Source organism: Netta rufina (assembly GCF_964035555.1).
Source record: "Netta rufina genome assembly, chromosome: 9".
Classification (NCBI taxonomy): Eukaryota; Metazoa; Chordata; class Aves; order Anseriformes; family Anatidae; genus Netta; species Netta rufina.
Genome location: NC_140132.1, coordinates 14,512,168 through 14,573,567, shown reverse-complemented (window position 1 = coordinate 14,573,567; position 61,400 = coordinate 14,512,168). Strand labels below are relative to the sequence as shown.

The 61,400-nt window shown below is 35.9% G+C and overlaps 1 protein-coding gene across 4 annotated transcripts; it reads left to right on the top strand.

Moving 5' to 3' along the window:
- Positions 1-824: 824 nt before the first annotated feature.
- On the top strand, positions 825-53,520 carry OPA1 (OPA1 mitochondrial dynamin like GTPase). Of its 4 annotated transcripts, XM_084292247.1 has the most exons (31): positions 825-1,001; positions 4,042-4,360; positions 4,688-4,784; positions 5,929-6,036; positions 7,262-7,315; positions 7,967-8,034; positions 13,565-13,675; positions 18,527-18,580; positions 19,011-19,115; positions 20,052-20,138; positions 21,065-21,178; positions 21,540-21,620; positions 22,047-22,121; positions 22,424-22,495; positions 22,641-22,740; positions 23,293-23,423; positions 23,975-24,047; positions 24,139-24,211; positions 24,526-24,641; positions 25,244-25,308; positions 25,934-26,010; positions 27,460-27,625; positions 28,189-28,341; positions 28,888-28,996; positions 29,586-29,665; positions 30,999-31,139; positions 32,217-32,333; positions 33,643-33,736; positions 34,195-34,305; positions 50,917-51,008; positions 51,528-53,520. In XM_084292247.1, the coding sequence occupies exons 1-30, from the start codon at positions 973-975 to the stop codon at positions 50,979-50,981; spliced, it is 3,045 nt and encodes a 1,014-aa protein (XP_084148373.1). In that variant the 5' UTR covers positions 825-972; the 3' UTR covers positions 50,982-51,008; positions 51,528-53,520. The 4 variants fall into 4 exon arrangements, with proteins under 4 accessions (XP_084148373.1, XP_084148374.1, XP_084148375.1 ...); XM_084292248.1 differs by lacking the exon at positions 7,262-7,315; XM_084292249.1 differs by lacking the exon at positions 13,565-13,675.
- Positions 53,521-61,400: the final 7,880 nt, after the last annotated feature.

Sequence of the window (61,400 nt, the reverse complement as noted above, 5' to 3'; positions counted from 1 at the left end):
CTTAGTCCTGAAAATGCATCCATGTTTCATGTCATCCTTTGCCAATCTTGTGCAATTTAATTTGCTCTGAAAAAATCCCACTGTATAAACAGCATCCTGACTTAAAAGATACCCCAAATTTGTCTTTCTGTACAGTCCTGCAGCAATAAGGGTGCAGCACGGTGCTGAGACAGCACAGAGAAGGGAGAGGAGTGAGGAAACGTGGTCTGCGGGGTAGGGGGGGCTGGTTAAGCTGGGGAAAAGAAGGCTTTGAGAAGTCACGAGGAGTTTTCAAACACGTATGTCCTAGCTGCAAATAAAAAGAATCATGGAAACATTGGGGTTGGAAAAGACCTCTGAGATCACCTGGTCCAACCACACAGCACCATCTCCACTGAACCCTGTCCCCAAGCACCACGTCCAGCCTCGCCTTGAACACCCCCAGGGACGGTGACTCCACCACCTCTCTGGGCAACCCGTCCCAGTGCTCTTTCTGAGCAGAAATGTCTCTGAATTTCCAACCTGAACCTCCCCTGGCACAACTTGACAATACTTTTCCTCGTGTCCAAGCTGACTTGCTGCAAGAAAGGCGCAAACCGGGCTCTGGGTGCAAGCCTGGAGGTCCCCATGGGCAGCCTGGGCACGCACCCCTCAGACCCAGCCTGATGGCGGGAGCCCGTGGGCAGACAGACGGGCAGAACCCCAAATTCCTGCTGCTGCTGCTGCTGCTGCTGCTGCTGCTGCTGCTGCTTCTTTTTCCTCCTCCTCCTCCTTTTTCTCCTCCTCTCCCGGAACCTTCGTTCAGGCAGCTCCGTTTCTGGCCGTGCTCTCCGCAGCGGGCCGCGGGGCCGGAAGCGGCGGCGGCCCTGGCAGGCCGGCGGCGGCTCCACCTGCCCTTGGCCGCGGCGGCCCCGGGGGCGCCCGGCCTCAGCCTCCTCCTCTTCGGCCTCCTCCTCCTCCTCGGCCTCCCGCCGGCACCCCCCGGCCCTCAGCATGTGGCGGACGCGGGCGGCGGCGGCTTGGTGAGCGCCACGGGGCAGGGCGGCCGCCGCCTCCTCCACCCAGGGGCTGGGGGAGCTGGGGGGGTTTGGTCAGGGGAAGAGGAGGCTCAGGGGAGGCCTCAGTGCGCTCTGCAGCTGCCTGAGAGGGAAGGTTTGGGGAGCTGGGGTCGGCCTCTTCTTGCAGATGATCAGTGATAGGACCAGAGGGAATGGCCTCAGGTTGCACAAGAAGAAGGTTCAGGTTGGAAATTACGAGACATTTCTGCTCAGAAAGTAGCCAGTCACCGGGACGGGCTGCCCAGCAAAGTGGTGGCATCGCCGTCCCTGGGGGTGTTCAAGGCAAGGTTGGACGTGGTGCTTAGGGACAGGGTTTAGTGGGTGATGCTGGTGGTAGGGGGGTGGTTGGAGCAGGTGATCTTGGAGGTCTCTTCCAACCTTTATGATTCTTTGGAAGATTGTTTCATGGTTAACATAGTTAACAGAAGTATTTATAGCATGTCTTTATGAAAAGTTTGTCCCAGCTAAGGGGGGATTTTTTTGAACTGTTAAACTGTAACAATATGCATAAGATGTTAGGTATGCTTCAGCATCCTAGTATATATCGTAGTATATATCCTAGTAACAGGCCACTTTTTTCTTGTTGTTGTTCTTTTTTCTTTTTTAACAAGGTATCTATAATCTGTGCGATGTGAGGGTAGTCAGGGTGCAGGCCTGGAATCAGACAGGTTCTGATGGCAGAGCTGCTTGTGTCTGGAAGGCTAATTTTTGGGTTGTTTCTTGTTAAATGCAGTTTTCCAGAGGCTTTACATCTGGCAATCATGAAACACTTAATTTAGTGCTGTAGATTTGGCTTTCATTTCAGTATCATTGCACTTTTGGTGAAGATCTTCAGTTGATTTTTTTTGTCAGCTTTCATCGATAGCTTTTAGAGCAGGAAGAGGAAAGAGTAAATAACTTCTGGAATAACAGTGGAGCTGTTTCTTTGTTTCTAATGTAAAATTTTATATGTAGAAGGAAAGCAGATAGGTCTTTACTTGAGATAGCACTCAAAAGGCAGTTGTTGTTGATCAAGTTCTTTCCATAATAATTTCTGATGGAACACAATTTTTCATTCAGTTCAATCACTACAGAATGGATGCAATACACGACAGTGTATTTTAAAAGAACAGTAGCAGAGAAGAAAGTTATGTACCATTAGAGTATCGCTAATCAGGATGAGGGCTGATAACCAGAAGTGGTTGCAATAGTATGAACTGAAAAATTTAAATATCTGCGCAATGGTAGTGACAACACAACAAAAGGAAGAACCACACAGTTAGCTTGCTTCATCGAGGCTTACCACACCCTGATTAAAACTGTCTTCCAAAGCAGGAATTAGAATATTTCTAGTGTTGAAGCATTTTCACTTTTTTATTTCTGTGTGTCCACTTTTTGTATTGGCACTATCTGTGGCTTATTTCTGATGCTTTTGTAATTCCTTATCAACGAGGAGATACCTGATGTTGCTTGAGGGGTTATTCTGTTCCTGCTTATTATGCTTTTGCTAGGTAATGAGTTTGTTGCTGCAAGAGCATGGTCTTCAGAACTATAGCAACAAGAGGGTAAATTTCAGAATTGTATTGACTTTTAAGAAAGAGGACTTCTGCAACAGTTGGTGGAGTTCCTTTTTTTTTAAGGTTGCCACTACACTAAAGAAAAATTTTAAACATATGCTGTCTGTTTTTTTTTAAAAAAAAAAAAAAAAAAAAAAAAAAGCAGAAGTAGACATCACTGATTTTTAATTTTTCTTCCAAATCCTCAATCTCTATGTAAAAGTGCTTTTATAATGAAGTCTTCCATTTGTTTGGAGGTAAAGAATATGCCTGTGAAAGAATGACATCTGTGGTACACAGAAAGACTCAGGGAAAGGACTATTTATTGTGGAGCTTTTTTTCCAATTTCCTAGGATTCACTTATGTATTCTCTTTAAAATCCCTTAATATTAAATGATCAAGGATTAAGGGATAAATAATTTGCCTTCTTAATGGTTTGAAGCTCTTTCTACTTTTTCATTTGTCCTCTTCATAAGTAAATACACCAGAGAATACAACAAACCCTGAAAAAAACTTCAAGGAGCAAGCATTAATTTCAAGAACTGTAATTTCACTCATATTTTGCATCCAGTAAATGGTTTAATGTTAACTGTTCTATTTTCCATTAGCTAGCAAAGCTACCTCAAAATGGTAAAGCATGCAGATAGCATAAATGAAGGTGTACAAGGAGCTTTATTCCAACCTGAATGTGCAGTTTAATCTGGCAGGGTTGATAAGGTTCTGTGTTTTATTGTATTAATTGCTGAGTTCTGTTTTCAGAATCAAATTGTTCACACTGAAATTTCCCAATGTTTAAATCTGAATTATTTTACTGAAGTCTTCAACAGACAGGGTGCAAGCATGTCTGGAAGTAATCTTGTCTGTGCATGACCCAAGACAAAACAATAATGCTATAAACCTAGAACCACAGAAAATTAAAGAAACTGAAAGATTTCTTCGAGTACATTCTTCAACTCCACAGGAGAATCAGCTTTGCCAGAAAAGTAACGTGTATTTTGCAAAGGGTGTTTTTGTCTGCTTGTTGATTTTTGAAGTCTGAAAAAAGTTAATTTCTTTAAAAGTTAGTTTTCAGTAACAAAATAAGCCAAACTGTCAAGTTTTCCTTTATGATTGAAGTTGATCATAGTCATCTGTGGACTCTTAAGTACTTGTTGCCAAATTGTGTTTTACCATTGACATGATTTGTCTTAATCCAGTGTTGAAATTAAACTCACCTAACAGCAGAGTTCATAACTGGGATTAAAGGTGTTCTTTCTGCAATCGCTGGAAACACAATACCCTTTAATACCGTTTACAGCTTTTTTTTTTTTTTCCTGGTAGCATAGCAATGATTGCTGGACATTCAGAATGATGCTCTAATTTATCTGTAACCAGCTACAATGTAATGTGAATTGCTTCTAAAGAGGTTATTGAGTTAATTGTATGTTGAATATATCTGTTACTGAGAGTTTTTCTTTCTTACCTTTTAGTGTCATCTGCCGGAGTCTAGCCAAGAGCAACTATGGAATAAAAAGAAAATCACCACTACAAAATTTGCATCTTGTTTCCCGCAGTATACATCATCCCTACTATCCAAGTTCAAAATTTCAAAGACCTCCCTTAAGGATATCCATTCAGCAGTTCTCTTCTCTTAATCGTCTTCCCTTTCGCAAAACAAAACTTTTAAATGTAAAGTATGGATACCAGTCCTACAGGAACTTTTGGCTAGCTAGACTAGCATCAAGGCTTCTCAGAATTCGCTACATTATATTAGGATCTGCTGTAGGTGGTGGTTACACAGCTAAAAAGGTATTTATCTTTGGAGGATATTCAATGCATGTTTATTTTTGTTGTTACAGGTTTCAGAACACTAATTGTTGTTAATCCACATAAATACAGAATCTCATTGTTCTGTTAACTAATGAAATGAAAGATGAGTGAAATTGGAAAACAGATTGTTGAGAGAACTAGTATAGATTTTAAAAGACCTGAATAATACTATACATATCTAAAAGATGTTGGGTTAGTATGCTTTATATGTAGGTACTACTGTTCAATAGATGGCTCATATGCTTCAAATATGCTCAAATGTGCATTTCTTCTATTTCTATTGTATTTTTTTCCTTTTTGTATTAGACATATGATCAGTGGAAGGACATGATGCCTGATCTTGATGATTATAAGTGGATTGTACCTGACTTCATCTGGGAGCTTGACGAACATATTGACTTCGGTATCACAAAAGCTAAAATGTTATACTAGCACATACACAACTTAAACACAAGGATGTGGTTCTTAGTGCCTGGCTCCAATATAATAGTAGTGTTATAGCTGTAATTCGGGTGAGCTTGTATCGTTAAAGGGTTTGGGGTATGTCATACCAAGCTAGTTGTATCATTCTGTTTGTCTGAAGAAATTAAGCATTATTTAGCATTGAAGTTCCATAATTCAGCTTTTCATTTGAGAACATTCTCGGTCCTTTCTTTTGTCATGTACTGCTGTTATTCAAAGCACGCTTCCAGCATGAGCAAGGGGACACGTTTTGGCACTATTATGCACAAGGTTCTCTCTATATGAATGAGTAACAAATAATATAATTAGACAAGTAGAAAGTAGGTATAATTAAATAATTAATTGAAAACACAGGAATTTATAGAAATATCTGCAAAATTATCTTGAAGATGCAGAGTAAAGAAAAATATAGATTTTATTTTCCTGAACCTTCTAGTTACATTAGATTTCTTACATATTCTCAGAAGTCTAAAAAACAATCAGTTACCTCTTATATATGAGAATAGTTATGTAGTGGTATTTTAAAAAACATTTGTGAACGTTTCCACTATGTGTTTGAGCATTGCGTTGAAGAAGTGAGACAAGTGTTTTTTTTCTGTGATTGCTAGTGAACACTATGTTTTTATAATACTCTCAAATTAATAATGTTGGTGGTTTTTTGAAACAACTGCAGAATTGGGTTATTTATAAAATTGAAAAATAAGTTTTTCTTAAAACATATAGCATAGATATGCCGTCCTATAATTTAAAAAACATTGTTTCTGAAGTATGTGAGGCAATGCATGAAATGTGGTGAACTGCAAGAATTAAGTTGTACAGAATTTAAAGTACATAAGGCAGCCAAGTTATCAGAAAGTTCAAAGTCTAAAAAAGCAGTTGGGTTTTCAGATCTGATATTCTTTCCCAACACTGATGGGGGGAGGTGCATGTGGAAAGCAGTGTTTAATTAAATAAATAAATTTATAAAAGTTTAAAAGAGAAAGGTATGCCTCAGAACAGTTACAAGGTTTTATAGCCTAAGCTGTTCCTATTCACAACAATAGTAGGAGAGAAACTGCTCACTAGCTTTTGTACTGTTTTCCTAGAAAAAATTATCAAAGCCCTTCCTGATGCTGATGACCTTGCCAAACTTCTGCCTGACTTTGACAAGATTGGAGAGAGCTTCGCTTCACTGAAAGGATTTTTTTCTCCTGGTGAGAATAATTTTTCAGCTTAGTTTTAATTTTGAGAACATAAGATATTACAAGATGAGGTTACAGCTATGTCCTTTGATGCTAAAAGAAAGTGGATCCTCAAAATGCATGCCTTTCATTGAATACCTCATCTCAAAGTGGTATGGACACAGGTAAGTTTAATGGATTTTTAAAGGCAAGAATTCTGTTAGCAAGTGCTGGGAACCAAAATGTGACTGTGAATAGAAAAACAGAATTCTTGTGCACCTCTAAACAAACAGATCAAAAGTTAAATGTTTCAGTAAGTCATAGAAGGTGGAAGTGTCCTGCTGGAACTTGCAGAAGCTGTGAGTAGCAGTGGACAGTAGTAACAGTACTATGCTATAGCTGTTACAGGAGGACAGATTGGATAATTAAGAGAATGATGGTGCTTAACGTTGCAAGCATGTGAGATAAGAGACTTGTAACCCAGGTCATCTTCAGGTTGTGTGATATCTTCTAGAGCTGTGTCCAGGCAGAAAGACTGGCTAGGAGATTCAGATTATAGGTAGAGGTTACATTTCAATGGGGTATGTGGGAGTTCTAAGTCCTTCACAAAATAGGGGCATGGTTTGTCAATCCACTGTGTTCAGGTACTAGTACACTTAGAGGTTTTCAAATTTTAGATTTAAATAGGACATTTTTAACCAATGGACTTTAATTATAAAAATAATTTCATCATTGTTATCCGACGTGTTCTTTAGCACAGCTTAAAACTTCACCCAGTCTTTCTTGTAACAGAATGAAAGATTCTTTCTGATGTATATCTTAATAATTACCAAAAAACATAAATGCATAGTTATGAAAGATTTTATCTCTGGGGTATCGTAGTCACCGCTTTATGTGTTTTTGAGAATATTTGCGTATCAGTGTACCTAAGAAGTGTGTTTTCATTTTCTTAAAATACTGTTAATGATGGAAATAGTTAATTCATCTCATTACAAACTCAGCGGGGATCAAGATCAACAGACTGACAAGTAGATGACAATCTCCTATATATCTTGCCTGTTTAAAACTGTGGCGTGTTATTGACCGGTACTGTGAGGTATCACCTACTATAATGGAATTTGTTAGCATATTCACCTGGGCATAGCTGCCATTTATGGTTTTGTGGTCCTCCAAATGAGACAAAGATCCCTCATCTTTATTTTGCATTTTGTTTTGTATTTATAATTTTTATTTCCCCTCTTCTGCTGATTTTTCACAGGTTACAATTTGGTTAGTGAAGTCATAGGAGCTTCTGATCTACTTCTGTTGTTAGGTGTGTAAAAGCCCTTTTTACTGCCCCTAACCTGCCTCTTTAAAGCAAACTCTTAAAACACTATTGTACTAAGAGGAGTGAATATCAGTGTAAACACAACTATTCAATTAATTTTGAGTTACAAATACCTTTCAACTATTTAAAAAAATTCTTAGATCTGCCCCTGTGAGAATGAGTAGTTGATGCTTCTCTATCATAGTCCTTAGCAGATGCTTTTTCTAGGAAGCTTATTTTGAAAACATGTCATTAGAGTAGAAAAGAATATGTGTGTATGTGTATTTATATATATATATAATCATTACAAAGATACAGTTGAATTTGTATCATCCTCTTGTGTATCAGAAATAAGTAAATTAAATAAGAAAAGCTTTTAGAGATTAAATAGCCTAGCTGATGCTGCCTGTTCCCTCTTGATAATAACTGCTTTGAGTCACAATTTAAATTTGAAATAAAGTTTTCAAATGAGTTTTAAACTGAGTTTTGTTTTCAGTTACTTGTGGTGAATATTTTTGGGTTGATAGCAAGGTTATTGATTTAATAATACATAGGGTAATAGTAATATGTAGGTTTATTTTACATTGATTAGATGTAGTTTTAAATTTTTTAAGAGTGTTTTGCATGTTGTAATGAATTTCTCTAATTGTGTCCTAGGTTCTCCTGGAGAAACAGCATTCAGAGCTACAGACCAGGGATATGACAATGACAAACAGTACAAGAAGGTAATTACTCTCAAGCAAATACAAATTTCTTAACAGGTAGTGTTTTTTTTTTTAAGTGCTTTAGCAGCTAGTTGTAGATATTTGTTTGAAGCAGCTTAGTAGAATTTATCTTTGAAGAGAATGCATTGGTGCTTTTAATATATAAACAGTACAGTGCTAAACACATTTTGGTGTAAGGAAAAGTGTAGGCAGTCATAAAAATCTTTAAGTATTACATTCTTCAGAAACTTGTTTTCAAAGAAGGTCATTTGAGGTATTTTGTGTGCATTTGGAATTTCTCAGGACACACTCTCAGTAGTATTTAAACTGTTAGCTTATTACTGAAGTTGCTGTAGGCTTCTACAGTTATTTTCATTTTTTTTCTGCTTGCAACTTCATTTCTGTTGCCACGTTCACAGTTGTGATTCTTACTGAAGGATCTCTGCTGTAATAAAGAATTTCTATTTGTAAAAGAAGTCTTTTTTTTTTAATTTAATTAAAAAGTGTATAATCACATTTTTTGTTAAGATTTCCTGGAAGAAAAATATTACAGTATTTTCATGGAAAGAAAATGCTACTGTATTTAAATAACTAAAAGTGTTAGCATTTTTTCATTGAAGTAAAGAAGTTAAAATTTAATCTTTTGCTTTAATGAATACTAGATGTTATTTCTGTTTAAATCCTTGATGGTAATGTTGCTCATTCTGTAAAGGCTTTTCATTTTTCCTTTGTATATTTTTTTAATTAAAAAAAAAAAAAAAGGAATGAAAATGGTACGTATCGGGGAATTTGTAAATTGTTAAATATTTATTTTTGCAACTGAAAAATTGTTTACTGAACTGGAAATAGAGTTTTACAAGAAAGACATTTCTGTATATGCAGGCATGTATACGTTCTACATTCATTCTGCATGGCAATATGAAATGCAATGAAACCTGTACAAAGCTCACATCCTTTTCCCCTTTGCAACATTGACAGATTTCTGCATAAGAAATAAATTTAGGTTTTGTTTCCTCCTTGTCAATAAACTGTCCATACGTAGAAAATTATTTTCTCTTCAATGATTGCTTAGCACAGGTTTCACTGTTTAAAACAAAACAAAAAACATCCCTTAACTATGGATTTGTGAAGAAATGGTCATCTTAATTTATTGTCATCAGTAAGTAAATTAATTGAGATTTTTACTGAGTGCTAGTATTATCACTAATACTTATTATTCTGTTTTTTCATATGCAGTGACCACTGCATTTTAATGTTGCCAGGAAAAATGTAGTTGCAGTAGAGAAAATATCAGCCCATATTAAACCAGTCTGAGTTTTAAAATTTAGTCTGCCATAATATTTTTTGTAATTCCAATTATATATGACAAATTCCACTTAGAAGATATTGTTTGTTAATTAGTGTGATCATTTTTGGTCATAATATTTCAAAAAAGATAGATATGAATGGCTAACATACCACAGTAGCTTGGTTTATTGGCAAGCAATAGCATTTTCTAGACAATGAGTAAGATGGCCTTTTTTCATACAATGCTTTTTCACTGCCAACCAATACTAGTTTAAAAATTGTTATTGTACAGATGCATACAACGCTATGTTATTAAGTATGTCTTACAATCAGCTGATGAGCTGTTTTCAGCCTTTCATTAGGGAAAGATCAGTGGTAGAAAGATCAGGCAAATATCCAGGGATTTGTCATTTGAAGGAATTCTGTTCTGTAGAATTGGGGATTGTCCTCAGAGCTATAAAAACTTTCTGTAGAATGAGAGAGAACATAAGAGCATTGAAAATTGTCTAGAACAAACTACTTTTCCAGCTAATGTGTGGTTTAGTTGGTAACTTTTCATTTGATACAAGAAGTACAACTCTTTGGAAAGAAAACAAAATTAAAATTACTGGAGTGCTTAGGTCAGTAATTTAAATAAATGGAATTTAAATCTGTTTCCATGTGGATTCAATAAGAAAATTTGCTTTCAGAGAAAGAAGATAGCTATACAAAGCTCCAGTATAGTAAAACATTTTACTGTGTTGTGTGTTTTGTACTGTGGGAATAGTTCAGACTTGCACTGAAATGGCAGTATTGCCTTCTTAAAAAATTCTTTTGCAGTACTTACCTATCTCCCCCCCCAAAACACAGACCAAAACAGAAAGGAAAAAAAAAAAAAAAAACTCTTAAACAGTTTCAGCTTCCTATTAAGGCAAGCAAGCTCCAAAGTTAAAAAATTCTTTGTAATCTGGGCTATAAACAAAATGTGACTCAACTTTGGATTTGGAGCTTAGAACCTAGGTAAATGAATAATTCAATGTGTATTATTCAAAACCAACCACACAGTCCTTTCTCTGCCTGTGACACTTTGATACGATCTCATGCCTTAAGAACCTTGGTTCGCTGTGGAGGATTTGGCAATGACTGAAGTGCCTTGCCTAGCCAGCAGAGGGTCACCTTCAGTAAGTGGAAGCAGCAGCGCAGGAATTCTACATGAGAAAGAGGTTTTAGTAAGGAGTGTCACTTGACTTGGGTATCAGTTCCACCCATCATGTGGCAGTTCAGATGAAAATAATGTTGTACTGTGAATTCATTCCAGTTCTATGATGTAGTATGATTATGACCTCTTTGTGACCTAACTTCTGGAATGCTTCTTCTGTACATTTTCTTTTTATGTTGTTGTTGATGATTAGTATATCCATAAGGACAAATTGTCCACTGATTATCTCTCTGGAACTTGGCTAGCTGATGTCCAAGTGAGCATAAAAATAAAGGAAATTACAGAATCTTTATGATTCATATAAACCTCCTTCCTATCCAAAAAAAAAAAAAAAAAGTACATAAAATCAAAACTACATGCTGATGCAGCTTGTAGGGGAGGAAAAACAACAACAACAAAACTAAGTTAGTAGCTGTAGCTCTTGAAAAGTAGTAAGACGTAACTTTGTACTTTACAAGTATGGGCAGTAATATTACTACGGACAAAGTTGCAGACATCAGGCAGTACTTTCTTTCCCTTGTATAGAAAGCTTTCCAGAATACATATATGGTGGACAGGAAAAGTGATGCCTATATGCTTGCAAATTCCTGCTTATGTAGTTCCAGGGCCATTTTCTGGTACTCTTTGTATAGCAGACAGGTTGTCTCCTGGAGTAGGATTGTTTTAATCTTTTTTTTAGCTTTCTCTCTTTTTTTTCTTTTTGTTGTTGTTGTTGTTTTCTTTCTAAATTATGTGACAAAGTTTACGTAACTTTCTCTTCTGTATTCATTGCCCAGTTGTATTCCCAATTTAACAAGGCATGGGTTCTGGTCGCTCTTGAAAATGAGGCACACATACTTCAGTTGTGAGGAACTTTTAAATTAAAAGATAGTCGTATCCAACTGACGTACAGCAAATTTAACAAATGTAAACTAGTGTGTTTTGTTTTTTTTTAAAGTATCTGCTGACACTGTAACTGCACTTGTTTTGGGTTTTTATTTATTGTGCACCCAGATTCTCATGATGACTCTCCAGAGTTTGTGCCACCAAGTTTGTCAACTAGTGTTGTTCTACTTTCTTTGATAAGATGATTGATAATGCTTGTAAACAGTTTGTTAGTTTAAATCCCATTAATTGATCAGCATTGATTTTCTAGATGAAATTCTTATTTTAGAAAATAATTAGTTTTACATAAGAATGACTGATTTAGAGAGTTGAAGGCTAGGGGAGAACAGTGGCAGGGAGTTGTAAAAAGTTTTATTTATATCCCAAGTCATACTAGGCTAGGTGTTGTGTGTGTTGCTGTGTGCTGTTCAAGCTGCTTCTTGTTTTCTTGTTGTCATTGTTTGGTTGATTTTGGTTTGGTTTGGTTTGTAACTTATGTAGTAAGAACTAGAAAACAAAGGTAACAATGTTATTGACTGATATACATGTATACAAAGAAGAAAGTGTTACTTAGAAGCAATCTCGCCCTTTTTACTGGAATACTCTGTTAGTGGGGTGACTTCACTTGAAAAAGATTTTTCATATTTTGCTACAGAGTAAGAGTCAGATGTACCTGACCTCCTGGAAAGTAATTTTATATCAAATAGTTACACTTGGTGACTTCAAACAACTTCTGTTACAGTGCTCATTTAAATATTAAAAAGCCTTCGTGGCAGGTTGTTTTTTTTTGGCATTTTCTTGACCAATAGCATAATTTTGAAAGGAGCCATGCCAGGTTACATTAAGAATTACCTTGCTTGTGAAATGGTAAAATATTGTTGTTGTTCTTCTAATACTAAGTATACCTGTGTGGGTATCTCTGATGCTCTATGGAAGTGAAATTGAACAATTGTTTCATTCAATTTCTTGGCACAGTTCAAATGTGTTTGCCCATCTTCCAGTAAAGAGATTTATTAAATCTCAAAGTGGTTCAATAAAATACAAATGTGGAGACTTTTCTATTCTAGAAATGTTACACAAATTGCTATTTAACAAATGTTTACATTTGGTCATTTGATTGTCTTGTCTTTTATCCATTCTCTCCTGTGTTGTTTATCCTTATGTGTACATGCCTGTGTGTGTATTTCGTGCACCTAATGTATAAATTGATGGCAGATGTCTTGAACTTTTTACATCAAAGTTTTATTCCAGGATTTGTTTTGACTTCTTTAGTACATTTTTGAAACACCATTTTACTGAATGTTTCCTTAGAAGATGTAACATTTTTTAAAGTCCTTAATTTGAATATTTATTTTTTCTTTTATCTACATTATCTGAAATAAATTGTACATAAGATTCCAGAAGGTAGCATAGTATCTTTGAACCAATGTAGACTTTCTGAAAGACAACTTACTGTTGCAGGAATATTTGGCATGGAGGGAGAAGAGAAGAAATCTAAGCTTCACAGAAATGCCGAATAGTTAAGAAATCAGCATTGCATTGCAGAGATTTTGAAGTGATCAGGGAGGATTATGATGGCATTATTCTAAACTGCAGATTGTTACAGAATTGAATTCTTTATGCCTTAGAAACTGTTTTGCTTCTCTTACTTTGAAGGCTACATTGCAGAAGTCATCTTTCTGTAAAGTGTCTGCATTGCTGAGAGCAAGAACAAAACGAGCTCTTACGTTACTGACAAAGTTGAGCTGATTAACTGTTCTGTACCACTTTGTGTAGAGTATCCAAAACACCCTATTTAAATACCTGCATGGTTAAGTTGTGAAAAATTGCTGATACTTAAGAAATTCTGATATTATTTAGTTGAGATCAAATCCTGAAACCTTTGTCAATATTTTATAGCAATGTTGGTTGGATTTTAATTAATTTATTTATTTCGATGTAAGTGTTTATTTAAAATTGAATATTTTTAAAATCTAGCTACATGTTTTTATTTTGTTCTTCATGGATTTGCAAGGTGCATGGTTGTGCTAGTTGTATCCAGTCCCAGCTAGCTAGCAGGAGATCTTGATAATATTTCCGTTTTGTTTGAACTGACCCATTCATACCTGTTTCTCATCTGTCTTTGTCATGCCCTTTGGTTTAAATTTGTTCTCCTTACACCCCCAATTTTTTCCTTTCCTTTTTATTATAAACTCATGGCAGAGCCTGCTTGGTGAACTCATTCTGTTACAACAACAAATCCAGCAGCACGAAGAGGAAGCACGCAGAGCCGCTGGCCAATATAACACGGGCTCGTACCAGCAGAAGCGAAAGGTGATGGCTTAAGGGACAATATGTACTGTGTTCTCACTAATTGAATACTTCAGCCTCCTGCATATGAAATTAAAAAAAAAAAATCTAACTTCTAATTAGATCACGGGCCCAAATAAGTATTATAGACAACTTCGGTACATGTGTATAGTCCTCTTTCAGTTTAACCAAATTGCTACTCAAGCAGAGTGTTAAAAGCAGAACAAATATTTTGTATCATTTCGAATGCTCTCTACCCTTATAAAACTGTTCCTTAAAGTTGATATATTAAAAAGTGCATTTAAGGAAAGTATGTGAATAAACATCCAGTTTACTTAACTCTGATGTTACTTGCTGACTATAGCTATATCTTTTCAGAGTATAGCTATATGTAGGCAATACGTCTCTGGGAAAATTTTTTTCCTGCTTATAACATTACAAATCTGAAAGTGACAGCAGCTCTTTAATTGCCTGTGCAGAATTGTTTCTAAATACTCCTGTTAAAAACTCCATGTGTTCATCAAACATATTGCTTGTCTATTGTCTCTCTTAAAACCTAGTTTATATTGATATACTGTGGTTGTTGAACATCCACAAGTGACTTGACTTTACTTCATTTATGAACTATTCACTGTTGTAGAGCTGAGGCGAATTGGAAATACTTCCTAATTTGGGATATTTTAGTAGTCTATTCTGTTATAGCCTACAATTCTTAACCACATTTCTTTACTGTCTGCTTCAGTGCCCCCCAAAATATTTAATTCCTCATATCTTTGAACATACAGCTTTGGAATTGAGCACTGGATACAGTACTTACTCTTCTGTATATTTGAAGATACTTCCCACAGAAAGAATAACACAGTAAATGGGAATTAAACTTTTAAGCAGTTGCATAGCTGCAGTTTTCATGACTTGCAGCCTTTTAACAGAGGAGATCAGTTAAATCAATTAGTTCTCTGAAATTATACTAGCATTTTAAATTTAAGTATTTTACTTTTTTACCAGTATTATTATTTTTCTATTTTAGATTTGCAACCACTGGCCACCCTAAACTTAATCTTCCTTTAGTTAAAAAAACAAAACAAAACAAAACAAAACACAACTTTCCTCAAATTTCATTTTTGAAATTTATTTAGCTAATATTATCTCTGGATTTAATATAACTGATGTGTTCCATTGTCAGTTGTTTATCTAGACACTGTATAACAATACAATGGAAATGCAATTATATGAAATTAGGTTTTATCTCAAAGGGTGTCCTACAAAAGTTGGAGGGATTTTTTTTCATCCTCACATTTATTCCCTTCCAAATGAGTATTTAGTAGAAGAGGAGAGATGTCTTCAGTGGTCTAAATGCTCTCTATTTGTTCACTTCCTCTTTTTTTTAGTAAGGGTAACTCCTTCAGCCTCTGACAGATTGTGTACTGTTTATTCGGACCACTGGAGTATAGAATAGTAGCTTGAAGTTTATGATGAAGTATATGAAGATGTAAAAGCAATATAGTGTTTGATATATAAAAATGTATTGGCACAGTAAAGGGAATTGGGGAAAAAATGAGCTTGATATTACATTTGTTTCTGATGGAAATTCTACCTTGTTAGCACTTTCTTGCAACTAATTCTACAATTCCCAAGCTGTGAAATAGCTGTAAGGGCTATCCCTGTAAGTGTTATCCTGTCCTCCAAGGCAGGTACTTCTTTGTGGGTTTTGAGTGTTGGAAATCTAACTGCCCTTGCATATAAAAAAAACAAATCTTAATTTAGCATTCAGGTGTGGTGTTTGGTATACATGCCTAATGACAAGGAATGTGTCTTTTTGTCACACTAATCTTTTTGCTTGAAGGAAGTTGAAAGATGTGGTAAAACGTTTTCTTTAATGTATTGACAAGAGGTTGTAAATTAGATTCATCTATCCAAATTCATCTTAGGAAGAAGAAATTGTTACTCTCATTGAAATATGTCATTGCATGTTATTTTGATGGGGCATAAACTAACCTTGTTTATTTTTTTTAACTTAATTGGCTCTGCTTGCTTGCCTGCTAGAGAAAATTACTGTTTCATTTCCATTCTTTGAAGTTCTGTTGCTTGATTTACTTGCACATTTTCCATTTTAATTTAACTACTCGATGTTAAATCTACTTCAGTTATGAGATAATTCTTAGTATTATTCAACTTATAATCAGGAGAGGGCATTAAGAACAGAAATGTAATTGCTTCCTATTGTTTTTTGTCAGTCTTTTGATAAATATTTAGCAGTGTAATTGATTATTCTTGTATAGCTGTGATGTGCATGCTTTCTGTGTTTTGTATAGGTATTGGTATTTTCATTTATAACACTGCAAATCATTGCAGTTCTTCTGTTGATGATCAATTTAGAATTATTTATAGTCTAGTTAGAGAATACATAGAGTTTCGAAGGTACTGAATTTTCAGAGGCACATATTTATTTTATACAACATGTGACAAAAGTTGCTGGAAAGCAATCACTGTGCAAAGTGAGCAGTAATAAAAGAATAAAATGTCAGCTTCTGCTAATCTTAGTAAATAGGTATCTGCATTTTTGTGTGCAGGAATCTATGATTAAAAATGGCCCTACAGTTTTCTTCTGTTTTAAGTCTTTATGGTGGCACTGCGGAAAGAAGGAGGCATCTTGATATCCAAACGTGGATGAACTGGATTAAACAGAAATTTATGTGTTTAAATATATATATATATATATAGAGAGAGAGAGAGAGAAATAGAGGTATTTTAACACTAAAGTTTTTATCATTGTTTTTAAAGTAAATAGAAATCCCAGATTAGTCACGTCTGACTGTTAATACTTCAGAATGTTATGGTAGTTTTAACTTTCATTGGCAAATTAAAAAATACTTAGCAATATTAGTAAACACTTTACTGTGAGGGTGACGGAGCTCTGGAAGAGGTTGCCCAGAGAGGCTGTGGAGTTTGCTACTCTGGAGATACTAAAAGGATTCCATCCTGGATGCCATCCTGTGCAGTGTGCTCCAGGTGGCCCTGCTTGGCAGGGGGGTTGGACTAGGTGATCTCCAGCGGTCCCTTCCAATCTCAACCACTCTGTAATTCTGTGATTAAGAATTATATGTTGAAAATACTGTACATACTAATTGCAGCTAAACATTCAAAGGACACCTGAACCAAAAGCTGAAACATAACAAACAGTTCTAGAATGATGTATGTTTTTAACATGACTTACTTAATTGTCCTTCACAGAATTATCATCAAGTGCTAGGTAATTCTTTGCTTCACATCTTGCAAAGTGTAGCTGAGTGCAATATTTTTGTTTACTGTGTTTAACATAAGTATATTGCACATAAAAGACATTGTTCATGTGGTTAGAAATAATCCACTTGTAAGTATGCTCTTCAAAGATGCATCAAGGCCCCTGAAATACTTTCAGAAAGAGCTTGTTTAAGAGCAGAGAGTGGGAAGATGCTAGCTGCTTTGAAAATATGCACCAAATGGTGCACCTTGGCTTTCCTATTTTCTTGCTTTTTCCTGATACCCTACGCTATTCCCTTTGCCCTTCTGTTATTATTTTCCCTTTAATGTCTCTTAGGTGTTTGAGGTGTGTGTATATGTAAAGAAACATTTACATACACTGTGCCGTAGCTGTAGGCATCAAATTGTGTGTGCTAAGCTTCCCTTTCTGATGCACTCTTGCTATCACTTAACTAACCAGCAGAAAAGTAAAGGAAGTTAATTTGCAATACTTCCCCTTTGCTGCTTATGAATAAGAAAACAATTGGATGTTGATGGAAATATCAGCTTGATTGCTTCCTGTAAAGTGCATGTGTGATCCGGTGTATTATAGGTTTAATACCTTAATGATGTCAATATGAATAACTGAGATTTATTTTTTAATCTGTAACAACTAGAGTGAAATTATAGTAACTAAATTGATTTGTGTTTTCTAAATGACAGATGTCCTCTGCATGTTAATCACTCTTTCTGATGTAAAGTTGTAAATGTTACAAGCTTTATTTAAATATTAAGGCTTTACCTAATTCATTCTTTCAGTGTGAAAGGATGTTTCAATGATCATTTTTTCTAAATTACATCAGTCAACCACTAAGTTTCATGTTGCTTGTAAAGATTTACACAATATGGATTTGTATTGCACGGTTCATGCTTTTGTCTGTGTTATTAAAAATGGATTTGTTTGAACAACTATTACATCTTCTTGATGAACCGATTTGAAAAGTATCTAACTAAAAATGTCTGTATTGCATTTATGACTTGAACTTCAAAATGTTTTGTATTCTAATAACCTAATTTTTCCAGTTTTTAAAGTAATTTAAATAAATCTAAAACTACCTTTCAAGACTATCAGAACTATATTTTATGAAGTTGAATATGAATGTTTAGGATTATAATTCTGAAAAACAAATCTGAAATAAAAATCCCCTGGAAGTTTCAGAAATGGTGAACACTCACCTTTCTGTAACAAGCAGGTGTTTTAGTGACTGTATCTTATTAAGTACATGCTAATTCAGGACATAAGCATAAGAGATCCTGGGAGTTTGACCACATAATTGTATTTAGGCTAGTGACCAGAAAACCGAACACCGTACAAAGTTTTGTACTTCCCCTAAGCCCACTTTCCTACTACGAAGTCTTGAAGGGTTTTTGAGTTTGCATGCGCTGGAGTTTAGACCTTTTCATGTGATTCTCCTGTTGCAGATGTAACTTTTCCATCAGCGTTAAATTTTTAAATGCAAATTGAAGAATCTTAGTTGCTTTAAAATGCACGTAAAATCAATCTTATGTGAAATGAAGTTTGTGATTTGTGATTTGGTTACTTGCAATGGATTAACTAAACAATGTGTTAGTAGCCATGATTATTTTTCTTTGTAGGTTTCTGACAAAGAGAAGATTGATCAACTTCAGGAAGAACTTCTACGCACTCAGGTAACTTTCTGAGTTACTGATGTCTTAAGTAATTATTTGTGTGCAGCAGTTTCGGATTTACTAGATTAATATATGTCTGAAATTTAAGGTATTAGGTAAAAATTAAGAACTGGAAGATTAAAAACCACACTTCAGTATACAGGGTTAACCATGTTGGCCCAGACTACAGGTTAATATAATCTGTTCTTTCTTTGACAGGGCTGACTGAATGTAAGAAGGGAGTGTAGGAGTAGGGGAAATGCATAATCATAATGTCCTAGAATACCTTCCTTGTTTCAATGCTATAGATTCCTGAAATGTGGAATTTGCCTGAAGTGCTGTTTCATTACAAGTGATAGTTATTTTTAACTTTTGTTTTTCATAGGTAAAATTTTGCTAAACTGTACTATTTCTGTAATTATAACACTGCATTTGTACCACTGTTTTCTAGCTCAAATACCAACGAATGCTGGAGCGACTAGAGAAAGAGAACAAAGAATTAAGAAAATTGGTACTGCAAAGAGATGACAAAGGAATTCATCAGAGGAAATTAAAGGTACTTACATGTTAACCATTAGTATAGAAATACAATGTGTTTTCTGTAATGATATTCTAAGTTTTATCTGTTAATCCATATATGAACTTTTAACATTTGTTATAACATTTCTGTGCTTTTTTTTGACATGTGAAGGCTTTTATATACCAGATTTTTTGAACTATATGACTTTTGGAAAACGGGTTCAGTTGAAGAGCAGAAAAATTATCAGTTCTAAATAACTTATCTGAATGGAAAATACAATTTGTGGGATATTTTTTATTTTTTGTGTAGCTTCACTATATTTGCTAGTAAATATGCTTCCAATTTTTCTTACACATAATCTGGTACCTCCATGCTTTGTAATGAGCATTATTGAATTTGGTAGGAATTCAGTAACAGAGTCAGGAAACATCTTTTAATGGTCCTGTATAAATCCATAGAGATTTAACAAGGTATGGTTTTTGCTTTTGATCGATATGGGTCTTCATCTTTCCTCTGGAAACCTGAAGACAATAAATTTTTATTTTTACAGAACAAAGTTGATAGTTCAATACCTTTCTTAATGCTTACTGTTCAACAAGCTGAAAACTTAAATCTAGTTGTTTAATGGAAGAAATTCAGTTCAGCTTTGTACTCGGAAGCTTTCGTGAAGCCTGATCCTTGTTGCTCTCTTGTACTGTATGTAAGAGCCCTAATTTTCCTTTTTCATCCAAGATACATCTGCAGCTGTAGTATGTTTATCCAAAGAAGGTAAGGGGTGACTTTATGTGGTATTGTATTTCATAAACCAAATCTGTGCTGCAGTATAGATAGTTTAGGGTTCTGTCTGTTATTCTTTGAGGAGAGAATAAACACGCTTTTACAGATTAATTTATATTATGTACAGACGAAATCCAATATTTGTTCTGTTAGTTATCTGAGTGTGTTCTTTTAGCTTTTGTTTTATTTTTGTAGAAATCTTTGATTGATATGTATTCTGAAGTACTTGACATCCTGTCTGATTATGATGCCAGCTATAACACTCAAGATCACCTACCTCGAGTAAGTCAATAAAAAATCAGTTGTCTTTTTTTCTTTAATTTAGAGACCAATCTTACATTTACTGGATAGAACACTAGATTATTCTGGACTATAATGAAAGGTTAGAGTTACACTGTTTTTTTGGAACTCTGGGGTTTTGCATAAATACATATTGTCCATTTTAAGTGTTGAAGTTTGAGAGTAACCAGTGCAATATGTTAAGTCTGCCTTGACTTATGGATAAAACCGTGTCTGATATTGCTGCTGTGCTCAACCTTTTATTTTAAACAGTCTCATTCAGTGTACCCCAACCTGCTCAGCTTTGTGTTTTTTTTTGTTTTGTTTTGTTTGTTTAAAAAAAAAAAAAAAAGTTGTTTTTAGGGTGTGTATCAGCAGAGAGCTGAGAAGGGAAGGGTGCCCCAGCTAATTCCCCACCATAGTGCTTCTGTTGGAGAGGGGGAGGTTACCTCATCTGACTGATGGTGTAGTGGAGAGATGGGAATGCTTCCTGCTTGTGCAGCCTCCTCTGGCATTGTTAGTTTCTATAATGAACTGATAAGATGGGATGTGACAGTAAGTCAAGGCAGTTCAAGGCAGAAACAGCATATACCAAATGACTGATTTCGAGCCTTTCACCTGACTGAAAGGGCTATGCACAAGCAGAGACGCACTGGCTGCCATGAGAACATCATGCACTTTTTCCTGATGGCCTGGTAGATTAGGTCCATAGGCTTCTGTATGTACTGTGCTGTCTGAAGCAAAATTCAAAGTTTTTGCTTGAGTAAAAGTTAGCATTTTTTCAAGAATTCTATATTGAAACAAATGTTTTTGTTGTCAAACATAATACAGCCAGCATTGGTATGGATTAACATAGATTTAGTCAGCTTTTGTCTAAGCTTTCGAAATGTTCTTCTAAAAGACAATGGTTGTTTAAACTTTCTCTTAAGGTGGTAGTTGTTGGAGATCAAAGTGCAGGAAAAACCAGTGTGTTAGAAATGATTGCTCAAGCCCGTATATTCCCTCGAGGGTCTGGGGAGATGATGACACGTTCCCCTGTTAAGGTAAGAAATGTCATAATCTCTTCATCAGTATTTACTGTATTGTACTATCTCCAATTAAGCCATTAGTTGAAGCATATGTGAACATTCATTTATAAAATGGCCTCTATCTAAGCAGGTGAGTTGTTAGTTAATGAGAAAACTTTGTCAGGCCAATATGGGATCTTTACATGTATATACTACCAGAGTAGTAGTAGTTCTTACTGTAAGTACTCCTGTATTTACTGTATAAGTAGTTCTGTGCTGAGTAAGTGTTACATACTTATGTCCGCCTGCAGTGGGAAGTCTATAAATGTTATGTACTTTGGATGTTTCTCCATGTTAGTTTTACCATGCTTTCTCAAGTAAGGCTTTTACCATTCAGGTAACCCTTAGCGAAGGTCCCCACCATGTGGCTTTATTCAAAGACAGCTCTCGGGAGTTTGACCTGACTAAGGAAGAGGATGTAAGTATAAAAAGAGGTGACTGGAAGTTAATGTGATTTTTCATTAATTCTCTGAAAATTTTGTATCTTACGTTAGCCCCTGTTTCTTTAGAGTGAAGTGTGTTGACTGGGGCAAAGCATTATATTAGGTGTTACATTATCTCTTAATAGGATTTTTGACTAGTACTTAGATGGGTAGAACGATTTAGGAGGAGACATTCTGGGGACTATACAAGGGTCGTCAGGTAATCTGCAGTTTAATGTCCTATTTACCAAACTAGTTATTCAACATGCATGTTTTTCAGATGCGTATGAGACATACTTTTTCATGTTTATAAACAGATTTTGAACAATCCCTAAGTAAAGTTTCTTTTTATGTTTGTCATTTTTATTCTGTCATGGTTGGGGGAGATATTATGTCTGATATTTTGCTTTTTATTGAAACAGCTTGCAGCTTTGAGAAATGAAATAGAAATCAGAATGAGAAATAGTGTGAAGGAAGGGTGCACTGTTAGCACTGAGGTAAGGCTTGTACAGGTATTTGCTACTAAATGTTTGACATGTATATCTTCTGTAAGTATTCTTCAAATAACAGACTACAGCAAATCCAATCTGTATATACTTAATGCTTTGTCCTACACAAAGTGTGTTTGAACTGTTAAAATCAGTTTATATCACAAATATGTGCATATAAAATTGGACCTCCTATTTAAAATTGCAGACTTGCTGGCTTAAAGTGTGTGTAAATATGTACTTAACACACAATAAACATACAAAGTAGCTCTGTGTATGTATAAATACTTCATTTCTATTTTACTTCACAGACTATATCCTTAAGTGTGAAAGGTCCTGGTTTGCAGAGAATGGTATTGGTTGATTTACCTGGAGTCATTAGTGTAAGTATGTAGTTTTTAAAAAAAATCTTTAAGATCTGCAAGTAATGTTATTACTGAGAACATTAACTGTTTTAATGTTTGTTTTTTCCTTTTTTATATCTTTCCGTTTTCTTCTTTCCTTTAAATGTATATCTCTGTATAAAAGACTGTGACATCAGGTATGGCTCCGGATACAAAGGAAACTATCTTCAGCATCAGCAAGGCCTACATGCAGAATCCTAATGCCATCATCCTTTGTATTCAAGGTAACAAGAATCTAGATGGATATCGAAGTGTCAATTTTTTGTTTTGTTTGTTTGTTTTTTTAATTCTAATTCTTACGTTCCTTTTGGAAAATTCCTGATTTTATATATTTATTTCCATGCAAGGAATTTATGCAGTGTACAAAGCAGCATGTTATGAAATGGCTCTCTGTAAATTCAGGCATCTTTTCTGTCTGTGACGGCAGAAGCTTTGATAAGATTTTTATCATTAAAAAGAAAACGGTGATAGTAATCAAATCCAAGATTTCTACAAAAGTGCTTTTGGAGGTAGCAGATGGTGAAAGAGATTAATCTTTGAACAAGCTGGCAAATAGTGTAACCTTTAGTTTTGGTGGGAACTTATACTAGTACAATTAAGTGAAATTTTTATGATACTGGGAACAAAGCAAGTTTTCAGTGTGTGTAACCAAAAGTTAAATACATGTGTAATTTTACTGTTTTACAGTTGTAATGTGAAACTTATTTGATGTCTACCATATCTTCAGTACTGTGAGTCACCTTATATAGTCCCTAAAATACAACTGTTTGTTTTAGATGGATCAGTGGATGCAGAACGCAGTATTGTCACAGACCTAGTCAGCCAAATGGATCCCCAAGGAAAAAGGACGATTTTTGTGCTGACTAAAGTTGATCTTGCTGAGAAAAATGTGGCTAGCCCAAGCAGGGTGAGTTGAAACCTTTTTTTTTTTTTTTTTTTTCATATTATGATGGCTAAAGTCACACACAGAAAAATGTTTGAGACTGTCAAAAATATTGGACCTCTGTTATCTTTCTTGGAAGTTTTTGAGTGCTTATTTCTCTATTCGATATGATTTTTTTGGAGTGGTTTCTGTTTTAATCTCTCTTAGGCTTTGCTTTTGGTGGTCAGTGACATGATTTTAGTCAAGTTACAGCTTTGCTACAGCATGCTTTTGTAGTGATTACTTTCATGTAAGTGACCTCAGGAAGTGGAACCTGCTGAGAAGGCTTTAGGGTATTCTCAGATGGTCTTTTTCACTTTATTTCATGATTTGTGATGTTATGCCTTATTTGTTTTATGCCGCCTTATTTTATTTTTTTTTCTTTTAAATATCAGTAGAACTTACAGTCCCTTGACAAACTGCTTCTTAGAGTAATCTATGCTTACATACATATGCAGCTGGCTGTAAAACTGCACTGAAGGAAAGAATATCTCTATGCAAAATTCACCATGTGTTTTTATCCTTTATCTTCATAGATCCAGCAGATAATTGAAGGCAAACTCTTCCCAATGAAAGCTTTGGGTTATTTTGCAGTTGTTACTGGAAAAGGTAAAGAGAGCTCTGGCTCTGCTTATTTTCTCTTTAATAGCAGAGAAAACTGTCTAAATAGAACTGTTGCAGCACTCTTTTCTTTCTCCAGGAAACAGCAGTGAAAGCATTGAATCTATTAAAGAGTATGAAGAGGAATTTTTTCAAAATTCCAAGTTGTTGAAGTATGTTGAAATTTATTCCTTTTACTAAAATGGGCCTGTGCTGGTAGATGCTAGCATTAGTTTTTCTTGTCGAACATGTTACGAAGATTGCAGTGCAGAAGTGCTATTTGAGATGAATTCTGCTTAAATTAAGCACCTTGTTGAGGTGACAAAGCTAGTCTTGTTACCTAATACTCACTGTCAGTGAGCAGAAAGAAAGAGATGAGAGAGAGGATGAGAGAAAAAAGCAAAGCTTTCTTCTTGTGAAGAGAAAATGGGGTCCAGGAAGCATGGGTGTGCATGGAATAGTTTCCTATAGCTGTCTGTCTTTACAGGACATCTATGCTGAAAGCACACCAGGTAACAACAAAGAACTTAAGTCTTGCTGTGTCAGACTGCTTTTGGAAAATGGTGAGAGAGTCTGTGGAGCAGCAAGCAGATGCTTTTAAAGGTAAACATCGACTTCAAAAGACAAAGTGAAATAGCAACTTGTTACAACTGTTCTTCCACAAGCACATAATGGTGTTTTGCCGTTGTGCTTGGACAATTGTTTTGTATGATGACAACTTCTCATGAAATGATAACTGCTTCATTTAATATTTACAAAAGCACAATAAAAATAATTCATGCTGTAAAGGACTTGCTATAAAACCCGGAGGAGTCAATAATTATGAAGAAAACAAATTGAAGGTTTCTGGGGGCAAAGCACAATTCTTTCGCTACCTTCAAATGTTGTTTGAAATAGCATTCTAAGTACAGATACCATCTGATCAGTCACATCTGCACAGGGTCAGTGCAGAGTTGTAAGTTGAATGGGACTCTTGATACCCTTTCCACTTTGTGATGTGTAAATCCTGCAATATGTAGACACAATGTATGAGCACAGATGGTGAAAAAAAATCATTCATTTATAGATGCTCTTGAAGTATTTGGAAGGTTTGTCATAAGCAATATTTGTTGCAATTTTAGTAACTTCTAAACTTTTAAAATAGTCATGAAGTGCCTGTAGACAATTTAAAAAGTTAAGGCCTGTTTTCTGATTTCTCTTTGCAGCCACACGTTTCAATCTTGAGACTGAATGGAAGAACAACTACCCCCGGTTGCGAGAGCTTGACAGGGTAAATTACACTGCTGGTTTAATTTGTTTGCTACAAAGTGCTTTGAAGACTGGGGGATAAAATTCATGCCCTTTAATCTCATTTGTAAAGGTTTCTTAAAATTAGCATAAATTACCAACACTTTAAAATGTAAGGACAGTGTAAAATATTCTAGGGGAAGGAAACAGTGAGTTCTCCCATAGCACACTTCAAAGTTGTAGTAATTTAATGCTTAACAAGTCCTTCACTTATCTAGTATACAGTTAATTGACCTAAACTGCCCACAGGAGTACATCTGTTTCTTTGTGATCATGATTAATAGAACTGACAAAGAGACGTTACATTCCGTGCTCTTTCCAACAGACAGAGTAACAAAACAATTATGATCCCATTCTCTAATTCTTTTATAGAGACCCTGAATATTCAAATGCCATGCCTGGCCAGAGGCATGCAAGAGATGGGTGGGAAGATGCATGGTAAACCAGGGTAGCTTATGACAAGCACATACATTGTCCAGAACATGATCAGAAGGTACCATTTTAGGCTTAAAGGCCCAAAGAAAAAGTTTTTTGTTACTCTTTACATAAAAATGTGGTCAAACTGTACTTAAAATAAAATCGTATTTCCTGTTTTTCCTTTTGCATAGAATGAACTATTTGAAAAGGCGAAGAATGAGATTCTTGATGAAGTCATAAGTTTGACTCAGGTTACACCAAAGCACTGGTATGATAGCTTTTCTGCTTTTTGGTTGACTAACAGAATTTACTGTTAAAATATAAAGGGTTTACTAATAAAATTATCTGATATAGTTAGGAAACTGTTTTTCTTAGGACAATGTATTATTATTTCTTTTCTCGGTGTAGAAGTGTCCAGATTCACAAATACCTGTAGAATCCATTGACAAAAATTATATAATGCCAGTTAATGCTTTGTTTTGTTGTTTCAATATACAGTATAATTAACAATAGATATTTTTATGATTCTCTTGAAAGATCTATTGAGATGAAAGGGAATGGTCATGTTGAAGATGCTCATTTGAAGTCAATAATTCCGTTTAGCTTCCTGTTTTGGGCTTACCAGCGTGCATGTCAAAATAATACATAGCGCCTTGTCGAGGGGAAGAAATGATTTGTGTCCCTGTGAATTGGAGACTTCTAAGTTGAAAGATGATATAATTCTTGTCTGTAAAAACAGCTGTCTCCTTGGTAGACAAAACAAAGTACCACCTTTCTATGCTACCCTACTTCTCTGTAAGGCACACTTAGGTATGAGAAAGAGAGAACTTACCCTAAGTATTTTAAGTGTAGCATCACTTCATAGTAAAGTCACTCTACATGCAGTCTTAGAGGAGCATGGCCAATGAAAAGGATTACTTTGACAGCCTGTTTCATAACAGGCAATTACAAAGTTTCCTTTAATGCCTTTGCCTTCAGTGACCTGAATTGAACTGGCACTTGGTTATTGATTAATAACCAAGGTAATATGTCTGGCACTTAATGTCATTAAATAAGTCCAGGCATGCAATTATGATCAGAGAAGAGTGGTGTAAGTACTGTATTAGTCTGGATTCCTCTTCTAGTCCAAATATAATGCAGTTTTGCCATTTTGGTATTTGCTGCTATTTTCTATGTAATAGGTGCTAAAGTTCATTTTGTGTTGTGGATTGGGTAGGTTGAACTTCTCAACTTGATTCATTATTTATCAAATCTGGGATGTTTGTTGGCATGTCCCCTCCCCACCCCCAAAAAAAAAGTTCAGAATACAACAGAAACAAACCCCACGTGCTTTGTTATGGGAGTGTGGACTTCTAAGTCAAATCATTTCAATACTTTACGGTCTGACCCGTTAACATTCCCCCACCTGCCATGCATATGGACACACACAGTTTGCATGGTTATACTGTTAGAGTTAAAATGTGCAAGAAACCCTTATTGTGCAGTAGGAGCCAAAAGTCTTGTTGAAGTGAACTTCTGAAGCTGTCTTTTCTACCAAAAACATTGTGTAGCTCCGTCCGTAATTCCAGCTGGGTTTGGGTTGAAGTTGTGCACTGGCGTTAAGGAGTATTTCCTGTGGTCTGTAGTCCTTTGTCAATGTTTCTGCAAAATTGAATGCACACCATTTAGACGGTTTTGTTTTGGAAGCCATTATAGATATTATAACTTTCTATTTTAGGGAAGAGATTCTTCAGAAGACATTATGGGAGAGGGTATCTACACACGTGATTGAGAATATCTACCTTCCAGCAGCACAGACCATGAACTCAGGGACATTTAACACAACTGTGGACATCAAACTGAAGCAGTGGACTGACAAGCAACTGCCTAATAAAGCAGTAGAGGTTAGAATTTAAGTGGATTAAGATATTTCAGCTCTGTAAATAAAGCTGTGCTTCATTTTCCTTTTTACAATGCCTTTTATTTAAAATTAAAAAATATATATCTGTGTAAAGTTTGTTAAAATGCAAGCGTAGGTCCAGAGAAGTAAACTGATGGTTTGAAAGTCTATTTGCAGTTCTTACCAGCTTACATGTCAGAGAAGGCTAGCACAGTCGTGATGTCAAGAAGAACGTACAGCATGAACATCATATTTTGTTCTTCTGACAAATTTCTCTGTTAAAACAGAAGAAAAAAAAGCTTAAACAGCTCCTTTGAACTAGGTATGTTCATATTTTATAGGTGTATGCAAGTTTAACAGAATTCAACTTGCAACATAATGAAGTAAACTTCAGTGTTGACGTTGTAGTAATGGATAAGACAGCAAAGGAAAAGTCAGTGACTTATGATTGTACTTTGCTTTCAGAATGTATGCAAATTGTTGTAGGAACTATAGTAAATGTTCCTTCACAGGTTGGTGCATGGTATAGTGGTCTGCTTCAGTAGGTGTTGTCTTCTGACTTTCTAGGTTGCATGGGAGACATTGCAAGAAGAATTTTCCCGTTTCATGACAGAACCCAAAGGAAAAGAGCATGATGATATCTTTGATAAACTGAAACAAGCTGTCAAAGAAGAAAGTATTAAGCGACATAAATGGAATGAGAGAGCAGAGGATAGTCTGGTATAATGTAGTGGGTTTTTCATACTATTGCTAAGTGCTGTTGAAATCATTTGACTTAAGTTGCATGTTCAGTACTTTTGTATTCTTTAAATGTGAGAATTGTTCAGTATTACAGTATTAGCTTATTTGCTCTGTTAAGTATAGCCACATAAAACAACAAAATTTTATTGCCATTTTTATAGATTCCACAATCTAGTGGGACTTCATGTTGTCTGTTGCATTTTTTTAATATTTTTTTTTAACATTACTTATGCTAGGCTATACCAAAGGGTCAAATTAAAGGCACAAGAAAATATTTTTGTTAGTGCTTGGAAAACTGCCTTTTGGATAAATCATGTGTGTCCAGTAAATGCTGTTGTTGTGGACATCAAAAAGTGAAGAGGATATCAGAATTAGTTCTGTGTTGCTATATTGCTTTTTTGTGGTTTTGCATTTTTTTTTTGGCTTTTTGGTTGTTTTTTTGTTTGTTTGTTTGTTTTGTTTTTGTTTTTACTAAATCCTGAATAAATTACTTATTTTATGCTAAAAAGATGTTCTGTATTGCAGCGAGTGATCCAGCACAATGCCTTAGAAGATCGGTCGATATCGGATAAACAGCAGTGGGATGCAGCTATTCACTTCATGGAAGAGACGCTCCAAAGTCGCCTCAAAGACAGTGAGTTGTGCGATGTATTCTAGTCATGTTCTTTTTAATCTGGGCCAATTTTCTCATCACTGCAGTTGTGCTCATACAAAATCTTGCGCTGAGATAGTAGAGACAGTTTAAAGTGGCGCTGATAGTGATGCAAATACTGGTCAAAATGCAGCCTGAATAAGCTAGTAGTGTTCTTCCTTTTGTAACAAATAAGGCAACCAGTAGATAAATGATAGAGAGATAGAGAATCAAAAAATGGCACAGAAATATATAAGAGGATTGCATAAATTTAGGAAAATGGTTGGTCCAATTATGGTTATCAAGTATAATTAATTTTGATGCAAGTTGCAACAAGTAAGATTTGAAACTCATGACTTGGAACGTGGAAGCTGTAAAGAAGGCTGTCTTAGTGGAGAGATGGCACGTTTCTTGTATATTTCCTTGAAATATCTACCAGTGCCCATTGGCAGTCATTTTAAAATATTAATTAAAAAAAATACCTGACTCATGGCACAAAATATCCATTCTTCATCTCGAGTCTATCTTTAGAACTGTAAATTTGGCTGTTTGCATATATTTCATGTGATAATATCATGTTTCTTTTCTTTAGCTGAATCTGTTATTGAAGATATGGTGGGTCCAGACTGGAAAAAAAGGTGGATGTATTGGATAGGCCGCACCAAAGAACAGGTAAAAAGAAGAGGGACAGGGGAAGAATATAAAGAAAAAAAAAAAGTAAAGGTAAAAAATAGAAAGAAAAAAAAAAAGTTCCTTACATTTAGAAAACTTTGATTGTTACTAGGTCAGTTTTCAAAAATACCAACCCTCTTCACAGAATTTAAGATTTCAAAAACACTCTTAGGTTTAAATACTTTGTGATTGTTCTTGCTTTTAATTAAGTTTTAATTATTACACCATCTAGATTTCTATATATTTGTTTCATCTTAAGATAGATACTGGTTTGTAAACTGTCTTCTTCAGTTGAATTACATCTGTACTATTATACTATTGACCTGGATTTTATTCTTTCAGTAAAGAGAAACTGATGAAAACAGGGTGGAAGTCACTTTTAAGCAGAAGTCTTGTGCAGTTTTCTATTGTGCTCCATTTGGATTTCATTGATATGTGATAGCATTATCACTGGTGTTGTCACAGTTGTATGTTCTAATTGACTGTTTTCATCATAACCACTCTTCTCATTTACTCTTTTGGAATTTGCTTCTTTTGAATAGCACCTTCCTTTCAGTGCCCAGTGATGATGGGCTTTTTATGTTACTTTTTCTAGATATTTCTCAAACTGAATCATACTTTAAAGAAGTAAGTAAAATTTAACAGAATACACTAGAAAGTAATTTGTTTCAGAGGAAGGAGTTTTACAGTCAACTGTGCAGCCAGGTATGGGAGAAAGACAGTCATTTCAGCCTAACTTACTTGAATTTAATGAACAACAACTTAAAGATATAGTCTGGTGAGCTAAAGACCATAAAGACTTCTTGCTAGCTGATAAGCAAAGCTGACAGTTCTCACTGGTGTCAGAAAGCCTATGGTCTGGTTTTTGTTCTGATTATTTTTTTCTCCTCCAGTTAGTATCAAAATAAAATGGCACAAAATTTCTTGTAAATTTTTGGCTGTATGTCTACTGCAGGGGGCAGATACAGTTCAAAACTAAACAGGAGTTTGCAGAGCAGCAGAATCATGTAATTAATTATTGTGAATGTGAACCACACTAGCTGATACTCCTGAAGAGGAAAGAAGGCTAACAGCTTTGATTTTTTTTTTCTAACCTTCCATTCCTCTCCTATAATTCTGTGCATAATGAACAGGAAAAAAAAAATAGAAAATTAGCCATTTAAAGTTACTTTGTATTAGATGTCTGTACACAAATACACTTTTGGATCACATAAATGTAATAGTGTCAGAGGTATTTGACACTGGCTTATTAGGAGATAGATTGTTTATTGAGGAGGTGATTATGATCTCCAAATCTATAATAATCAGTTCCAACTAATTATTCTTATCCTAGAATATTCGTAATGAAACAAAAAATGAACTTGAGAAGTTAATCAAATGCAATGAAGAACATGCAGCTTATCTGGCAAATGATGAAGTGACAACTGTCAGAAAGAATCTTGAAGCAAGAGGAATAACAGTGGACCCCTGTCTGGTAAGATGCCATTGTGATAAAACATATGGAAGCTCCCTATGAACATTTGGATGTTCTTTCTAGATAGTATACAAAGGATTGTGTCTAAATACTGAGTTTGTAGTCCAGATGTTTGCAAATGGATTACTAATGACTGCTTGCACGCAATTCACACACTTCTGTTGGCTGTCAGACAAGTGCAGTACAACACTGTGGAATCTGTCAGTTCAGACTGAACTCAGAATCTGCTGAGCAGATTTTCTCACCAGCAGCACAGGCCTGAATTGTGACAAGGCTTGTTTAAAATTATTGTTCATATGTTATACAGTGGAATCAAGGCCCGTATGAGCAAGATATGATAAAAACATGTTGCACATTCCTAAGCTTTCATTGTGGTTGTATATACAGTTCATAATTACATCCAAGAGAGGGGAATTTTGTAAAAACACTTGCAAAATGCAGTTTTATTAGAGTGCCCTGAGGGAATGTAATGTGGGTTTAAAACGTTCTGTAAAATGATTTATCTTTTTGCAGTGTAAGGCTCTTAACTATAATTAGACCTTTTATCTAATTAAAGATTAATTTTTAACTACATGAAAATTCAAACAATAAGTAATAGATGTGGATGTTTTAACAGTGATTTTTTTTCTGCAGTAACTTTAGCTACATCTTTGATATTCATGCGTGTGTTTATTCACAGTAGAAAAGTTATATAAATAACTGTTGCCTGTTTCTTATATAGCATTTATCATCTCTCAGTTTTAAAGGTCAGCATAGTAATCCACATCTGCTGTATGAGTGCTAAGCAACTAATTTTTTTTAACAGCCTTGTTTTCTAAGTGTGTTTAATTTTGAAGAACTAGAACATAAATATGGAGAAAATGAAGAAAATATATCCATTTTTGTTTATATAAGACCCATTAAATATTTCTCTGTGCTTTAATCTGGTTTAACTAGCAAATTAATTTGCATGACTCAAAAATGTATTCTCAATGTTAAGGTGAAGATTGCATCATGCCAAGAGCAGCATAATTTGTCATATTCTGTAGTATATAATTTATAAATATATTTAAGTACTGTTTGTTTTTTTTTTTCTAGATAAAAGACACATGGCACCAAATTTATAGAAGATATTTCCTGAAGACTGCTTTGAACCACTGCAACCTTTGTCGAAGAGGTTTCTATTACTATCAACGGCATTTTGTGGACTCAGAGGTAAAATGTAGGACTGATACACATTAAAGTTTTGCTTAAAATTTTCAGTTAAGTTGAAAACCTCCCACAAATACTTTAAACTAGTATAAGATTTCTTTTGTATCCTTTATCTTAATGTAGCTGGTAATCTTGGATGTTTTCTGTGAGGCTTGTGATTTATTAAAATTCCACCCTGGTGGTAATTATATAAAATGACCACTAGAGGTCACATACGAACTCAGCATCTGCGAATTTGTCAATGTGTATTGCAAATACACTGTTAAAAGCAGTATTGTACAGCTATTGATATCTTGTTGGCATCCATTTTTCCCACTTTTACATTGATATTTGTTTTCTTTATTGGTACTAAATGATCAGTGAAAGCTTTAAGTAAAGGTGTTTTTTTATGAAATAAGCATGGTAAATAAGTGTTTAGAGTTGATGCTTGGAACCTCATGTGATCAACAGGGGAGAAAAGCAACTGGAGCTTACAACTGGCTGGTTGTAAATAATTATCTTTTCTGTTAAACGACTTTCCCATTTTCTAAAGCCAAACTTGTACAACAAATGACCGTATGCACAAAGTAACACAAAGAAAATAATATGCAGTTTTTTACTTCTGTATTTTAAATCAAAGAGAAATTACTGAAAGAGTGGAGCTCCTGACTTTCTGTGGAGTTTTATTTTGCTTTTAAATGAGAAACAACTATCCTCATGGAGCCAGAAATCTTTACTGCTGCAGAAATATCTTTGTCTCTGAGAGACAACAGAATGAGATTGTAGGGTACAAAGCTGCCACTCTGTGATGTCCAGCCACCTGTCCCCCCCCCCTTTTTTTTTTTGTCTTTTAAGGTGTCCTTAATGTGATATTAGTTCTCCTAGCAAGTGTAGAAACTGTCTCTTCTGTTGTTAATTAATACAGCCCTTGCTCCAACTCTGTCTTCAGAAGCATTTGGCAGACAGGGAGTTACAATATGGAATTCAGCTGTTGTCTTTCAGTGTGTTATGAACAAGTATGGTGTTTCAGTGAGTATTAGGTCATTCTCACAACCTTGCTTATAGGATGTGTAAACTTTCTTTATTATATCCCTTAATATGTCAGTTTCTGTTGAAAAATGAAATTAATAGATTGAAAAGAGATTTAATACACATACACTGTATTAAATAGGGCTGATATGTTTTTTAAGATGTATATTTGTTTCTTTGTTACTTCCAGCAGTTATTCTGTGGGATTTTTATGTGAGATCAGGATGTGTATACGTAGGGCCTTGTAAGTGTAGGATATTTACTGGACATCAAGGGTCTGACAGTACGACTTCCTTCGTTTCAGCTCGAATGCAATGATATTGTCCTCTTCTGGCGAATTCAGCGAATGCTGGCAATTACAGCAAATACGCTGAGGCAGCAGCTTACTAATACTGAAGGTAAGGCTCACAGTGAATTGAGGTGTTTGAATTTAAAAAAAAACAAATTTTTTTTTTTTTTTTTAGCATTCCTCTAGCTCTCTGTTCCTTTCATGCTCAGCATGACTGACTGGCTGATTTTTATGTCCTGGTTGGGTAATTAAAGAATGTAAAGTAACTAAAATTTGACATTTCATTTACGTTAAATTAGAGTGATTAATGATTTACATTAAATTAGAATGATTTAATGTAAATGGAATGTCAAATAATTAAGATACTTTCCAGTTTAAAGTATTTTCAGCTTATCTGATGCCAATTGTCTATTTTTCCAAGCAGAAAAAAAAATCAATAAATAGTGACTACATTTTTCTTTCTCAAGTCAATGTTGCTATATATTTTAATTTTAAAATATTTGATATTTTTAAAAAAATGTAGCTGCAGAAGTGCTATTGCTCACCCCTCCTTTGTTTTTCCAACAGTAAGACGCTTGGAAAAGAATGTAAAGGAAGTGCTTGAAGATTTTGCTGAGGACAGTGAAAAAAAGGTTAAGCTCCTAACTGGCAAAAGGGTCCAGCTTGCAGAGGATCTCAGTAAGTACCTGTTTTATAGTCTTCGGGAAGTAGCTTGAAGTGAAACAGATTCCAATCTCTGTCCCTATGAATGGGAAAGTAAGGTTAAGAACACCTAATGCTGTGTGGCTCACTCACGTACTACTGTTTTGTAAGTATTACAAATGGATTATTATTTTTTAATATAGTCAGATCTTACTGATTTAAATGTGGACATGGGCAGTAAAATGTGATAGAAGAACATAATTTACACTAGATGTATACTCACTGATATAAATACATTGCACCAGTATATTGAGAAATATAGTTAAAACACAGTAATGTCATAAAGGGTGGGTGCTGTTTTTCTGGTACGATACGGTTAATCCACACCTCTGAGACCTACCTGTCTCTGGGTCATTCGGTCTTGACTATATAAGCAGGATTTGATCACACATACTTTTAATCATTGGGTGCCTCCCACAGATAATGCTGACACATTTAACACAGATTAGTTGGAAGTGCCTTTGACTTCCTGACCAGCTGTTTTTAGTCCTTGCATACAGAACCAAAACCTGTCAGCTTATTAAACTAAGATGACAGTTATATTGAGAGACAAAACAAGGAAGAAAATCTAGCAGATTTAACCTTCTGGAAGGACTACAGTTAGTGTAGTGATTTGAGTCACTCAGGAAGTATTACGGAGTTCTGTTGTTAATATATTAAGTTCTTAAACAGTGAAAGGTTTGAAGGGGACAGTCGAGGCTGGGGTACTACTTGTGCTAGCTACCTTCACATCTATTGAGGTTTAGACAGACTTGTAGCTGCTGGGGCTTCCTTTGCACATGCCTTGTTTCCTTGGCAGCATTCTGCTATTATTCTGTGAGGCTTCCACTCAGACCATCTCTGTACACTCAGACTGGCAGGGGAAAAAAAAAAAAATGTTATGCAAAAGGAGAAAAAAAAAAGTTTGTGATAAGTAAAAATCCATGTGAATACATAAATATCTGTATTTGGAGATTGCAGATTGTTGTTATTGAAATCTCAATCAATTACAGTATTTGTCCTTTAGGTGTTGCTGTAGTAGTTCAGAATTGTATGTAGGAGTTGTAGTGAATCTAGGACAAATGATCTGTCTATTAGGCTGTTTGGTCTCTGCAATAGCTAGTGTGACTATCTAAGGTTTATTATAGGTCCACAACTCTCTCCACGCATCCTGTATTGCTTTTGAAATCCTGTATCAGCCTTCTTGTAGCCATTCTTTTGGATGGAAAGTATTTTACAAAATAAGGTTTCCCCCTTGCCTTCCTGCCAATGTTGAGGTAAAACTAGTGGTGACCTGTACAGTGAAGCATAGATATTTAATGAGGTAGTGGTCTCCTTTTATTACCGAACACTGCTGTTTGCTTTCTGACAAATTGACTTGGAATTTTTGTGTTGTCGGTTTTACTTCTCACCAGCATCGGGAATAATGTTCAATTTCAAAGCAGTAATGGCTGGAGTTTTTATTTTATAAACTCAGACTAGACCTGTAGGAGCACACTGTGTGATTATAAACATAGGTATCCGTGTTTTAGTATGCATGCTTCAACTTTGTAGTATGTATTTCATAAATTACCATCTAGCTAAAACACCATCATTGCACCAAATTTCTTTAGATTCAGGAGGTCACAGATCCCAGGCACATTTTTCTAATGAAATAATCATTATTCGGTGCAAAATGATGTATGATGACATGCTCTGTTTTATTGTACCTATGGGAAGATTTTAAAACCACCACTGATTAGCTCTGTTAGTCAAATCAGCAATGTTCTCTCTACTTTCTGCATGCTTTTATTGCTAAGTGGTGATAATTTTTATGGACAAATGACAAGGAAAGGGGATTTCTGTGCCTTTCCCATAGTGAATAGAGTGCTTGTCTCTGTTGCAATTTTTTATACTCCCGAGTACGACTTTGATAGCATAATGCATTGAACTCTCAGGTGGCTTTACAAGTAATTTCATTCTTACAGCATTGAGTGGTGATCAGAACTCTGCTTAAGGAAAGAAAGTACTCAGTCCCACAATGCACATTCATAGAGTATTTGTATTTTAATTAGGAATGGAAGGGATCTACGGTGTCATAAAGTCTAGTCTCCCTCTTTTGTAGACAGCTGTGTTTATATAATCCATCTTCTTCATTTATTTTGAGCTCCATCTTTAAACTGGTTGACTTTTGGAGGCTTGCTATTCATACTGAAAACCTGTTCCAGTATATCATTCCTCTGATAGTTACGAACTGTCTTTTAATTTCCATTGTAAATTTGTTAATATGAGGCTCTGCTTGTTAATAGAGTTTCCTATCAGAAAGCTCTATAAACTCTATATAAATCTAACTTCTTTATGTAACTGAGGTTGGGATGCTTCTTTTTGATACTGATGATATGGCAATCCTGCCTTACTTTTGTCTGTCAGCTTTTTCATGTTGAAGCACTGAAAGTGTTTTACTGTTCATTCAAGATATTGTTTGATGGCAAACTGTTTATTACATGGCAACCCAATCTCATAATGAGAGCTCACATAAGTCTCAGAACTTACTTCAGCAGGTTTTGTCTATATTCTGCATCCTGGAATTGTATTTCAACCTCAGTGAATTTTCCTTGACAGCCTTTAGGTCCTGAGTCTTGCTGCCTTTCTGTGTTTATTTCAAACAGTTTCTGACAAATTACACGTTTTGTAATGTACTGAAGGTTTTCTTCTAATAGAGGCCTTTATCTGTTATGGGCTCCTCCCCAGGAGTATCATTTTGATACTAGTGCCAGTGAACGAATACTAAGTTTATGGAAATAAAGAAGCCCTAGGACAGGAGACATCTGGAAGAAGGGGTTATAAAATATAAAAAGAGGCAGAGCAGAAGGTGAATAGCTGAATTGGGAAAAAGTGACTTTAAAAACTTTTCAATTCCTCCATTCTTAGAGATTAATAGCTTTTGAAAGAGGCCTGCAGTGGGTGTACCCCAGAGTCTTGCCCCTAGCAGTGAGCAGGTATGGGTACCTAAGGAAAAGCGTAAGAACAGGTTAAACATACAGCAGTGCTTCTCTAGTGTGGTCTTTCACCAATCTGTGGTTCCAAGATTCCTAATCCTGAGGTAATATCTTTGTGATTAATAGCCCTTCATGATTTTTCCCCCTGTGAATTTCTGTAATTGCTTTTTGAACTCATGTAAACTTTGGCATCTGCAACATCCTGTGGCAATTAGTTCCAGAGTTTAACTACACATTGTGTGAAAAAGTACTTCCTTTTGTTTGTTTCTGAGCCACCTGCCAGTTTCATTTGGTTTTCCTTAGTCCTTGCACTGTGAAAAACATTCAGTAATCTTTCTCCCTTCATTTTTTGTGCCTCTTATGACTTCACAGATGCTTATGCTACCAGCACTTGCTCTTCTTTTTCCTGGTTGAAAAATCTCATATGTAGTTGCTCCTTGCAAGGACATTGGCAGGGCTTGTTGAAATCATGAAACACCCTTTGTAGTTCTACTAAAACCTTTTTGAATTGAAAGAGCAGGCCTGCACACAATATTTGAGCTGTACCTGCCTTCTAGATGTGTACAGTTATATTATGATGCTTTCTGGTTTTTATTCTGGTCTTTTACTAATAATTAGTAAGTCTGTTCCCTTTCTTGACTGCTTCTTAGCAATGAGCTGATGATTGCACAGGGCTACCTGTTACAACCCCAGGTTATTTTGTGAGAAGTAACAGCCAGTCCAGAGTCCATCAGCCTAGTCGTTTTCCATGCTGTATTCAAAACTGTAGAGATAATTGAGATTTGTTTGTTTTGCTGAGGATGTGGAAACAAGAGGAAACTGCTGGCTGTCTCTTGCTTGTATAACTGGGTACTTGAGGCATATTCAGCAGTCCGTAGGAACCTCTTCTAATGTAGTTGTTTACAATCTCCCTCGCAACTCTGGTGCAATATCTGTCTTGAAGTTCTTCACTGAAGTTGTCTGTCAGTTGAAAATCGTAGCCAGGTCTTTCACCCTGTGTTGACTTATCAGCAACAACAAGATTTATATTTGCGTTCCAGTTCATAGATGCTTCTAGATTGTGCTGGCTGCCAAAGGACAAAGTATTTTGATATGAAACTTATGTTATACAGACCTTGGTATTTTGCTATATGCTTAGCTAAATCAGTATCTTAAATACATCATGTGTTAGGTTCTGTAAGAAGTAAAATAGGGTAAAGTGAGCTAAAAGTATTATGGCAAACATTAATCTTTTGAAGGAGAATTTCCGCTCATAAAAATGTCAGGACTGCATTATTTTTATTGCATGCTCTAAAGCACTGCTTGTGTCTTCTTTTTTTTTTTGCTGTTTTTTTCATAATAGAAACTACAGAATAGCAACTATAATAGAAATATTCTATAGATCAGAGCAAAATTGATGACTTGAATAAATCTAAACTTTCTGCAGATGACTACATAGTATGGCTACTTTTGTTTTTGTTGAACAACCAGTGAAGGGCTTCCCAGAACTATCTGTTTTCAGAATGCCACTCTGCTTGGACTTGCTTCTTTTCTGTAGAAGGCCAAAGCAAGCTTCCTCAGTAGCATGAGCTTTGTACAGTACTTCAATTGCTTTACACCTTTTCCAACACAAGATGGCAATGATTGGCCTTTGTGGGAGTGGGAAGGATTAGCGTGGCAGCAGAGCTGGTGCCAAGCCTTCCTCCCTGGTTACTATTTCTTGTTTATTGATGCATGCACATAGCATACGCAGTGGGCATTTGTTGCTTGGATAATAGCTTTTTTTCCTCTGGGGGAAGATGCCTAGCCTTGTCCCTCTTGTTTTCCACACTCTGATATTTTTTGTTTTGTTTTGTTTTTCTTTTATATATGAAGATTACAATTTATAAAGATTGTAAGGGATGATAATTTTTTCTCAGATATATAATTCTCGTTAGCAAATGTATGGCAAGCTTTAGTTTAATAAGCTTTGTTACTAAATAACTGTTAAAATCTGAATACTTTAATCATTTTGGAAAGGAAATAGGATCTTCCAGTATTTTATCCTAAATCTGAGCTACAATTGCAGTAGCATTTAAAACACGCTAGGTGGTGCACGTGTACATTGTATTCTTAAAGCGGATCCTACTTTCAGGCCACCAACAGGAGCTTTGCCATTTACTTCAATGGAGACAAAATACTTTACTGAGACTAAGAAAATATGCACATGATCTATCTTCCCTTATTTCCTTTCCTTTATTCCTTTCAAACAGATAAAATAAAATGCAAAGGTATTGTTTATGGAAAAAAATATTTCTGTACAGGATAATCACACAGAAGGACAGTACACATAAAGCATCTTTCCTAGGCCAGCATGCTATTCATTCAGTGTCATGTTTCCTCACAAGCTAAAAAGCACAGAAAGAAAACACAGAACTTCACTAAATTATATGTAAAACCATGTGCGTTTCCGTGGGGTGAGTCACTGGCAGAAAGTGGGAAGAAGCTTGCAGAATGCCTGTGGAAATTGGATCCAGAAATTACTAGGTATGAATGTGAAGGGGTCAGCCTCTGAGTTCATTTGTCAGTAATATTGACACCTGTACAGGTGTTCTGGGCTAGCTGAGACTTCATTCTGCACAAAAGCCTTTTGAAACTTGTAAGCAGTGAGCCCTCACATGAAGAAATGAGAGTCCTTAGCTTAGGGCAATTTGTTTAAATTCTGTTATACATTTGTAATGTGGAAAATATAACAATTTGTAGAACTTTATTTTTTTTGTAGAGTAGAGCATACAAAAACTAATAAACCAGTGTTGTAGTAAAATACTTTCAAGTTTGACATCTAAAACCATTGCTTAGTAGTTCACACACAAAATCCTTAACATACTACTTCTTGTGTTGAATCCATTACAGTTGAGTGCAAACCTTGCAGTTGTGCTGTGCTGCACTCTATTTTGCAAGCTGTCTTTGAGCATGAATGATTTAATATCACATACATAATACGCTGTAATTCAGTTAGCTAACAGAAGTTCAGGTTGGTACTTTCAAATTGCTGACTCAGGATCTGGGATTTCTGTGATGTATTTGGCTAAGCTGAGTGGGCTCTGTTATGTCTGTTGTATGCAGCAAACTGATTTAGATCCAAGTGAATCTCCTTTTTTCATTATTCATTTATGTGAAGTTGAGGATAAAGTCTATGAGCAGTACTTTGCAGATAATGACTTGCTCTGTGGTTGTTGCTTTTTTTTGTTTTTTGTTTTTTTTTTTCTCCTTTCATTGCTCTTAGCCACAGAATAAAAATGCTATGTGAAACTATTCCTATGTTGTGGTCATTACTGTAGCCTAATTAAATTTCAGTCCTTTGAGATGACTGTCAACAGTATTTTGATTTTACCTCTGTCCTATGTGACATTGTTGATTACATATGCTCATGACTTAGCATTGACTTGGCTTTCTAAAGCCTTTGCTCCTCTTTTCTTTGCTGTTATGGGCTTCCCCTTTTTTAAAAGGTTAAAAGTTTCATAGGGGAAAAAGCTCAGCTATAGGAAGAAAGTTCTTCTCTCAAACAGGCATATATCAGATAGTTTCCCCTAGAAACCAAAGGCAGACAAAACAGCTCAAAAGGCAGCTGTTAGTAGTCTTTAAATCAATGTTTAAGGTGCTTGTTGAGAAGCAACATGGTTTTCAGTGTTTACAAGAGAGAGGAATAAAAGGTATAATTTTGAAGATATTTAGTTAGAGCCCAGATGTTATCCCTACTGCACAAGGAATTCTCAAAGAAAGGCATAGAAAAAAGGAAAGCATCCTAGGAAATCCAAATGGAGGAGTTATTTTTTAAGAATCTTCAGAATTACAGTTTTGTGCTCTTGTTTTTTTCCATGATGCCTAACGATTGTTTGAGAAGCTACTGCAGTAAAAATGCATTCACTTCGTAGTTGTGAGGAGTTTCACAGAAAGGCAGCATTTCTTCTTTTGCTCCATTCAGCTGGTCATAGCAGTGTTCCTGAGGAGCGTGTAGTTACAGTCTGATCCTGAGCTGACAAGCTTGCACCAGGAGGTGTTGTGGCCTTCTATTCAAACAAAGTCAGAGTGGCCATTCCTCCCTGGGAATCATCAAACACGTCTTCAGGCTCCTAATAAGCATGTGCGGGGTAGCTGCTGTCTTCACAGTCCCCTACCAGCAGCTCCCACCAGGATGCTAGTATGGCCTGCATCTTTTCAGAGGCTGATTGTCACTTCGAACACGTTCATTTCTGCCCACATCTCAATCAGTCAAATAAAGTGCTTGTGTGGGCCATATGTGTCTAATGACTTCAAGATTTACTGGCGGCAGCCCCGTGCAGGTGGCAGTGTGACTCCCGGGCTCCGTGTGAGCTCTGTAGAGGACTTGGAGCTCCATGATGCAGAAAGTCGGGGGCAACACACTTGGAATCAGTCGGTGTATTCGTGTCTTCCAGTTGCCCTCCTTTGAACAAGAGCGAGTCAACAACATGAGACTAAAATACATCCTGTTAATTTAGTAGATTTGCCAACTTGCAGTTACTAGGATAGAATGTAATTAAACTGTTTTTCACATGATTATTGAGTTTAATTCCATGTAAAGAGTTTATGAAATGAACCTAAGTGTGCTTTGGTATGAAAGACCCTGGCTGAATGTTTTATTTTCTTTAAGTTCTGCGGCAGCTGCATGAAACTGATGAATTAGAACCAGAAGAATGTGTAGGATGGTCTCTGTCAAAGTGCAGATAAGGTAGTTCCTGCTTTGTATCATGGCAGAAAGTGCTTTAAAAGCTGCATCTTCTCAGAGAGGGAAGTAATCCTCAAGGGAGAACATCCATCACGTGTAAACCTCCTGTGATGGAGTGATGGTTTACTTAACTTAAGAATCCCAGATGACCAAAGTGCCTCTGCTACAATTCCTTAAAGTTATTGATGAAGAGTTAGGCACTGGTGTCCAGGTTCCGAAACGGATGCTTACAAAGTTCAGCACATTTGTCACTGACGAAGCGAAGTCTATCACTTAAAGTTGATGTTGAAAAATGATGATAAACTGCTGCATGAGTAATGACGTATTTAATCCCTGTTAATCTAGACCTAGATCCACATTTATGGTAATCAACGGCCATTCTTTTCTATGCCAAATTTATTTATTTTTTCCTAAAACGCCCTTAATGATGCAAGGATCAAAATATTTAATTGTACACTATTTTCTTTTCAGTACTGGTTGTTTGAGGGTTGCTATTAATCAAGTCTTGAGTAAGTATTTATTGTGTAGAGATTGCTACTTGTGGAAATGCAAAATTTTAAACTGACTGGTATAGGTATTTGCTTAGAACTAGTATGGAACTGTGGAGTGTTCACTTCAGAACCTCAAGAAATCAGTGAAATGGGTGCTATGCATTTTTAATACTGTAATGGATTCTACTTTGCTTCTAATGTAGAACTGTATACAAATCAATTAATATTTTCAGTTAGGAATGATAATAAACTAAGAAAATCATAGCAGAACAATCTGTTCTTCCTCAGAACATGATGACAAACTTCATTTTTGATGGTCAGAAACTTCATTATTATTGTGATCTAAAAACTTATCACAATCTAATTTTCTGACAGAGTTTCACATAAATATTCCTGATAGCATATTAGATCATTATTTAACTAACTACTGAGTACATTTTACTTTGGGTGGAGAACCAGTGTGTATCAGTTATTTATACTGTTAGTCTCCTTACACTTTCATAGCTCCAAGGGGATGGTAGCCTTTATGTAAGTAATTTACTGTATCATAGCTGTATGTGTCTTTTCTGCATCAGTTAGAAAAAAGTAAATTATTTTACAACACTACATAAATCATTGGGTAGTATTTCTGGTTTGCCTTTACCTTACACTTTTTGCCATTTCCACCCAAAATAATGAATAACATCATGTTCTGATACATGCTAGGTTAATTTTCTTGATTTTGAAATGAAAACTGTGTCTGTAAGTCTGATTCAAGAGGTGAGTCTGGTTTATGAGGTTTCCTTGTCATTCTGCTGCTAAGCTCCTTCTAGCTGTCCAGTAGGCAGCAAAACTAGAATTTGTTGAAAGATTGAGTTATTAGAACAGTTTTAATTAAAAATATGTGGTAGAGACAGAGGACTGGAAGGAGCCCAAGTCCTACCTTGCTACTGCAGACATCATGACTCTCATAAACTCGATTATTAATCTTTATTAAGCTGCATTTGTACGTTAAGCTAACTGTAATGGCAGTAAAGAAATGTATACTAGTCTGTGACCTCACATTTTGCAGTGGTAATATTTAGTTTCTTTTCTGTAGACAAGAGGGACTTGTGTAATAACCTGTAGAAACATCTTGTATAAAGTCAGAAGTCTGCGTAGTTGTCACTTCTGCTTCAGGCACATACCTCTGCTCTATGTTCCTGCCCTGCCAGGGACAGAAAGACTTCGTGCTTACCAGTCTGAAGAGCCCTGGGGACAGCTCCAAGAAATACAGTGAGCTTCTGTTCTGTTTGGCTGAGGAGCAGGGAAATGTGTTGTCGAAGCCATTTCATTAAGCTGCAAAGGTCCCACTTGTGAATCTGGGGCAGCTATAGGTCAAGGCATTGATTGATTGGTAACCTACAGTTTCACCAGCACAATGCACAATTCCCATTTCTGGTGCTAAAAAGCGTTATTAGTAATGCTAAATTAATGTGGCAAAGCTCAATACCTTATAAAAACAGCTGAAGTGTTTTCAGATTAGGTTATCTTCTGCTGCTGCCTGGTTCTCTTTAGTCTGAAATAAAAGTGGTAAATGATAGCTTTGCTCAGATAAAATATGTAGGGGGAATATGATATTAATACTTGCAACAGAAGCAACTTCAGTGATGGCAGGTTTGATTTTTACTTTTATTTTTTCTGTCTAAAATGACAAGATTAAAATTTTATTAGGTTCCTAGAACAGGCTAAATTTACGATCTAATTGATCTTTTCCTGCTTTAGAGGCAGATCCACCTGTAAATAGGGAAAAGAGGAATTCTCACTCTGTATGTATTTGTAAGAAACGGTTTCTCTGTTTTCTCCTGTTAATGCCATGCTGAAGAAAATTTTTCAACCAGGTCAGTTACAGATGAAGTCAGATCTGTGAAAATGAGATTGGAGATCTTAATAGAGGTATTGAAAGATTATGACTGGTGACTTCTCTGGTTCTAGTATTTAAAATAAATATTTCTGAGAGGACACTGAAATACTGTATTTTGTGATGAAAATATCTCACCTGATTCACTTCAGTAGAGTATGTGTCTGTCCTCATCATTGTCTTTCTGGGACTGATAACCAGAGTACACTGATTCTAGATGTCATGCGGATTAAAATGCCAGTTGGCTCAGGGTGGCAAAGGGATTTAAGGCGGCAAGTAGAAGGGTTGTAACTAACTCTGAATATAATGGTGGATGTATGTCTGAGAAGGGAAGCCTGATCCATAAATGTATTTACAAAGCTTAGTATCAGAATTGTCCTGTTCCAGAGAGCATACTTTAAAATCAGAATTTATAGAAAGAATTCAATTGATCTGGCTGTAAATTCAACTCTTACCACAGATTGCAGTAGGTATAAGAAACACAGTCATAGTGAATGCAAGCATCAGTTAGCATCTTCATTCAAAGTGCTAGTAACTGAAGGGTATGCTAGCTGTTTTCTGCAAGCTTGCGTTTTAAAGGCTATTTCTAATGATTCAGGGATTGTCTACGTGAACTATTATAAATTCCATTTAAACTTTGCCGAGTTCTGCAGAGCTTTTATTACACTAATGAGCTAATTGTTTAAGAATCATTCACGTGATTCATCCTCCTGTTCAGCCTTTAAAAAAAAAAAAAAAAAGTAGATGCTGAAACTCTCTTGACAAACCAATATTTATAACGGTTTGACAGCAGGATGAGGAACAGCGTTTGTCTTTGTAACAGCTTAAAGAAAAGGCCTTTCCAGCACCCAGCCATGCAGTTACAATCTTGACCTCTTTCTTATGCTGGGAACATACATAGAGCAGACAAGCAGCACCTCCCGTGTGTTTTCTTGACCCTTTGACTGTCCATTCACTTCCCATCTGTTTTGCAGCCTTAAAGGAACAGAGGGGGCCCTCTACTTATAAATCTGTCTTTGCAGCTGATAAATGATGTTCTGTCTCTTTAAGGGCAGCCTGGGTGGTTTTGCCTTTTTTTCCCCTCTTAAAATTTTAGCTTTCCTCTTGTCCTTAACCAGAGGGAAATATGGTATGCGAACAAGAGGAAACTGGCAAAAAGTGCAATGGGTGGTTTCAAAGGATTTTCTAAATTTCAGCAGGACATGACCCTGCCCCGATCAGTGAATTACGGGAGCTGTTAGGCTGCGGTGGGGTGAGACAAGAGAAAGCGTGTTGGTGCAGGTCTGGGGACTGTGGGTGGAAAGCCTGCTCCTTGGGACATTACTTGGAGTGCCTTTTAGCACGCTGCCTCTCACTGTTCCGACAAGAGGTCTGGTTTTTGCGTGGCCTTTAGAAAGTTCAGGAATGTGGTGCAAATGGCTGAACTTCAGGGAGATTTTTTTTTTTCAGTTCTCCACCTGGATGGTTGTAGGGGGTTGAGTACAAGTATGGGGTCTGTGTCTTAGGTAGCCCTAAGCAAAAATTCAGCTGTCAATAGGAAACCATGGAGCAGCATTTCCAGCTTTTAATAGTGTGCTTCTGGGCATCCTGGTGAAATCTGACTACAGACTGGGCTTTTCTTTTTGCTAGAGGAAAGATGAGGCATTCACAGCAGTAAATTCAACATTTTTGCCACTGTGGTTAATTAACCGTAACACACAAGTATCACAGCAAGCAGTGACAATGGTTATAGGCAATGAAGGGATGACGAAAGGCAGATTAAAAAAAAAAAAAAAAAAAGAAAAAGAAAAGGCAGAGAAGCAAGGCTAAAACCAAAGTAAAATCCAGAGCAAAAGGAAGAACCATGAGCTAACAGATATAGAAGCAGTGTAAGTGATAGTCAGAAGTAGAAATCACTTTAATGTATAACAGGAGGATTTATAATGAACTATTAACAAATTTTATCATGCCTTTTCTTGCTATTTGCGTCATTGAAGTGCAGAATAAAGATGCATCTCTGTCCTGAAAGTTTTCAATTTTTCTTGATGGTGCAACTGAAAATCAGTGTCATATGGGCAGACTTGTAAACAGGGGAAAGGGAAGCGTTTTAACTTGCCTTACATAACAAAATCCTTGTGCACTTTTCTCCAAGTTGTGGTACAGAGAGCCATGGTTATCTTTAAAATTCTGTGCTAAATCCATTGCTTATTTACATAAGCAATGTAAGTATGATTGATTTGAATGCCAATAAATTCATTTATATTTAGAATCATAAGCAAGAGCAATTTTGTGAAGAGAGTTCACGTCTTCTGTAAAACCAATTAATGCAGCTGAAAAATATCTAGAAACCTTTTTTCTTGCTACTTACAGTGTTGTTCAAATAAGTAATAAGCTTTACTTTTTCAATTTGTTTAACAATATTCCTAAGATTATTTGGCCTTACTTCAGGAGTTTTGTTTGATAGGTTTGATATTTTAGTTTCACTTTAGCAGTGATTCTTTAGCCTCTGTACTATTAGTTGGTAGATGATCTTAGTTAAAATGGCCTGCAAGCAGTGAGCAAGCAGTCCTTGTGAGAATGAATATCTGAGGGAGTTTTCTTCTGAACAGCTTATGATGTTAAAAGCAAACTTTATCTGTGGCTGTGGGTTTTTTTGGTGTGTTCAAAGCATATCCAAATCCTAATTACAGATCAATTAGTCTGGGTTTGGGCCTTTTAGATCTAGTATCACAGGATTAACGAAAAGAAAATGAGTAGGTAGCAATATCATTTCTTACGGAGATAAGGATATGAATGGAGATAAGGTGCATGAATGAGGATCTCAAGATACCCGAATAAAGAATTTCCTCATTCTGTCAGTGAAGTTTTATGGGATATGGAAGGAGGATTATGGGAATATTCATGACCAGATCAAGAGGCATAATGAGCTGATGTATGAACAGCTTATCTTTTAGGTAAACACGGGGTAAATGGGAAACAGAATAGCCATTCATTGCCCCTAGGCCTGTGAATTTTCCTGTTCTGAAGATGGAGAATAGAGTTCAGTTACATTTACTCTTCATTGGTACCATTTGATTTTTTTATCACTGTTATGTATTTGTAACTTCAGTTCTGCCTTAAAACTGTCAGACACTGCTCTTTCTAGAAGCTCTAACATTAAGCAATAGTGTGTATTTAAACTTCTGAAATACCATATAATAAGAGTGCAGTACTTCAAAGACTTCTGCGATACTTCAGCATGGCATAATAGTACTGGGCTAGTTTAACATGCTACAGAAATCATTTGCTAGCAAACTGAATGCTTTTAATCCAAGATTTACTTCTACATGGAAAAACACACAATCATAATATTTAGGAAGGGCAACGGGTCACTTAGGCTGTCTCATAATTACCTTTTGTATTAAGTAGTAAGTGTTCTTATCTGAAACCCAAGTGATGTTCGGGGTTTGACATGTTACTACGTACTTCTAAATTAAAGCACTTTTTTTGAGGAAGTTTTCAATCAGTATTTTGGTGAAGCTGTCAATGATAACCCTGCAAATCTGGGTACACAGATTCTGTATTTCACAGTGAAGAGAACTGCATCCAAAAACTTCCTCAACTAAAGGCAGGTAAAATCTGACTCTTGAACTGCAACAATACGTTTCTGTGGCAAATGCAGTGTCACAAAGTGCTGGGGAATCTACTGGCATCTATCCCAGAACTGCAGCCCCTGCACTTGTACTCTTCAGAAAAGTTCTGCCAAGCATTTACATTTACTGGTTTATTAAGATGTGTGTAGTGTCAGTGTGTAACTCTGCAGTTCCTCTATTTAAAAGGTAAGCTGATTTAACATACTGTTTCTCTATGCTACAGAACGGACTTGTGGGGTAAATCTTACAGGTTGGCTGGTATCTGCTGCTGCAGGAGGCTTTCCTACTGCTAGGAATGCAAGGCATAGCATGAGTAATTGCAGCTATTTGGCAGTCATTGTAACTGTTCTTTCTTAAGAATAGCTAGCGTGTTTTTTCAAAGTATTAAATTACCCCAAGACCTCATAATTATTACAGTTAAGCAATCATTTCAATTCAGTCCAAGTATAAAAACTAATAAAGTTCTCATAATATGGAGGCAATTTTAGTGTGTCTGTTCTCTAAGCAAACACAGCTGATTCAGTACTTTCTGGTGGAATAAATATTTGCTACCCTGTTATTTTAATATGCCCTAATCAGAAAATTAGAATAGCTTTTGTTGGCACAAACCTTTTCTTTTTTTAAGGGTGAAATAATAATTACAGACTTTTGCTGATGCTATTAATTTTCAATAGTTGAATATTTCATTAGCGAGGAGTTGAGAAGGGAAAATATTTGCATTTAATACTGCTAAATCTGCCTGCTTTCACTGAGCCTAATGGCTTGATCAATAGGAAAAGTATATTTGGGGAAAAATGTACCAATTTATAGTTACTGTATAAATATATACATTCACTCCAAAAACAAAGCTATTAAGAGCACAACCTGAAGAGACCTTCTGGGCAGTGAGATTGAATCTCCAGATATCACTGGCAACTGCTGTTCATTTTGGAGAAAGAGATACAGGGTTAACAATTCCCAAAAATGTGTTGACTCTCTCCAAGATAATAAGACGCTTTTTTCAAACATTAATTTTGTAAACATACGCAGCATCAATATTAGAAGCTGTGCTAAGCAGCTGCCTAATATATGCCAAAGTATTGTTTTTGTTACACGAGAGGTTTATATACTGACACACCAAAAAGATCAAACTGCTTTTTTCTGACTTAAAGATAGCAAACAAACACTTCAGACTTAGTGAGAAGTAGTGATTTTGTGATTTTTTTTTAATTTTTTTTTTCCATTGGCAGCATTCAAAAGTTCTCTCTGCTGAACTGGTTCACAACTTTTTCTGCTAAAAATAAAAATAAAAAATCGGCTACTGCTGTTCTGTAACTTCCAAAAATACAGCTTTCACCCCTTAAACTGACTGTAATCTTCATTTAATATCAAAGTACATTAAAAAATGAAGGCAGCTGAAACTCGAGAAAGTTCTTTGGTGTTTTCTTTAGGACCCAGAGCGTGATTCATGCTCCCTGTGCCTCTGTGTTGGTAGATAAGCACTACTGGGGAAGGGGACACTGAAGTGTTGAAAGTATAAGTGATTTGCCTTTCATCACCTAAAAATTGCATGATAAAGATGTAAGTTAGAGATTTCTTCATTCCCATACAGGCTATTTTACATATTTTATTAAATGCTAACTAAAATCCTGTACTTCTGCTAGAACAGGACTACATGATTTTGTTGAGTTTGGGTATCAGTACTGCTCTAAAATTGTTTTTATAATTATCTGTGGGATTGGCAATTTATTACTAGATGAACTTCTATTTCCCTTGGCTACATTCTTATATTCCTGTTTGAGGTCCTACTTCTTTCTCCCATAATGCTTATGTATCCCCATTTAAGGATAACGGCTGTACTTTTCATTCTGTTTTGCTGTTATTTCAGCTCAGCAAAGCAAGTTTATAACATACGGTATTGGCAAAGAAAAGAAAACATTAATAGAAGATAGACTTTAAAAAAAAAAAAAAGAAAACAAAACAAAAATCAAACCTTGTATTTCATGCAACATACAGGTTTAATCCAACAGTATTTTGTGTCTTGGGATGTGGAGAAAAGGGGAAAGACTGGACATTTTTACATGTATATTCTCATTGGACTTAGTTTTGTCTGTCCCCGCTCATTTTTCTGAAGTGTGCTTTTTTTCATGGTTATAATCGCACACAGAAGGGGCTTCAATGAGGATGTGGTGAGAGAGAAGGAGGAAATCTTGCAGGCTTTAGATTCCAGCTAGGTTCTAAACCTTGCTTCATAAGCTGTTTAATAAATCAAATAGGCTATATGATGACAAGCATTGTGTGGAATTCAGAAAAGAGTGGAAAAATGCCTAAAATCCTGTATTTTTCCCAGTGTTACCTTTTTATTTGTAGTAGTTGCTTGCAGTGATGTTCTAGTCTTGTGTTTTATTGGTTTGGTTTTGTTTTTAAGAAACAAGCTCCCATCTTTAGCATTTGTATAAAATAAGGTTCTGCCCACATCCATCTGGTTACTACTGATATGCAAGGAAATGAAGTGTAAACATTAAACATTTTTAATGTTGTATATGCCCTTTTGTATAGGGGTATTGAATGCTGTTGTTTGGTGGTTCCCTGAAATTCTGCCTGCTGAAAGGTCACTTGTTTTTAACTCTTTTTAGAATGATTTGTGTTGTTTGTGACACTTGTTGTGGATAATAAGGATATTTGATTAAAAGAGAGGTGGGTTAGTGGACATTAGTTAAAGGGTAACAATTCCCTACAGGTACCAGGTGTACGGTAGTTCTGCTGTGCATGACATAATGAAAGTTTCAGATTTTTGAAATACAACAATATGGGATTTCTTTGTTAAATTATGGAATTATTAGCATGATAATCATTAAATGTATTTGTAGAAGTTCTTTGTTCAAAGGGATCAGTTTCATTTCTTCTGATGTGGAAAAATGTAAGTAGCTGGATATTTAAATGACAATCTTTTTTATTTCTTCAGAAAAAGTTCGGGAAATTCAGGAAAAACTTGAAGCTTTCATAGAAGCCCTCCATCAAGAAAAATAGATTTTAGATGAACAATCGTTCAGACAGGTAATCACGTTTAGATCATGAAAGAATTATTATAATTTCTCATTGCTCAATATAAAGCAATTATTCATGTCTCTTAGATACACGTTTTCATAAAGACATTGTGAAAATTCCTTTTATTTTATTCCATTGCATGGCCACTGCTGCTTCCTGCTTCTAATCTGCAAAACTATAGTTTCAGCTTTTACACTACAAGTGAAAGTGAAACTTTATAGAAATACAATTAGTGGCTAGATATTGTGAAACACTTGAAGCCATTTGATTACTCTTGGTTTGTTATTTTTGTCCATGTTAAGAGGACAAGTCTGTAACTAGCTGGAATGAAAATTAAGGAAGCAATTTTCTTTTCTGTAAAGTATTTTGAAATCTTTTCTCTATAGGCACTGTATATATAGCAAGCAAAAATAATATACATTCAGGTCACTTACAAACATTATTCTTCAGTATTAATTGTCAGAAACAGAAGCCTATGTTCTGTGATATATTTGCATGCATTTTAAAATAATGTCCTTTCTGTTTCAGAAGCAACTTTACACAAGAATGCAGCCTTTTCCAGGATACCTTGCACAAAGAAGACTGAACAAAAATGGCTTTTGTGTCCCATTATGTTTCCTATCTTTTGGGGAGCATCCTGAAATGTTGGAGGAGAAAGAAAATAATGTCTTATGGGATTGAGAAGTTCAATTAAAACCTACCTGCTTTTTTAATTTTTGAAGCTAAATGTATACAGCAGAAGAATATGACTTGTGTCTCAGTGAGATAGCCTGAGAGCTTGCTGAAGTTGTACATTTAAGGTGTTTTTTTTTCCTGATAGGAAAAAAGGCTTTTGTTTTTGGCATCTGTCTTGTACAGTAGAGCTGGATCAGATTGATAAAGTGATTTTATCTGTTGTTTTTTTGCCTGCAAACGATCCTGAAAGTTTGACGTAAAGTTTAGTATTTGTATGTACATTAAACCACCCTTCCAAGTTATGCCACTTCTATTTGTTAAGCTGTGTGTTGAAACCGTCTCTGATCACTCTGGTACAGAATTTAAAGCATGGCATTGAGATCTTGAGAGGAAGTTGTGGATTTTGTTAAAATCCTAAACTCCTGAGAGACGTCATCCAAGGAATTCTTCTAGTGCTTTCAAGTGAAAGTACTGACTGCTATTCACTGACACCTTAAAAGGTTTGGCTCAGGAAATAATGTCAACAGCTGTTCCTTTCACCGATTTTTTCCTAATACATGTTGTTACTCTGAATCATAGCCGATTACATTTCATTTATGGTATTGCACAGACTTTGATTTCCTTTTTAACTCCTCTCTTCCCCATAGGTACAAAGTAAATTGATTACATGGAAAATGTAGAAAAATACTCTGTACAATTCCAACTTGTCCAACCTCCTTAACTCAAAAAGCAAAAATATAATTAATTTCCTTTTTGTAATAGCTACTGTAAGACCAAAGTCACTTCTATATTGAAGTTAAACAAAAAGTCCTTCCATACCCACTTGGTTTCTGTCATTCAATACAGTAAAATAATCAGTAAATATAGTATTTTTTTTTTTTTACTGTTTTAGTTTTGCCATAGAAATGTCACTTCTGACAAATTTAAGCATGATTTAGGCTCTGTCTCGTAGGTGCCTGGTGATTACTCACCACAGTATTTTTCTGCCCACACTTTGCAACAAATGATCTGGATACACTTCTGATTGCTTCTGTGGAAGAAGATATAAGGCTTATTAGGCTTACAACAATTTGTTTTGCAGTTGTCTGATTATGGAGGTTGAAAAAATTGACGTAGCTTTATTTCCCTCTCTTGAAAAGGCTATTGATTTTGAACTTTTGGCAATTAAAAGAGAGGATTCCAAACATTTTATGATGGACACTTTTTCTGTTTGGTCTCACTGAAAAACGGAGAACTTTGGTAAAATTTTCCCTAAACATTCGGAAAATAAAGTATTTAGTCCCTTGTACAAAAAGTTAATATAGAGCTATTCATAAAATGTTGTTGAAAGGTTAAATATTTTGAGGAGATCTAACTATGTTTGGGGACTTTTTGTTTGTTTTTGTTTAAAACTGCTTTCTGAAAATTAGTTTTTAAGGATTGAAACAATGAAGAAAAAGCTTGTATCATCATCATTTTCTGACAATAACTTTAGAAATGTATGTTTGAACAATTGTGAAGACAGAAGAGATATTCCATAGGCTGTATAGCAAGCGAAATAAGTCTGTACTTGTGTTAAATTCCTCTTTGTATTAAAAAAAAAAAAAGAAAACAACACAACAACAACAAAAGTTTTGCATTACTTCAAGAGATCACTGTTTAAAACTTCTGTGTAATGTAAATGTTGCGAAATTTTGCATCCAGTGGTCCAGCCTTCATCTCTTTCAGTGTGATGTTCCTATAGTTTTAGTTCTGACTTCTCTGTGCTGCTCATCTAAGACTTAGCATGATGTATTCCATGAAAAATAGGTATTTATTGAATAAAAATGTAACCGAAGGAAAAATAAAATGTGGGTTTTGAACACAGTGCTATTGCACCTAACAAGAAGTCACTTTGACCTTCTTTTTCTTTTTTGTTAAACTGTGAAAACATATGCTGGAAGTTAAACATAGTTAGTGGGAAAACGGGTTTGAGAAATACAGACTACTTAGTTTACCAACCCATGCATGAATTCAGGAATTATATCTGTTTTTTTCAGATGAAGAAGAATACTACAAAATCAATTGCAAAAATACTGTAAAAGTCTGATGTGGAAGGTGCTGTGAATTTGCTCCACAAAGCTTAAATTGCAGACATGCATATCAGGAGCAGTAAATAATTATAAGTCTGCAGTAATTTGATTTCATGATTAGAATTCAATTTACCAGAAGTGATCTTGGCAAATAAGGAGGAGGTAATTTAATGCTGTTTTTATAGGACTTTACCGTAACTTTTTACTTCCTCTAACCTTAATATAAGTTATGCTTAAATCTAGTAAGTTAGCACCAATTAACAAAGTTTAAAATAGAGTTGTTAAGCACTATTAATGCTTTTAAACATTAAAATTACTTTAAACTTACTTTAACATTACTCTTTTTAAGGATTATCTTAATAAATAGTTAGCTGTAATCATGTTAAGCTGCATGAGAAGCATGTGCTGTTACGCATATTTTTAGATAACAAACACAATTATTTGAACTGTCTTTAAAGATTTATATGATACAGAGAAGTGCAAGTCATTTCAGACTGTGGGTCTTGCAAAATCATTGTAGCCACACAAACCAGTTTTGAAACTAGGAAAATTAACGTGTCCGATTATTTTCCAGTAAAACTACAAAAACCTTCCTTGTGTATTTTTCAAATTCAGGGTATTTTTCTGTATTACATAAACTACCATCATAGTCTACGTAAAGCAATTTGTGTGTTATAAGTAGCAAAGACTAATCTGTAATTTCTGTGGTTTTCTAAGGTTTAAGAGAGAGGCATCAGCGAGTGCAGATATCATCATTACATAAATGAAATATCATTATTACATAAATGAATATTTCATTTCCAAAGCAAGTTACTTATGTCATGCAGCTATGGTAAGATATTTCAATTTTCTATAAACTGAGTTTACGAGCCAAGGTTTAAATATTAATGGCCAAGGATATTTTTTCTGTCATTTCTTCATGAAAAGGGCACAGATGGTGCTTTTTCACATGTCAACAGAATTCCTCCTTCTTAGTAGTTTCAAGTAACCTCATACTAAGTTAGCAGACCAGGAGACGCATGAAAAACTTGGTAAGTGCAGTAAGTTAGAGTGAAAATGTCAAACAAAACTCTTATTCTAAAACCTACTAGTGTGTTCTATTTCAACATAGAGAATCAATTTTTCTGAGTATGTTTTGAACCTAAACTGAGTTTTGATCTTGTATTTCCATAGCTAAGATTTAGGGCACTTAATTTTCATGTATCTTAAAATTTAACAACTCCAGCAGTCATATTAAAAATGCACAAGAGATTTCATCACTTCTGTTGAGAAACACTGAAATATGGGATCTAGAAATCTGACCCAGGACCCCTTGAGTCATTTAAAACTCTCCCTTCTTGGTAGAATTTGGTTCTGGGCATGTTTGCGGGATACTTTTGCCAGAGAAGGTGTTGCCAGTCTGTGGTGATCTCTGCATTTTTGCAGAGTTGCAGCAGAAATTTTCTTTGACTACTTGGAGTGTGTTTCTGTTTTTTTGAGATGTTTTAGAAATGATGTTCCAATCATGCTTCCTCACATGGAAGGGATGCACATTGATTAGTCAGATTACTCAGATAGTGGGGTACCTCTCAAAAACATGGCATGTATGGCTATCTTAAAAAAAAAAAGAAAAAAAAAAAAATAATTAACTTCCTACTTACTAACTTACTATTTTTACTATTTTCCTTTTGTTTTCACTTCCTCAGAGTGCAGCTCCATTGACTCCAGAAAACTCCTTTAACTGAGAAGTAGAAACCTGCATATTTCCAAAGCCTGGAGAGAAAGAAGAGGTTTGACTAGAACTCTGATACAAACTACCTTGTTAGCATGAAATATTGCTTTTCCAGTTATTGCTGTCTCCTGTATAGACATGACTCCAGAAACTTGATTTCCAGGCTACAAGTCCTTTTATGAGCACTCTCTGATAACCTGCACAATGGAAATATATTTATTTTTCTAGAGCTTAATATTGGCTTAAAGAAAAAACTAGTTTCATCTTAACATAAAGATTTTGAGCAATCTTAAATCTTGGATGATTCTGTCACTTTCCTTGGTAGGCTGCCTTTGCAGTAACTTACCATCTCCAAGGTACTTGTTTATTTTTCATTTTTGTTTAGACCTATTTAGATCTTGTTCTGTTATGTAATTAGTTCAGTAATCCGTCTTCCCTTGCAGAAATCTTTGCAGACCCCAATCAACCACTTGCTAGTTTGTATTTAACATGTAAATAAATTTACATGGTTTTTTTTTACATGTTAAATTTTATTTAACAACATAAATAAAATACATTGTAAATCCCTTGCAAGATGCATTATGCATGGTCGTCAGATGATAATTCTTAAAGATGTGGTTGTCAAAACTGCTATTTGCTCTAAATGCCTGTTATCACATAATTGTTTTTATGGAACAAGGCTGTAGTTCAATATTTAAGTATATAAAAAAGTATAAAATATATATACAGAAACAAAGGGAAGAAGCTGAAAGGATACAGAGATTGTAACAATTATTTATGTTGTGTGCTGGAATGTAAAAAAAAAAAAAAAAATCTGTGCACACAAATCCTGTTGACATCTGCCATCACCTCTGTGCTGTAGCACATCAGAAAGTGAAAATATCCAAGTTGTCATTCTGTAAATGAATGGTAAAAATTATGGGTGTGACACTATTGGACTATTGAAGTGATTCGATGAATAGTACATGACAGTACTTCTGGAATGGGTCTTGAAACAACTGTAGAGTCAACCTCTGAAACAGTTCGAGAACCATTTCTGGAATTGGCTCTAGGTAAACTTCCTGCATTGACATCAGAAGTTAGCTGGGGAATGTTTCCAAAAGTGGCTCTAGAAGTGATTCTAGCAAGAAGGTTGAGAGTTGAGTCTGGCAGATATTGTAGCAGTGTTTTTGAATCAACTCTCAGTGCGGGATCCAGGCATGGTTCTTGAGCTGAATCCAGAAGCGAGCCTGCTGTTGGCTGTGGGATTTATTCTGGAATCGGTTCTGTTGGTGCACTTCTAGAGCCAGTCCCAGAATTATTTCTAGTCACTTGTGCTGAAAAGTTGTTTACTGTGCATAGATACAAATGGTTTGTGTTTGTTACAGAACACTGGTAGAAGTCTTTTTCTTGCTGCTGCTGCTGCTAGAAGTCTGTAGGTTGCAAGACAGTTTCAGGAGCAGTGCATCCCAATCTGCGTGTGTTAATGTCACTTTCTGACTCAGAAATGGATTTCTATCCTATCCTTGATAGTGGCAACCAACAAGATGAGCATTGTTCAAGTTTTTCACCTCAAGAATGACAATGAGCCTCTTGAAGGTTAATCAGAGTGGTGCATTTATTAATGTCTTGGATTAAACCATTCCTAATGCAGGTAAATATTTGAAGTTTCAATTAAAAGAGTACTTTATAAAAGAAATAGTTAAAATACAGTACATAGAATAGAATGCAGTAGATAATGTAAGCCTCTTCACCTCTAGAATCATAAAATCATAAACAGAGATCATTGTCGCTTCCATTTCAAGCAAGTGTTCTCTCTTTTCTAGCCTCACAAAACAGGTGTCAAGCTAACAGTATGCCCTGTATGTTTAAGAGCATTCAAAGCAGTGTTTTGCTTCATCTCCACAAGCCAATTGCCTATGACTTTTGATGTTTAGAGATGGAACATTCATTGCAACCTTCCGTTCAATGAGCCTCTTCTGGTTCATGTGAAAATCAACATCCTTTTTTGTGTTGCTGCCTGACAGGATGCTACAATACTATTAGCATTTGCAAAGGGTTTACTCCGTCTAATAGTGCAACCCCCAGATCACAGGCTGCTCAGTTTGTGTTTCTCTATTATGTGAAAGACACAAAGAAGCTGAAGGCTGGCAAAGGCCTGTCAAATCTTGTAATGTAGCAAGCGACCCCAGAGCTTCATTCTGCTTTATATCATCCCTTGTTCCCCATCCCACCCTTTCCCTTGAATGGGCTCTGAGGTAGGTAAATGAATTCAGCGGTATGGTAGGCGGATGATTCCTTTCTGACCTCATTCCTGTACCATTTGTTTCCAGGCTTGTTGGAGGGAAGGAGACATATCTGAACCTTTTGTTTCAAATAATTTTCTTGCAGGTTGGGGAGTTAATGCAGACCTTGTCTGAACTCACCCGAGCGGAAAGTGTTCTGGGTACATGTTCTGACACGCTTGGTCCCCTGGAATTGCCACATTAAAGGAGAAAACTGTGAATTGGAATTCTTTAATGTCTGGCATTGCTTAAACACCTGGACACCTTTTTTTCTTTTTTTTTTTTTTTTCCCCAATGCACGTGTGTTTATATCCTGTTTTATGCTTGAAACATCTGTCTTAAGAGCATGCAAGAAGTAAACAAAGAACAAGCTTTGAACAGCCCAGTGTTAACTTGTTTTAGTCAGGAAGAAGTTGTTGAGGCTGAGACACAAGCTTAGTACAGCGTGCACTGAACAGTGGCTTGCAAAGGGGCATCTCAGACCAGTGTCTGAAACTGGCAAGGTAGTTCTTAGCTTTGAACAGTCATGTTGGTTTGTTTAAGGATTGTGTGTTTCATGGTAAGGAAAGCAATGGTTTCCCACGTAGTAGGACTGAATTTGAGAAGCAGTGAATCTTCTAATGCCAAACTTGCCAGCACTGTGCATCCTTAAAGATACTTTTGTGGAAGGAAGAATAGAGGAATGTGACCACCAGGAAAACATGAGGTGGGAATATCATCACAGCTGTCCTGCATCGTTGGGAGTTAGCCCTCTGCACAGTCATTGCTACGATGTTTGGAAGGTCATTTTTGCCTCTTAAGTAACGGATTATGAAGATGTTAAATACAACACAAAAACGTTAACACCCTTAAGTCTTAAGTGTATGCAGTAGTAAGTTTACAGTATCTGAAGTGTGAAATCATGATTAAACCACAATAGGAAACTATTAACATTATTTCACGCTCAGTATTCTTGGAAGTATTCTGCTGAAGAGAAACATTCTGGATAATTTCAGCTGCCACGGCAGCATATATCTGTGGGAGGAAAATGGGAGATGCACAACCACCTCCATCTATCTAGTCTTGCAGAAATGTAATGAGAGGCCTGCTTATGATCTGAGCTCATCGCTTTATATTGCACATATGCTTTACAGAAGGCTCCCACAAGCCAAATGAAACATTGGAACAAATCTGCTAGAACTTCAGCTAGTCTAGTCTCACAGTTGATGTGAAAAATACAGACATAAAGCGAATGAAAGAGGATGGTCATATCCCAGGTAAGGGTGTTGCCTTAAAACCATAGAAGTATTGATGATTTTATGTTAATGTTCTGTAGCTCGAGTGTACAGACAGAAGGGGTGTTTATCATATTGATTTCTGTACATATTAACATATTTTCTGCATGTGCTTGTAGAACTTCATGATAATGATCTTTTATGATACAAATAGTATTACTCTTGAAATACAAAATTCCACATCCTGCACAGATTCAGGGCATTCCCAAAACAAACTCTTTGTTCATGCTTCATTTGTGACTCCTCTGTGGCATGTTTATGTATCTCAGGTGGGAGATGAGCTTATCTAACAGTTGTAATCTCAAACCCACCTAACCTGAAGGTTATTTGCATGTGCAAATTATCTTTGTAGTTTAGGACTAATTACAGACTAATTGTATTAGCCAAATAGAATAGCTTCCCTTCCCTTTCCCCCCACCTGCTAAAGGAGTTTGTACTTTCACAGGGCTCCAGTGCTGATGATACACAGCTTTGTGCGAGTCCTTGTCTACTTTCTCACTAGCAAGGCCAGTGTGAATATTGGCTAAATAAAGCCCTTAAAATCAAAAAATGATCCTCCACCAGTAACCAGGAAGGCCATCGCTTTTGTTCTTATCATGTAGTACCTCTGCTCTAAACAGTGGAAAAAAGTCTAATTTTTGTCTTTTTTATGGCAGCGCTCATCAACTGGATCTTTTTTGCAAGGAAGCTTTTTTAAGCTATTAAATGTTTGTTTCACTGGCTGCCACTGGATACTATTTCCCTAAGGAAAATAAGAGCATCCCATTTTAAAAAAGCCCTTTTTTTTAACCTCCTGTTAGTTTATGCATGGTCCGTCCATTCAGCTGGAGAAGATAGCATTTCCCTTTTCAATAAAAGAAAACAAATTTCCATTGCCCAGTGCCTGAAAATTAGAATTCAACAGGGCTTATGGAAGTGCAGCTAGCAACAGGTTTTTTTATGAAGGTTTATCTCAGTACACTGCTTTGTTACAGATTTTTACCCACCCTATTTGCTTTTCCTGCCTGCGCAACTTTCTTCCCTGTTCTTATCTGTCCTGTTGGCATGTAAATTACTCCCACACCAGGTGACATCCTTTGCCTTGTGATGTGTTGAAGGTCAGATTAGATTTTCACAGTAGAGCCACCTAGCTTGAAAAATGTATGCAGTGTAATTCATGCTACTGCTCACATCCCTTTTCAGTTTAGTTTCTGGCATCTTGGTTTTAGGTACACGTGTGTAGCACATACTTTGTGAATGTACCTGTATCTCAATGTATATACTATGTATGCAATGAAAAGAAACATGCTACATCAGAAATTCTAACTTTCTGCCTGGTCTATGCGTAACCCAGAACAGAATTTATATAAGTGTACAACCCAGTCTGAAAGACAAATGCTGTTAATAAAGAGTAGCAAAGAAGCATCAGAGATGGGTTGGTGGCAAGAGGCTATTTTCATGTGGAAACAAGGGAATATTATACCACTTGCTGAAGCTTAAAACAACTCCCAGATCCTCACTGAAAATGAGCTTCATGATGAAAAGACTTGTAGCCTGTTGGGCCAAGAGATGGGGATTATAAGAATATTCATGATTCCTGAGAATCAGCAGGTGAGACCTAATGCACACATTTGCCCCCTACCCCAGTTCATCCTTTTGGTAAACAGCAAATAAAGGCTGGGTTCCCAGAGTGGCTGAACTAAGTTCCTGATTTTTTTTTTTTTTTTTTATTTTTTAAATAAAGAATAGAGGAAAAGGGAGGGAGGGAGGGGGGTGAAGAAGATTGCAGTGGTTTTGCCACTTGTCCCAAGCAGAAGCACGGACTCTCCCTTTCATTTGTAAAGAGTAACTGTGTGGCCGAACCAGAAGTCTTGTGACATTACTTAAGAAAGCAGAATGGTATCTTAGCATCCAGGGCCTCATTTAAAACATAAAGAAAAGCCTGTCTTAGAGCTTGGATAAGCTGGAGAGGAATCTCTGTGACATATGTGCATTGTCTTAGGAAAGCATGGGATGAAGCCAACTGGTGGGACATGGCCCTTAATACACTAGGGATTTGTCATGCCTGTTTTAGTGTATTTACTAGTCAGTAAACACCCAGCATGTAGAGTCCGTGCAGTGACAGTATGTGATGCTGCGCACTGTTACAGGACAGTGAGTGGCAGGCGTTACTGTATGGGACATTGATTCCTTGGGCAAGGTGGGCAAAATAATTTGTACTACATTTCCCAAGTGAAACACAAAGATACTGTCAATAGTAGTTCTTGCAAATTAAGACTTCACGAAATTGTCTCACTCTTTTCCTGTGGTGTGGGCTAAGAGGGATTCTCATGCATGCTGATCTTGTCCTAATTCTGACAGACTGCACCTGCAAGCACGAAGTAGCACGCTCAGTGTAGCAGGGGGAGGGATAGCTGTCATCTGATGAAGCCTGGGTGTTGTCAGCT

Bases quoted from the DNA above. Each gene is read 5' to 3' on its own strand.
- OPA1 (XM_084292247.1), top strand. From the start codon at position 973: ATGTGGCGGACGCGGGCGGCGGCGGCTTG. The intron at 22,122-22,423 runs GTAAGGCTTGTA...TTTACTTCACAG, and splicing joins GGTGCACTGTTAGCACTGAG to ACTATATCCTTAAGTGTGAA. The intron at 34,306-50,916 runs GTAAGTACCTGT...TTATTTCTTCAG, and splicing joins CCAGCTTGCAGAGGATCTCA to AAAAAGTTCGGGAAATTCAG.